Below are 72089 nucleotides of genomic sequence, written 5' to 3'. Positions count from 1 at the left end.
CGCTAGACACACCTGCCACCGTGCCTGTTTCGACGACAACTTTGGTTGGTTGAAGAAGTGTCAAATGGAGTTGTTGTCGGTCTTGACCACGAACTTGGCCCCCAAGAGATACTATCTCCAGGACCTCAAGCAGTGAACTACTGCTAACATTTCTTTCTCGGAGGCGGCATACTTCCGTTCGGCATTATTTAGTTTCCTACTCTCATACGCGATGGGGTGTCCGTCTTGGAGGAGGACACCGCCCAACGCGAAGTCAGAAGCATCAGTCTCTACTTCAAATGGCTTGGTCACATCGGCAATTCCAAGGACCGGCCCCTCAATCATCACTTTCTTCAAGCCCTCAAAGGCAGCTTGACATTCAGGAGTCCAACTCCATTGGCTATCTTTCTTCAACAATTTGGTTAATGGCCCTGTTCTTGTCGAGAATATTTCTACGAACCGCCTATAGTAGTTGGCTAGTCTGAGGAAGGATCGTAGTTCGGTCATGGATGATGGTACCCTCCAGTCCCTGATCGCGGCCACCTTGCTCTCTTCCATACCAATCCGACCACACTCAATCACGTGGCCGAGGAAATTTATGTGCTCTTGGGCAAAGGAGCACTTCTCTCTCTTTACATACAACTGATTTTCTCCTCAGCTTTTCGAAGACTAGTTGGAGGTGATGTCGATGGTCCTCCAGCGAGGCACTATAGACCACAATGTCATCGAGATACACTACGACAAATTTGTCGAGGTATTCGTGAAACCCTTGGTTCATTAAGGTATAGAAAGTTGCTAGAGCATTGGTGAGGCCAAAGGGCATCACGAGGAATTCGAAGGCTCCATATCTCGTGACATAGGTCGTCTTAGATTCGTCTCCTTCAGCAATTCGGACCTGATAATATCCCGCCCGTAGGTCCAGCTTCGAGAAATACTTAGCGCCGTGAAGCCGATCAAATAAGTCAGTAATGATAGGAATGGGATATTTGTTGCGGACTGTGAGCTTGTTCAAGGCCCGATAGTCGATGCACAACGGAGGCTCCCATCCTTCTTCTTCTGGAACAGTACTGGGGCTCCATAAGGGGCCGTCGTTGGTCTGATAAATCCTGCATCTAACAATTCGTCTAACTATTTTCGGAGTTCGGCAAATTCTGGCGGGGCCATCCGACATGCATTCTTGGTGGGCGGCTTTGCCCCAGGTAACAACTCAATCTCATGGTCAATCCCCCTTTGTGGGTGTATGGACTTGGGAAAGCTTTTAGGCATGACATCCTGATACTCTTCCAAGACAAATAGAACGTCTTGGGGGATCTCCTCTTCAGTGGATTCAACTAATTCTATTGGGATGGCCATGAACGTGGGTTCGTCGTGGGCCAGGCCTCTCTTCAATTGGAGGGCTGAGATCATTCTCACCCCATTTGGCTGCTTGATACTGGCTTGAACTACGGTGGGTGTAGATCCGGTAATGACTAGACATTTGGTGAGGGTCATTGGTATGACTTTATGTTCAAGTAGGAACTCCATCCCCAATACCACGTCGAAATCATCCATTTTGACAATCACGAAGCCAACGAGGCCCTTCCAGTCTCCTAACTTCATCGGAGAACTCTTTGCTATCCTCGTAATCGGTAGGGCTGCAGAATTCACAGCTTTCATCTTCCCTGCATCTCTTTCCTAGGTCAAGTTCAGGCAGTGGGCTTCCGTTTCAGCCATGAAGTTATTGGTGGCTCCGGAGTCGACCATAGTGTTCTTGGCCGATCTTTTGTTGACCCAAGCGTCCACATACATGAGTCTTTTCTCTAGTAGCTCCGTTGCCTTTCCCATTTTCTTCTCGAGCGCAGATAAGAATTTCAATGCCCCCATCCTGGGATTCTCAATTTCTGCAACTGGCTCAATTACCGTCTCCTCCAGTTCAACCTTGTCTTCGGAGGTAGAGGCTAATGTGGCTTGAAAAGCATTGAACGCAGTTCGATTTGGACATTCGCCCGCCCTGTGTGGCCCTCTACATATGAAACAAGATAGGGGGTGATTGTAATTGTTATGCTGTTGCGGCAGCACCCGCCAGTTGTTTCTTGATCTCGGTTGGGATGATTTACGGTCCCCCCCTGTGTTCTTGTTTCCTCCCCCAGGTCTGAGAGGACTGGAACGGCTGTTTCTGTTTCCCCCATTTGAGGAAGTTGACTGCTTTCTCACATCTTGCGAGTCAGTGCTAAGGTCGTATAGCCGTTCAGCTGCCGCATAGGCAGAGGGGAGATCCTGTACTATCTGTTCATATAGTTTTGATTTCGCCCACGGTTTCAGCCCTTCAACAAAGCAAAAGACCTTGTCTTTTTCAGACATATCTCGTATGTCCAACATGAGTCCTGCAAACTGTTTTACGTAGTCCCTGATGTTACCTGTTTGCTTCAGCTCTCAAAGTTTTCGTCGAGCCAAGATCTCAACATTTTTCAGGGAAGAACTGCGAGCGAAGTTCTTGTTTCAATCTATCCCAAGTATCAATAGTGCATCGTCCTTCCTGTATGTCTTCAAATCGTGATCTCCACCACAGTTTTGCATCTTCAGCCAGATGCATCGTTGCTAGTGTAACTTTCGACTCTTCAGTCACTGTGTTCGTCGCCTTGAAGTATTGCTCAAGGTCGAAGATAAAATTTTTCAGGGTTTTTGCTTCTCGCACTCCACAGAAGGGTTTCGATTCTAGGATTTTTATTCTGCTTATTGCCATTGCTCCCCCAGATGAGGCTTGGTTCCCTACCCCTCGGATGGTGAGATTCACCCTTGCGCTCACATCCGCTATCTGGGCGATTTTTATTCTGCTTACTGCCATTGCTCCCCCAGATGGGGCTTGGTTCCCTACCGCTCGATGGTGAGATTCACCCTTGCGCTCACATCCGCTATCTCGGCTCTGACGACGTCAAGGGCCGACCTAAAGTCTTCAGATAAATCGGTTACCATCTGAAGTATTGCTTTTTGGGAGCCGTCCAGCTCTTCGACGTGCTCCTCTATGTGGGCAATAGAGCCCGATGAGCTATCGCCACGTTCAAAGCTGCCGGATGGTGCTGTTTTGGTCTCGAGGGTCTCTACTCTCATCATCAATTCTCTGACGGGTAATTTGTCTAGGCGGCCCACTACCCCATCAATTCCATTGGCTTTCTCAGCAACTTCTTGTAGCCGAGTCTCTAGGAAAACGGACATTATCCAGGACCTCCCTCAGGTAGAGCATTTGCTCTTCCATCTCTACCAACCTATCCACATGGGACTTATTCAGGTTCTTCGTTGCCGACATGATCACTGATCTTCCCTCTGTGAGCCGACATGGCTTTGATACGAACTGTCACAATCACTCTTTCGGAAGCTTCTCTTAGTGATTGTGCGACACTTGTTCCCGCTCACGAACAAGTCAGCCAACTCGAATACGGACTGCCGGTGGCACACCAAATGCCTCTTGCAACCTCCACCCCCGTTTTAGGGAAAACGGTTTTAGAAAACAGGTTTGGAGAAAAGGTTTTCGAAGAAGTTTTTGTGAGTGTGAATAAAGAAAGAAAGATTGTATTAGGCTAGAAAGCAATAAGCAACAACAACAACTTTATAGATTACTACGTCGGGTATGGGGATGTGATGATTAGTCTTATCCCCATATAGTGCATTCTAAACAAAAAGCCAATTGGCACACTTGCATATGCAAAAGGGCGAGTGGTCACTTATAATGAAAATGTAAAGAAAGAAAGCTAACTAAGCTAATACAATACAAGATATGAAAGTATGCTAGAAGGGGGTTGGATCGGGCATGTGGCCATGGGCAACAGGCCCTGGCCAAGCATGACCGTGACAACAGGCATGCACACGCACACGCATACATGCACACGCACATGCACACGCACACACGCACAAGCACACACGCACACGCACACGCACACGCACACAAGCGCACACGCACACATGCACACAGAGACATGCACACACACGCCCAAGCACACGCACGTGCTCGCGCACACGAACACGTACATGCACACCCGCACACACGCACAAGAATACGCGCACATACGCACACATGCGTACACGCACACAGGCACACACGCACACACGTGCACACGTACACGCACACGCATACGCACACACACACATACACGCACGCATGTACACATACACATACGCACATGCGCACACACGCTCGTACACATGCATACACACACACACACGCACACACGCACGCGGACACGTACATGCACAGACAAGCTGCACAAGCGCACACATGCACGCACACACACACACACACATGCACGCACGCATGCACGCACGTGCACACGTACACGCACATGCACATGCACTTGCACACACGCAAACACGCACACACTCTTACACGCGCACACGCGTACACGAACACACGCACACGCCCACACATGCGCAAACGCGAACACGCACACATGCGCACACGCACACGCACACACGCGCACAGGCAAACACGCGGACACGCACACACGCGCACATGCACACGCACACGCCCACGCACATGCATACGCACACGCACACATGCACACACGTACACACGCACACACACGTACGCACACACATGCACACACACGTACGCACACACGCACACATGCACACATGCACACATGGACACGCACATGCGCTCGCGCACACGCACACGCACACACACATGCACACACACACATACGCACACGAACACGCGCACACACGCACACGCGCGTACATGCACACAGGCACGCACGCACACACGCGCACACGTACATGCACACGTACACGCACACGCATACACACATACACGCATGCATGTACACACACACATACTCCCACACGCACACACGCGCACACGCACACATGCACACACGCACACACGCGCACATGCACACACGCACACACTCACACATGATCACACACACGCACACATACACACGCACACACGCACACACACACAATTATCATAATGACCACACACGTGCACACACACACCAACATGCGCACACACTCACGTATGCATGCACATAGACACACACATGCACGCACGCACACGTACACGCACACGCACGCATGCACAAACACACACATGCACACCCGCACGCACACGCACACGCACACACACGCACACACGTACACGCACACGCACACGCACACACATACACACATACACGCACGTATGTACACACACACATACGCCCACACGCCCACACGCACACATGCACACACGCACACACTCACACATGATCACACACACACGCACACGCACGCGCACGCGCATACGCGCACACACATGCACACGTACACACGCGCATACGCACACACACGCACACGCACACATGCGTACATGCACACACAGGTGAACATAAAAACACACATGCACACACGTACACATGGGCACACGCACACATACGTGCACGGAAACACGCACACACGTGAACATCCACACGCACACACAGACACAGGCACACGCACACGCACACGCGCACACACGCATGCACACACGCATATGCACACGCACACGCACACGCATACACGTCATGCACGCACACGCACACGCACACATGCACACACAGACACGCACACACATTCCTAAGCACACGCACACGCACACGCTCATGCACACATACACGCACATGCACATGCACACACGCACATGTGCACATGCACACACGCACATGTGCACATGCACACACGCACACACGCACACATGCACACTAGCACACATGCACACATGCACACATGCACACATGCGCACACGCACACACACACATAATTATCATAATGATCACACACGCGCACACACACACACGCACACACACATACATGCATGCAAGTACACACACACACACCCACATGTGCACACACTCACGTACGCATGCAAACAGACACACACACGCACGCACGCACACGCACATGCACGTGCGCACAAGCGCACGCACGCATGCACACACACACATGCACGCACGCACGCACACGCACACACACTTGTACGCACGCACGCACGCACACACACACACGCACGCACCCACTCGAACGTGAATATGCACACGCACACGCACACACGCACAAATGCACACACACACACGCACACACGCGACACGCACACACATACACACACACACACGCACACACCCAGGCGCACACGCATACATACATATGTACACATGCACACACGTGAACATGCGCACATGCACACGCATACGCACACGTACACACGAACATACACACACATGCCCACACGCAAACACATAAACAGGCACACACACATACACGCGCACGCAAACACGCACACATGCACACACACGCACATGCACATGCACACGTACACACATACGTACACGCGTAAATGCACATGCAGACACGCACATGCACATGCACATGCACACACGTCCACGCACACGCACACAAGCACACATGCACACAAGCACACACACGCCCAAGCACACGCATGAACACGCACATGCACACGTACACGCGCACACGCACATGCATACGCACACGCACACCGAAAACACAGACACACACACACTAAAGCACACGCACGCGCACGTGCTCATGCACACGCACACGTACATGCACACACGCACACACGCACACGAACACGCACACACACGCACACGGACATACACACGCACATGCACACACATACATACATTCACGCACGCATGTACACACACGCTCGTACGCATGCACACACACACACACACACACGCACGCAGACACATACAGGCACACACATGTACGCACACATACACACACACATGCACGCACACACGCACACACGCGCACACGTATATGAACGCACGCATACACACACACAAGCATGCACACACACACATGCTTGCATGCACGCGCACACGCACACGCACATGCAAACACGCACACAGCACACACACACTCCTACTCGTGCACACGTATACACGCACACACGTACACACGCATATATGCACACATGCGCAAACGCGAACACGCACACCTGCACACACCCGCACACGCATACACGTGCACAGAAAAACACGCACAGGCGCACACACGCGCACACGCACACGTACACATGCACACACGCACACACACATACACACGCACACGCACACGCGCGCACTCGCACGCGCACACGCACACATGCACACACGCACACACGCAGACACGTACACACGTGCACACGTACACATGCACACACGCACACACGCGCATACGTGCACACGCACACACGCACACACGATCACACGATCACACACACACGTACACGCACGCGCACACGCATACGCACACACACACGCATGCACATATGCACACACCCACTCACACGTGCACACGCACATGCACACACGCACAAATGCACACATACACACGTACACACGCGCACACGCACACACGTGCACTGTACACGTGCATGCACACACGCACGCACGCACGCGCACACGCACATGCACACGCACACACATGCACATGTACAAGCACACGCACGCACACATACACACACACACGCACACGTACATGCACACATGCACACATGCACACATGCACACACGTGCACACTCGCACATGCACACATACACGCACACACACACATACACACGTATGCTTGCACACATTAAATCTAGTTTAAAAAACACACACGCACGCACGCTCGCATGCACACACATGCACACGCACACGCGCACGCACGCACACACGTACACGCACACACACACACACACTTACGCACGAGCGCACGCACCCACACGCACACGTGCACACACACACAATTATCTTAAACATCACACACGTGCACATGCGCACATGCACATACGTCCACACACACACTAACACAAGCACGCACCAACACATTAAATCTAGTTTAACACACACACACAAACGCAGCACGCATGCACACACATGGACATGCACATGCGCATGCACGCACGCACACACACACACACGCACACGCATACACACACGCACGCACACACACACACATACACACACTCACGCAAGCACGCACGCACGTGCGCACACGAACACACATACACGCACACAAATATCTTAAACATCACACATGCGCACACGTGCACACACACACAATTATCTTAAAGATTACACATGCGCACACGTGCACACATACACACGCACACACACACATGCACACGCACACGCACACACGCACGCACATTAAATCTAGTTTAACACACACAAACACACACGCATGTATGCACACACGCACACACGCACGCGCACAAACACATGCACACACATACACGCACGCGCGTAGCACGCACGCACACATGCATGTGCACACGCGCACACGCACACACGCACACACACGCACATGCACACGTACACGCACACACAAACGTACATGCACAAGCACACACACGCGCGCACACGTGCACACGCACACACGCACACACGTGCACATGCACACGCACCACACACGTACATGCACACGCATAAAAACACGCATACAGACATACATACAATTATCTTAAAGATCACACATGCACACGCACACACACACATACACACACACATGCACGTACGTACACATTAAATCTAGTTTAACACAAACACACGCACGCATGCACACACACACACACGCACACGCACGCACCCATACACGCGCGCCCACATACACACGCACGCACGTACACGCACACACACACACACACACAAGAACAAAATGCTAGCACTGTCGCAGACATCATATATTGACAAGATGTTGCTCAAGTACTCGATACAAGACTCCAAGAGAGGTGTACTGCCGTTTTGGCATGGAGTCACTTTGTCTATGGAAATGTGTCCTAAGATGACTTAAGAGGTTGAAGAGATGAGACGGACCAGTCTAACCCAGGCTATATTAATGTTACTGACCCGTTTACGAAGGCTCTCACGACTATAGTGTTTAAGGGTCACCTACGGAGCATGGGTCTACAGGATCGCTCGCGGTTGGACTAGGGTAAGTGGGAGATTTTCTTGTACTAGGTTTTTATGCCCTAGTTTATTGTTTTGTACTAGTTTATTGTACACCCCACTTCGCTTTGGGAAAAGTGGGAGACTGTTGGGGTTGATGCTATAAAAGCTCGTGTCCTGTAGTTTGTAAACAGTGTGTACGAATGCTTTTGTTGTTAATATATGATATTTACTTCACATCTTGTATTTTGCTCACTTACTTGTTTTATTTTCTTTACCACAAACCAATAAACATAAAATCCCCGGTTATCTATATGTGACTGATGCATATATGTGGTGACATACAAGTGGATCATGTCTTGAGTAATAACCAAAATGGTCTGTAGTATAAGGATATAGGAAGGAAACCTTATCCTGGTAATACTATGGATGCGACCCCCTTTATGAAATGGTCACAAGTGTTGTGACTTGTCACGGATTGTCTGAATTTGATCATTCGTGTTGGGGATATGCAAGTGGGGGCGTCCTATACAAAGAGTTTGTATAAGACCTAACCACGAAGTGTTAACGTCTCGTTATATAACACCGTTCATGACAGAGACTTCACTTCACTAGGATGACCATAGGTAACATAACCTCAATCCTGGGTGAGTTTGGAGCTCCTGCCATTAAGGGCGGTCCTTTGATTTATATGGGTGCAAGTGGCCAGGTTGCCGATTCAAGCCTACCATTTTGGAGATTCATCTGATTTGGGAGCTGGGAACTCAGCTACACAAGATGGAATTCACTCCTTCCCCGAGGCAAGGGTAAGTAGATAGATAACTCTCTTAAGGGCTGATTTCGGGGCTTAAACGGTGTGGCGCCACACACCTTCTATTGGCCCGAGAGGTGTTCACACATAGTTGGACTATGTTGTATTGTTCAATAGAGGAATCAGTGGTACTTAAGAAGTGGGATGTAACTACAGGGGTAAAACGATAATTTGGCCCAGCTGTACTTACGAACATCTGTGAAGGGTCATCGTACTCATGATCGCCTATATCCGATGGACACAGAAATATATGTGGTAAGAAGAGTTCAACTGTTTGTCTTTAGTGGAATGTAGACAGTTAACAGATGGTGGATCTCATGGCTAAAGAGTTTAGTCATCTATTCACGGATTATTGGAGCTTCGAGCCACAGGTCCATTAGGTCCCCTGGGTAGCTTAGATAAAGTCGAGAACAGTATTTGGGTTAATTTGAAATGTTCAAATTGACAAGAGGAAGTTTGATTATATATGATATAATTGGACAGGTTAATTATATATGATATAATTGGCTAAATGTATGAGATACATTATTTTGGAGAAAATCAGATATAAATATGATTTATATCAAGTAGATGAGAAAATACTATAGTAGATATGTGATATCAAACTATAGGTAAAAAATATAATATGATTACATTTATTAATTAATTAATTGATTAATTATATGATAATTAATCCAAAATTCACGTTCAGACGTGGGTTAGTGGGGCAACGTCGGTTATTGTAACCGATGAGTTAAATTAAAAATAGTTTTCATTTTGATGAATCGCCCAAAGAATTCGAGAGAGCGCGTTGTTTAGAATAGAAAACGATCGCTTAAAGAAAATCGAGAGCCTATACGATAGAACTCTCTGCCTAAACGACCGTCTACCTCGCGCCTAAACGATCACACACTATTTCCTCCATGATCGATAGCTTATCTAAACGATCGTATAGTGTGCCGATTTTTCTAAACGATCGTATACCTTTTCCTATTCATTTAGTAAATCCTACATGATCGTGTATCTTCTCCTAAACGATAAGCAGTTCTACTGTGGGGTAGCGTCTTTATCCCTTCCACTTGCTTATCACCTACACGATTCGTGTTTCCTCATTCCTCTACCAAATTCACCAAAGACCACCCTTTGGGTTTTAACTCCGAGAATATCCGGGGCTCTTTAGTAGTGGTGTCGTCCCCACGACATTCGTATTCATGCGGTTGTTCGTGCTGCTATTGCTGACGCTGTTGCTGGGCGTTGGTAGATCGCTTAGAAGTTTCTGCTGCGTTGAGTTCTGAAGTTTGAAGACTGTCTTCAACTGGTATGGAACTCTTTCTCTTGTTATTTATGTTGTTCATAGCATGCTAATAATCATTCTCAATGAGTAGGATATCGTCCACATCAAATATCGAGTCAAAATTTTGTCGATATAAATTGCTTGAGACAGAGTCAATGTTCTATTCTTGCGATTCCTAATGATTTGGATCCTAAGTAGATACTCCGCCTTTCCCAAATCTTTCATTTAGAATGGGATTCCATCCATTCCTTAATGTTAGTGAAGTACCCTACATCATTCTTAATGAGTAGGATATCGTCCACAAGATTCATCAACGTTTTGATCAAAACCAAAAGATTTGATCGTTGTATCAAATCTAATGCTCCAAGATCTAGAACAAGAAATTTGAATATGATTCAAATATTAATTATATGAATGAGATTCATATAAAACTAAAGGTTAAAATTAATATGAATATAACTCATATTAAGACTATAGGTTATGTGAGAGAATATAGTTTGAATATGATCAAATTTGTGATGATTATATTATATATGATATAATATAAAGTTTAGTTTAATATAAAATTAGTTTTAATGTAATACTTAAAATTAAATTAAGGAATAATTTCCAAGAGTTATTCCATTGTATTAGTGGACGAGTTATTTTGTAACTCCTCTCTTCTCTTTCACATAACTTTGCAGAAAGTTTTGGGAAGAGATAGTACATTTTTTTCTCCTCTATAATTCTTTTACCTCTCAAAAGCTCTCTCTCAAAGAAATCCAATTCCTTCATCAAAGTTGAGTAGACAAGCCCACAACTTGAAAATATCTAAGGAAGGCTTTGTCGGGGGTGTCCAAGAAAAGTTCTTTGGACGTGTTGTGTTCATGAGGAAGATCTTTATTTGTGACTTTAGGAGAGGAGCACGTAAAGAACGATTTCTTCAAGGGTAAGTGTCTACACTTCCCTTTCCTCTCTGTATAATTTATTAGACAACATGCTTAGATGTTTATCCTTATGCTGTTTATTTGTCTGTTTTTAAGTTGCTTTCCAAAAACAAATTCATTGACACAAAGGCGATCACTCGCTCCTGCATTAGGATTCGATCCCTTCAAACTTGACACAAGAAAAAAAAAATCAAAAGCAAAAGAAACTCTAACTAGTATCTTAATTAAACAAGAAACAAATTGGCTTCCCTGACACGGTGCCAATTTGATCGGGCCAGAGAATGGGCGTCGTAAACCTCTCTAAAAAAATCAAGTAAAATTTATAAACTACCAAACTCTACAACTACTACCACAACGACATAGTGACAATGGTAATTAGAGTGGTACATGGGGGAGGATGGGAGAGGATTGGTGTGAATAATGATAGTGGTTTGCAAGAAAAATAAAGTGCAGGTGCAAATGTAACTTAGGGTTGGATTTATCTAGTTTAGAGATCAAGAGAGATTCAATGCAATTTCAATCATCGAATTTAGTTAATTAAACACGCATTTTATTTATGCATGCACAACAGTTTTCTTGACATGATCGAACTAGCCTCTACAGTGGCAGACAACTAATTAGGTATGAACCAAAGAAGTGTTTTAAATAATAACTAAAACTTAAAGTAAAGCCCTTATTAAACTACATGCCCCTAAATCTACTGGGTTCAACATTGTCATATAGAAATAAAAACATGCGCATTATGCCTTAGGATTTTATTGTGTTGATTAACCAATTTTATAGCCTAATAAATTAACCAAATTTTATCTTTGAACATAGCAATATATGCATTCTAGGAATAACATCAAATACACGATTAACTATTTGCTACATGCCCCTAGGTTGATCGAACTAGACATTCGTGTATGCCTGATATACCTATGAACTGATTAGCAAGGGAACACATGCATTGCAAATGAATAGTCAACAACACAAACATGCATATCGAAATTGCGATAGATTCAAAGAAAACATAAAATCATATGCATTCAACCCAAACAATAGAAATCTCAAGAAATTTACAAAGAATTCTTGCTACCAAAACTAGACTGAAATTACCTCATTGATTCATAGACAAACCAAAGAAGAAAGTTCCAATCCAATGCTTACAACCCAAAAGAAGATTAAAACTAACCTAATGATGCTAAAAAGATAAAGGAAGAAGAAAACTCAGCTTCACTTTGGCCTCCATTAAAATCAACATCCTCCTTCGCCCTAAAAATCGAAAAACAAATTTATAGGCAGCATTGCAATACTAAGGGCAACATTGCAACACTCTTGTCAAAGCATAGCCCTCAATCGTTGCAACGTTGAGCTTTATGCTCATGCATGCACGTGGTATGCTCATCTGTCAAAATTTAAAGCGTTTCAACGCTCAAGAGCAGTGTTGCAACGTCGCATAAAATAGCAACTACTGCCTTCAACTGTAGCACTATGCTCAATAGAGATAGCTATGCTCTCGCTAGGGGAATTTTGGTCATTTCGCATCTCTGATGCTCTGGGTGTCCAATTTCACTGCCGATAGGTCCAAATCAACCCCGTACGGCCTACAAAGCTCCAAAATCCATGAAATACTCGAATTCCTACAAGAATAGATATTTAACTATTTTAAACATAACAAGCAAAGGAAACTAAGGATATAAACATAACTCTTTTCGAGAGCTATCAATGTCACGTTGTTGGTCTGCACCATGCACGACACATAAGACGGAAGCGTGCCCATGGACATGCAGGAATGCACACGTGACATTGCACATGGACAGACATGATTGGGCCCACGCGAGGACCAGACGGAGCGAGAGCATTGCAATGCTTGCTGGCACTATGACAGAAGGTCCTTGAGGGCTAAAGCACCATGACACTACCACAATTTCTATAAAATATGCACCACCAAATTAGGGTTTAAAAAGTAGGGATTTATGGAGGTTCAGGAGAAAACTTAAAATTCTTATTTATCTTTTCTTGAATTTTAGGTTAGGTTTCTTTACTTTTTGGGATATAATTAAGGATTGGAGCTCCTGATGCTTGTATTTATGAAGTGGACATATAGATGATATGCGTTGATGGAATTGTGTTGTGCACTCAAGTTTCCCCAGTGGAATCCAAGTGTAAATTCCTCTGAGTTTCCTGGCAAGTCCAGGGTCGAACATAGGGACTTGTGAAAACAGTTTGCATTGATAATTTTTATGAATCCTTGCGGTAACCAAGTAAATAAATTGTGGGTTTGTTGTTTGATTGTGTTGATAAGAAATAAATAAACAAATGTGGCGGATTTGAGAAAAGACAGTTGCGTTGATTGATGCAATGAGTATGCGATGAACGGGTTGAGAAGATCTTTAGCTAGTGTTACTTGGGAATGCATCAGACTATGCGATCATGTTACAACCATGCATAACAAGTCATTTTCCAATGTAAATGCGATGCTCCTAAATCTAGAATACATGTGTTGAATGCAAAATGTCCATAGCGCTCATCCCTAAGTCTCTACTCTTGTCCTATGCGATGATGAAAAATGCATAAAAGCAAGGTGACCACATACAATCATATTCTATCTCTAGGATGCATGCGATGCGTTGATAACAAATAGTGCTCATTCCTAAGTGCCTATCTCTTGTTTATGCGTTCTTATCTGGCTCTTTCGAGTCTAGATTCTAACCTAACATTCCCAAGTCTAGATCCTGTCCTTAGACTACCCTCTCGAGTATCTCTAATGGATGAGTGAAACTTACATAAATAAGATAATCACAAAGAATGAAGATTTTCTAGTTGTGCTAGCTAAATGCTTCTCAACCTATTCAACTTATTTAGCTACTCATGCGTGAATAACAGAGAGTGAAAAAATATAGAGAAGGGAATTCCATTTGTATAGATGAGTTGAGTACAAAATGACAATGGAAAGTAAAGGTAGAGAGCCTGGTAGCAATTCCTTGCTGACCGAGGCTTTTTACACTCAAATCTCTATTCTGATTTAAAGATGTTCCCGCTTCCGCGGTGTTGGCCCTCTCTCTATCCTTGAAGCTTCCAGCGCTCTCCTAAGCTTACCGGAACGATCTGTCGGCACAACTTCTTCCCTCACATCCGCCTTAAAATGAAAGAAAACTAAAGATGTGCGAACTGAAGTATGAAATTTCTAACTGCTAAACTCGTGAACTGGTCAACCCCTTCTCTGAAGAATGCCCTTGATATTTATAGAGCATCCATGGTGAAAGGCGGCTTCTCTCTCCTTGTTGTACAGATGAGACAGCTTTAATTCCTGATTGATGTGTCAAATAATTATCACCGATAAAGCTGAATGTACTTTGTGACCGTTATCGGTTGTCAACTTAATTTAGATTCGACTGTCATCAGCTTTCTATCCCATCGCTCTTAATTATTCTTTCACCCGGATGCACCCACCATGTTGCACTGACCAAGTTGTGGCGATCCTTCTCGGTCGAATGTTTACGAGCACGATCAATGCAAAGCCTTGCGGTGAAGTTGCGCTCGACCAATGAATTCCTATGATCGCAATCTTTGCATTGCGTTAACGCATATTCTGCACAAAAAATACAAAAATCAATTGTTCTAATGCGCTGAACGCAAACGACTGCAATATCATAAAAATGATGCTTAATGGACGCAAGTTAACATATTTCATCAATACAATCCAACATTGTTTAAGAATTTAACACTATGATAATGTGCATTTTTGCCCGTTATCAGCTCCCTCTCTTCTTTTTCTTGTCTATGGATTGTAAAGGTAAGTGATTTTTTCTTGTTTTACGAGTAAGGAGCCTATCTAATTTTGTGATATTTTCTTCTTGATTTGGCTGAATGCATATTCATTTATGTTCTTTGAATCTTTTTTCATTTAGATATATGTTTATGTATGAATTGGCTCTCCTCAGATTATTGTATGCCTTAGCTAAGATTTGTGGTTTGCACGTTCTTTCTTTGTTCGTCTAGCTAAAATTCGAAGTAACAAATGGTTGAATCATGTATGTTGAGGATGTAGTCTAACTATAAACTTTCAACGTATGCTAAACCTAGGTTTGAAGATAAATTTGTTGATTGGTTAGGCTATCTGATTAATCACACAATGGAACCCTAGATCTTAATGTACTTGCATGTTTTAGTTCTAGATGAATGCTCTTGAACTCAATATGACTAAAGCATATAGTTTAATTAGGGCTTAGCTTTAATTAACATTAGGGCGCTTGCTTGGTTTGCCCAATGAGGTGGGAGTCGGTTACACCAATGAGTTGGTTGGGACAAGTGGATCATTGTGCACATGTAAATCAAGTGTATGTTTAATTAAGAGAAGGCAATGATCAAAATAGCATTGGAACCCCTTCTTGCTCCTAGAATTAGATTTTCCAATCTTAGGTTACATTTTTCTACTTTCTTTATTTTCATGCCTTTATTTTCACACTTTAACTCTCTTTACACCAACCTCCTCCCCCATTTACTACTATAAATAGGAAATTAGTTTAACAAAGCATATCTTGTGCTTTTCTACGAATCGACTGAGGCTTGCCACTAATGCTATGTCTCAGGAGTAGCTATTGTAAAGATCGGTAATTAAAAATATCATTTGATTGGAGGTTTTCAGGCAACAACAAACGACTTTTACTTTCAGGAGAATGAATATCGCTGAGGGAGAATTGAGAAAACCAGCTGATGAATAGTTTTGATGACTAGTGTTTGTCTTTATAAAATCGGGATGGCAACGTGGAGCGCTACAACACTTTCACATAGGTTTGCCAACCTCGATAGCATTGTAACACTTTATTCAATTTAAACTACTGTGAAATGTGTCTTGACATAGTGTTGTTTGGTGGTGTAGAATTCTCGCTTGGACATGGCATTCTACCTTTTGTGTCGCACGCAGCGCTGCAGCGCTTTGTGGCGCCTACCTTTAGAGGAAATTTGGAAATCTGTCTCTTCTTTTCTTGGTTGATGCATTAAGGCTTCGTTTTGGTTTGTTTTAGCTCCTTTAAGACTATAATATTTGGTTCTACCTCTTTGATGCCCGAGATCTGTAAAATCATGAAATAAACTTATAAAACCAAGGAATGACCTTGAATTAAGTGAAGTGAGGTACCATATTTTAAGTGCTATCAAACCACCTTCAACCCAATTTTTTATCATGCTCAAACAAAGGTAGAAATATAAATTCACACAAGTAATGTTTACTCGGTTGCAAAGTTTATTACTCAAGTCTTAATAGGTTCTTAAGGTTAGGCTTGCAATCAATAAAGAAACCCAATCACAATAAATCAATGAAGCACTACTAAAAGACAAGTTTTGGACCTATTCGTGCATGAATGAGTTCAAAACTCTTCTATTGAAGCCCAAACAATCATGGAACAGTTTTATATACTCTCAATTATTTTCTCCCTACTTTGGATCGAAAGATTTAGAACTAAGCTTCCTAAACTTAAAGTGGTATTGACATATTAAAGTCTAACCAATCTCCTTCTTTTCCTTCCATCACCCTTTTCTCTTTTTATTTTATGCTACTCCTTTTTTTTTATTATTTATTATTATTTAATTTTCTCTCTAGAGACGAAACCTATTCTGATCATACCACTTTCTTTTGCACTTGTCTATACAGATTACGTGAATGACATCTAACTATGGGTTGCATGAGGTTTACTCATTTCTCAGGTTTTTATTTGCACAAAGAAAACTACACGTGTCATAGTCGCCCATAACCACCTAATCCCTAAAAAAAGATGACTATTCCTCTTATAGATAGCTATTTATTCCTTTTATTTCATTATTTTTCTTCTTCTTTCCTTTTTTTAGACAGATCAGACCAATCTCTGTGTCTCACTATTTCTACTATTATTCTTTGATATTACATTATTTTGTTTGTCAGTTATCTTGGTACCATCATTGTGCTTGACTTATGTTTTTTTTTTTTTGGTTCTAATGAAGGTCTGTTCTCCCAAAAAAATAATAAAAAAACAGTGGGTCAATATTGGGGGCAACAATAAGATATATATTGATATGTTGGAGAGAAAATAAGCCAAAACTATCTTCACTTATGATTATTTTATTTGTATTTTTATTTTATTAAACTAAAAATAAGTAGTTTAGACACGTAAGGATCTTTCTTCAATAATTATAGCAAACTTCGACATTGATTATTTTATTTTAATATTAAAATGAACCCACGTACCTTAGCAATAGGCCTAAATTATCACCACTATGAGTATATATAAGTTTTATTTATTTATTTATTTTGAGAAAAATACATAAGTTTGATTGAGACATATAATAACTTCATTGAAGATTAGAAGTTCAACTCTTAAATTTGAATCTGAAATAAAAAAAAAGGAGTTCTAACCTGGCAAGTTTTGTTTAAAATATTTATTTAATCTCCTTTTTAGTCTTAATAGTTTTAAAATTATACATTTTTTTTAATTTTCAAAAAAGATTTTAAATTATTTTGTTCCAATCCATCAAATTTTAATGATGTCTATTTTATTTTGGTCTTCAATATTATTTTGCGCCTCTACAATTTTTCTTAAGTTCTATTTTTCTTTCTTGTTTTTTTCACATTTAAAAAAAAAATAAAACTCAAAACGAACTCATCTCAGTTTTGCTTTAGCTTTGTTTACTAAGTCTTCGATGGTGAGAAAGGAAGAGAAAGAAGACGAAGAGAACGATGAGAAGATCTAGATAGTGGGAAGAGGGGAAAAACAGAGAAAAGATATTAAAAAATATATTTTTATTTAAAAAAATTAATACTATATATAAAGAACCTTTTGTTAGCAATTTAAGGGAAAATTTGTTAGAGTAAATATGAAAAAAAAAAAATGGAAGTTAACATAATCATTAAGCACTTTGATTATATTAATTTGTGTAACAAGCATGTAAACTCATATTTTTCATACAATAAGGTTTTAGTTTACTACCTTTGTAGATTCCCTCTAATTCCTTGCAAGGTCCACGAAATTGACCTTCAATTTCTTTAGTAGACCACTAAGAGTATCTCCTCTATTATTCTTAGCCTTGGATTGCATGGTGGAACTCCAAATTGAGAGGGAATTTTTAGTGGTTTGGAGAGGGTTTGAAAGAAAATTTTCAAGCAGAATTTTCTTTCTCAAAATTCAATTGCATGTACATCAAACTGATCAAATTGAAGTATATATCCAACTTAACCATGCAAGTACTCATTCAATCAGCATTTGACACTTCAAGTAGCACTATTTGAGTGGGCTAGGTGTTAATTTAGGGACAAATCCACTATGTAAGTGAATTTATGATAAATCCACTAACATAACTAATTTCCAATTTTATTTATATTTAATTTAACTTTATATTAAATATAATTAAAACTCAATTTTTGAAAATTGAGTTTTTCTTAAAATCGAAATTAATTTAATTAATATATTATGAAATTTTAATTAATTAAATAATAATTTAATATCAAATATTAAATTAATAAAAAAACCTAATTTGAACATGAATTTTATTCATGTAATCAATATTTAAATATATCGAACTCTCCAAATTCATTTAATTTCAATAAATAAACATTAATTATATGAAATATAATTATCTAAACCCTAAATTGAATACAAACATTTGCAATTCACTCAATATTCTAACCCAAGGTTTAATCTTTTACGATCTAGTAGAGTGATCTTATGGACCTATAGATCATGAGCTCCAATGATTTGAGATTAATTGGCTAAACTCTAAATACATAGGTCGATCCTTCATAGGTCATTCGTATCTACGGTTAGGTCAAAATTACTGTTTTACTACTGTAAATACATCTTGCTCCTTAAGTCTCTACTGATCCTCTATTGAATAATTGGTTTATCGTCCATGTAATAAACCATATCCTTCGATCAGGAATCAGTACTTAAGGGAACAACTTATCTACTAACTCTAAAACGAGCAAGAGTGAATTCCTTTTTGCAGGCTATGTTTCCAACTATCTATTTGGTTTTATCCCCAAAATAGGAGGCTTATTGAGCGGTGACGTTGATGAAGGAACTCGATTTACAAGATCCATGAGAGAAAACGGGTTGTCCAAATCCCATTACGATTGAAAACAAACATTTACTGTAAAACATATAGATTATGCATCTTAACAAAAATTACAGCATGCTTTTAAACTACAAAAAAGGTTCAAGTGATTATACTTTTGAAGAACTCTTATTCACGTAAATCCCTCGAACTGTCACGAACTCTTCAAATAAACACGAACTACTCGAACAAACAACAACAAGAACGAACCAAAAGGGAAGGACACAAACACTTGGTTTCCTTAATATTCTCAGGATGAGAACCTACGAGTGGTGGGCTCTGACTATTTTGGTTAGGAGGGAGTTTTGGAGTTTGTAGGAGGAAGACAATTGGGGAAGAAGAAGACGATCGTATAGCAAGATCACTCAATTGTGTAGACTATGAGCCTATCGTATATGGCCTCTCTATTTATCCTATAGATTCACTTGCAAGTTGTGTAACACACTCCTTGGAATAATAAAATCATATTTTATTTATTCCATTTGCCATAATAAATTTCTTAACCTCACACTAAAGTGATTAAAGAAAAAAATGGATTAATTATCAAATATAGTTAATAATATAAAAAATAATGATAACCAACTTACCATATCATATTTATAACCTATAGTTTTAATATTGCATCATATACAATATAAACTATAGTTCCTTTTCTCTATTTTATTGCATTTAATATAAATCATATTTATATTAAATTTAACAACTATTTGAATCTAATTCAAATATTTATTCCTTCAATTAAACTATAATGTATCAAATACATTATATAAATTATATCATATATAAGTGAATCACTTTAATTGTATCATATATAATTAAATTCCCTCTTATTAATTCACAATTCAAATTAACCCAAAAACTTATTCTCATCTAAATTCTTTTGAGCTACCAAGAGGACCTTATGGACCTGTAGCTTGAAGCTCCAACGTTACGTGAATGATTAATTAAACTCTTTAATTATATTATCCACCATCCGTTAACTGTAGGGCACTCCACTAAAGATCGACAGCTACACTATTTGCACTACAGATATATTTCTATGTCCATTGGATATAACCAATCAACAATACGATGAACCTTCACAAATTGCTCGTAAATACTGCTGGGCCAAATTATCATTTTGTCCCTGTAGTTACATCTAACTCCTTAAGTACCACTGACCCTCTAATGAACAATATATCATAGTCCCATTATGACTAATCCCCTCTCGAGCCAGGAGAGGGTGTGGCACAACATTGTTCAAGAATTGGAATTAGCTCTTAAGGGAGCAATTTATCTTCTTACCCCTACTTCGAGGAAGGCATGAATTCCATCTTATGTAGCTAAGTTTCCAGCTCCCCAATCAGACGAATCCCTAAAATGGTAGGCATGTTGAGTTGACGATCTGACCACTCTCACCCATACAAATCAAAGGACCACCCTCATATGCAGGAGTTCACAACTCACTCAGGATTAAGGTCATGTTACCTAGGGTCATCCTAGTGAAATGAAAGTCTCTATTATGAATGTCATATAATGAGACTAAAAATTTCGTCATCCGGTCTTATACAAACCCCTTTGTATAGAATATCCCAATCCACATGTCTAATATATGAATGATTAGGATCAGATCATTTGTAGTACTTTAAAACATTTGTAACATCTACAAAGCAGGCCATACTCATAATGTTACTAGGATAAGGTACCCAGCCTTATCCAGATACTACAGACCATTTTGGTTATCACTTAAACATGATCCACCTATATGTCTCCACATACAGTTTAAGTTACAATGATAACCTTGGATGTTAGTTTATTGGTTTGTAGTTAATGCAACTAAAATATGACATATTTCATAGACATAGTGAATAAAATATCAAATATTATTAATCACATAGAAGTTTGTTCATACAAATATAACCTGATGAGATTTAGGGCATCAACTCCAACAATCTCCCTCTTATCCGAAAGCTAGTGGGGTGTACAAGATTATCAAATTACAAGTACACAAAACAATAAACTAGGGCAAAACACGCTTGGTACAAGATCTCCCACTTGCCTTAGTCCAGTCATGGTCTTTCCCATAGATCCATACTCTGCAGGTGACCCTCAAATACTGTAGTCGTGAGGGACTTCGTAAACGGATCAGAAACGTTGTGCTCTGAAGCTATCTTCGTGGTAATCACGTCCCTTAATGCACAATATCTCGGATGAGATGATACTTTTGCACTATGTGCTTGCAGCGCTCATGAATCCTAGGCTCATGGGAATTAGCTCCAACATCACTATTATCACAATAAAGTGTGATGGGCTTTGATATGTTTGGAACAACTTCCAGATCAGTCAGGAATTTTTTGAGCCAAACGGCCTCCTTAGCAGCTTTACAAGCCACTACATAATCAGCCTCCATGGTGGAGTCCGCGATTGACCCTTGCTTTGTGCTTCACCATACTACAGCCCTTCCATTAAGAGTGAACACTGATTATGAAGTGGATTTCCGAGAATCCGCATCAGTCTGAAAATCATGTATCCTGTAAGGATAAATCCTTAGAACTATACACAAGCATGTAGTCCCTCGTTCTCTGTAGATAGAGGATGTTCTTAATGGCTATCCATGAAGAAAATCAAACATGAGGATTTCCATAAGAAGCGGAATGATCGTTCAAATTCCATTCGAAATTGAATAATAACAATTACAGTCACGAAGTGGAAACTTATAGGTCATGTACAATACGAAATTACAGCATGCTTTACAATAAGATAAAGGGAAACATTATACATTCCTTTGAAGACTCATGCTTCAAACTCCCTCGATCACGAACGCTGGTTCAGTCTCCAAGACAGTACACACGAATGCTTGAACACTACAAGCACAACACAACACGATAAAAAAGCAGACACAAACTCAACATCTCCAAGATCAAGAACGACCTCAAAAACCTCGAACTCAATCGAGTTTAGTGAGGACACTACCACAATGGCTACCTTGGTATTCTCGGTGTGAGAATCCAGAAGTGTGGGCTCTGTGTGGACCTGGTTAGAGGAAGAGATCGGAGGAGTAACAATCTTGTAGACGATTGAGCAAGTGGGAGATGAAATGTGTCTATCGTATAGAAGAATGCTCAATCGTTTAGCAGAAGGTAAGCTATCGTATAGCAAAAGGCCTGTGATCGTTTAGCTACAACAAGCTAAGTGAACTATCGTGTAGTGTCACACCACGATTGTTTAGTCTCTCTTTTAGCTATCGCTTAGTGAAAAAAGTTCTCACTTAACAGCGATTTATGAGTCTTTCCAAGAATAACAACTCTTGCAAAAATCTACTAAATTTAGGAAAACATTTTTCCTTTTATCTCATGGTTACTATAAAACCACCAATAACCTCACAATCAATTTATTATTAGAGAAAAAGAGATAATTATCCAATAATTAATATTATTATAAATATATATGATAACCAACTTACCATATTATATTTATAATCTATAGTTTTAATATTTCATCTCATGAAATATATAGACCATCGCTCTTTTTCTATTTTATGGTACTTAATATAAATCTCATTTATATTAATCATCCATTTGATGTATCTCATACATCACACCGATCATATCATAAATAATCGAATTTCCTCTTGTCAATTTGAACATTTCAAATCAACACCAAGAATTGATTCTCAACTTGAATCCATTGAGCTACCAAGGGGACCTTATCGACCTATAGCTTGAAGCTCCAATGGTACGTGAATAACTAACTATACTCTTTAGTCACGGGATCCACCACCCGTTAACTGCCAGACACTTTACTTAAGACCGATAGCTGCACTCTCCTTATTACCGATATATTTTGTGTCCATATCAACAAATCAACAATGCGATAACGCTTAACAAATTGCTCGTAAGTACAACTGGGTCAATAACCGTTATGTTCCTGTAGCTACATCTAACTTATTAAGTACTACTGATCCCTCTAATAAATACAAATCATAGTCCTACTATGATTTTGTCTTCTCTTCCAAAGAGAAGTTGTGGCTACTATGTTCAAGACCCAGAATCAGCCCTTAAAGGAGTAATCTATCTACTTACCCCTGCTTCGTAGAAGGAGTGAATTCCATCTTGTGTAACTAAGTTCCCAGATCCCAGATCAGACAAATCCCTAAAAAGATGGGCATGTTGAGTTGGCAATCTGGCCACTTTCACCCATACTAATCAAAGGATCGCCCTTAAAGGCAGGAGTTCCCAAAACACTCAGGATTGTAGTCTTGTCACCTATGGTCGTTTAGGTGAGATGTAAATCTCAAGTAGCAAGGGCATTATATAAAGAGACTAGTCATCTCGTGGTCCGGTCTTATACAAACTCTATGTAAAGGACACCATGTGTAGTAGTTCCCAAAATCTACCATGTGTAGTAGTTCACAATACTTATAAACCTCTACTAAGCGGGCTGTATCCGTAGTATCACCAAGATCAGGTATCCCTCCTTAATCCTTATACAACAGACTTTTTTGGGTTATCACTTAAGACATGATCCACTTGTATATCTCATATACATGCTTATGTTTACATATAATAACCATGGAGCTTCATTTATTGGTTATGAGTAATTTCCAAATAAAATAACTCTTATTTTATTCATAGCAATGCGTACAGTTTTCAAACTATGAGACTCCGGGAGAACTAGAACACCAATCCTAACAATCTCCCACTTGCCCTAATACCTAGGGAGACTAATGTACAATACAAGATAAATACGAGTACAATATACAATAAACTAGGGCATACACTGTACCCCACTATCACTTTCCACTTGCCCTAGACAATATGTCGCATTTCCCATAGATTTAGAGATTTTATATGACCCTCGAACACTTTAGCCGTAAAAGCCTTTGTAAATGGATAAGCAACATTGTTCTCTGTCGCGATCTGCGTGACTATCACATCATCGCGTTGCACAATCTCCCTAATCAAGTGTTATTTCTGTTCAATATGCTTGCCTTGAAGATGACTCCGAGGTTCCTTCGAATTTGCCACAGCCCCGCTGTTATCACAATAAAGAGGGATCAGCAAATCCATATTTAAAACAACTTCCAAATTTGTAAGGAATTTCCTCAACCAAACAACCTTCTTAGTTGCTTCACAAGTTACTACGTATTCGACTTCCATAGTGGAGTCTACGATGCATCCTTGCTTGATGCTTCGCCACACTACAACCCCTCAATTCAGAGTGAACATTGACCCCAATGTCGATTTACGAGAATATCTATCAGTCTAAAAGTCAGAGTCTGTGTACCCTGTAAGGATCAAATCCTTATCTCCATACATGAGCATGTAGCCCCTCGTTCTCCGAAGATACTTGAGGATCATCTTGACCGCCATCCAGTGATCAAATCCTTGATTGGACTGATAACGACTGACAATCCCTACTGCATAGCAAATGTGGGGTTTAGTACACAACATTGCATCTATTAAGCTTCCAACAGCTAAGGCATAGGAAATCTGTCTCATCTCATCAACCTCTTGAGGTGTCTTAGGATATTGATCCTTAGACAAAACGATTCCATGCCTGAAGGAGAACAATCCCCTTGGAATCCCGCCTTCTGTACCTGATCAACATTTGATCAATGTAAGATGCTTGAGACAGGGCTAACTTCTTGTTCTTATGATCCCGGATGATCTGGATCCCTAAAACATACTTTGCCTCACGCAAATATTTCATTTGGAACTGGGCAGCTAGCCACTTCTTAATGTCAGTCAGAAACCCTACATCATTCCCAATGAGTAGGATATCATCCACAAGCAGTATTGGGAAAGCTACTGAGTTGTTGATGATCTTCTTGTAAACACAAGGCTCATCAACATTCTAATCAAAGCAAAACGATTTGACTGTACTGTCAAATCTAATGTTCCATGATCTAGACGCTTGTTTCAGCCCATAAATAGACCTATTAAGCTTACAAACTCTTTGCTTCTGATCTGGAACTAGGAACCCCTCTGGTTGAGCCATGTATGTGGTCTTCTCAAGATTACCATTAAGAAAGGCAGTCTTGACGTCTATTTGCCATATCTCATAATCATAAAATGTGGCTATGGACAGGAGTATCCTGATAGACTTGAGCATGACACAGGTGAGAAAGTTTCCTCATAGTCCACTCCATCAACCTGGGTATAACCTTTCGCCACGATTCTAGCCTTAAAGGTTTGCACCTTTCTATCTACACCTCGCTTTCGCTTATAGATCCATTTACACCCTATAGGTTTTACCCCATCGGGCTGATCTACAAGCTCCTAGACTTGATTGAAGTACATAGACTCCATTTCCTGGTTCATGGCCTTAATCCACTCATCTTGTTAACATCATCCATTACTTGCTTAAAAGATAATGGATCCTCAACCTCATCATTAGAAATGATGTTCTGAGCTTCAGTCAAACCCATGTAGCGATCCAATAGGTTCATAACCCTCCCACTACGTTGAGCCAGTCTCAACTTTTGAGCTGGTTGACTAGATGTACCGACCTTAACAACTCTTGTTGATCTGTCAGTCCGTTCAACAACCCTTGTTAAACCTTCAGTAGTCTTAGTCTCAGTAGAAATCTCACGTAAAACAAGCTTATTTCATGGTTTATGATCCCTTATGTAGTCTTCTTCCAAGAAGATAACATTTGTAGAAACAAACACTTGTTCTCACTCGAATCATAGAAGTATCCACCCCTTATTTCCCTGGGATAGCCTACAAAAAGGCAAACTTTTGAACGTGGTTCGAACTTCTTTGGGTTAGTCACAAGCACGTGGGTCAGACACCCCCAAATCCTAAAGTGGCATAAACTACCTTTACGGCCTCTCCACAACTCAAAAGGTGTTTTAGAACAGTTTTTGAGGGAACATTGTTCACAATGTAGCATGCAGTCTCCACTGCAAAATCCCAAAACGAGTCTGGAAGGTGAGCATAACTCATCATAGACTGAACCATGTTCAACAAGGTTCTATTTTTCCTTTCTAATACACCATTATACTGAGGTGTACCTGGAGCCGAGACTTAGGACGTAATTTTATGTTCTATAATATAGTTTTCGAATTGGAGGTCCATATACTCTCCACCACGATCAGATTGTAGTGTTTCTATCTTATTACCTAATAAGTTTTCAACTACAGCCTTATACTTCTTGAACTTGTCAAGCCCTTCAGACTTACGTTGCATTAGGTAGAGATACTCGTACCCTGATTAATCATCTATGAAAGAGATGAAATATTCATACCCACCTCGAGCCCTAACACTCATCGAACCACATAGATCTGAATGTACAAGCTCCAAGGCTTCCTTGGCTCTGTACCCCTTTCCAGTAAAAGGTAGTTTGGTCATCTTGTCTTCGAGGCATGAATCACACACCGACAAGAAGTTTTCTTCTAAACTCTTTAGAAGTCCACATTTCACCAACTGCTCAATCCTATTGAGGTTGATGTTACCTAAGCTTAGATGTGAACTCAATCGAGTTGAGTGAGGACACCATCATAATGGCTACATTGATATTCTCGGTGTGAGAATTTAGAAGTGTGGGCTCTGTGTAGACCTGTTTAGAGGAAGAGACCGGAGGAATAACAATCTTGTAGATGATTGAGCAAATGGGAGATGAAATGTGTCTATCGTATAGAGGAATGCTCAATCGTTTAGCAGAAGGTAAGCTATCGTATAGCAAAAGGCCTGCGATCATTTAGCTACGACAAGCTAAGTGAACTATTGTATAGTGTCACACTACGATCGTTTAGTCTCTCTTTCAGCTAACGTTTAGTGAAAACAATTCTCACTTGACAGCGATCCGTGAGTCTTTTCAAGAATAGCAACACTTGCAAAAATCTACTAAATTTAGGAAAAAAAATTTCCTTTTATCTCATGGTTACCATAAAACCACCAATAACCTCCCACTCAATTGGTTATTAGAGAAAAAGAGATAATTATCAAATAATTAATATTATTATAAATATATATGATAACCAACTTATTTATAACATATAGTTTTAATATTTCATCTCATGAAACATATAGATCATAACTCTTTTTCTATTTTATGGTACTTAATGTAAATCTCATTTACATTAATCTGCCACTTGATGTATCTCATACATTACACAGATCATATGATATATAATCAAACTTCCTCTTGTCAATTTGAACATTTCAAATCAACACCAAGAACTGATTCTCAACTTGAATCCATTGAGCTACTAAGGGGACCTTATGGACTTGTAGCTTGAAGCTCCAACGGTACGTGAATAACTGACTAAACTCTTTTTCACGGGATCCACCATCCGTTAACTGCCAGACACTCCACTAAAGACCGACAACTGAACTCTCTTTACTACAGATATATTTTTTGTCCATATCAACCAATCAACAGTGCGATAACCCTTCACAAATTGCTCGTAAGTACAGCTGGGCCAATAACCATTATGCCTCTATAGTTACATCTAACTTCTTAAGTACCAATGATCCCTCTAATGAACATAAGTCATAGTCTTACTATGACTGAGTCCTCTCTTCTAAAAAGAAGTTGTAGCCACTATGTTCAAGACCCGAAATCATCCCTTAAGGGAGCAATCTATCTACTTACCCTTGTTTCGGGAAAGGAGTGAATTTAATCTTGTGTAACTGAGTTTCCAGCTCCCAGATCAGACAAATCCCCAAAAAGGTAGGCATGTTGAGTTGGAAATCTGGCCACTCTCACCCATACTAATCAAAGGACTACCCTCAAAGGCAGAAGTTCCCAAAACACTCAGGATCGAGGTCATGTCACCTATGGTATTTTAGGTAAGATGTAAGTCTCAAGTAGTAATAGCGTTATGTAAAGATACTAATCATCTCATATAGGACATCCTCGCTCGCATGTCTCCACATGAATGGCCAAGATCTATCATCTGTAGTAGTTCACAATACTTGCAAACCTCTACTAAGCAGGTCGTATCCGTAGTGTCACCAGGATCAGGTATCCCTCCTTAATCCTTATACTACATACTTTTTTAGGTTATCAGTTAAGGCATGATCCACTTGTATATCTCATATACGTGCTTAAGTTTACATATAATAACCATAGAGCTTTGTTTATTGGATATGAGTAAGTGCTAAATAAAATAATTCTTATTTTATTCATAACAATGTGTACAACTTACAAACTATAAGACTCCGAGAGAATTAGGACACCAATCCCAACAGTCCAGTGATAATATCCTAGATTAGACTGATATCTACTGACTATCTCGATGCATAGGAGATATCAGGTCTAGTACATAACATCGCATACTTCAAATTGCCCATGGCAGATGCGTACGGGGCCCATCTCATATCCTCAACCTCTTGAGGTGTCTTAGGACACTATTCTTTAGACAAAGTAACTCCATGCCTGAAAGGAAAGAGGCCTATCTTGGAGTTCTGCATCGAATATTTGATCAACATCTTGTCAATATACGATGCTTACAACAGTGCTAACATTTTGTTCTTTCGATCTTGAATGATCTAAATACCCAGAACAAACTAAGCCTCTCCCAAATCTTTCATTTGGAATTAGGTTGCAAGCCAGTTCTTAACTGTAGTCAGTAAGCCTACGTCATTCCCAATGAGTAGGATATCATCTACATACAACACTAGGAAAACTACTGAATTGTTGATGATCTTCTTGTAGACACAAGGCTCATCAACGTTCTGATCAAAGCCATAAGATTTGATTACAGTATCAAACCTTATATTCCAAGATCGATATTCCTGTTTTAGTCAATAAATGGACAGATTAAGCTTGCAAACCTTTTGCTTTTGACCATGGACTATGAATCCTTCAGGTTGCACCATATAAATGGTCTCCTCAAGATTTCCATTCAGAAAATTAGTCTTGCCATCCATTTGCAATATATCATAATCATAATATGAGGCAATGGATAGGAGGATCCAGATAGGCTTTAGCATGGCAACAGGCGAGAAAGTCTCCTCATAGTCGACTCCCTCTACCTGGGTATAATCCTTTGCCACCAGTCTAGGTTTGAAGGTTTGCACCTTCACATCAACACCCAATTGCCTCTTGTAGATCCATTTACGACCTATAGGTTTAACCCCATTAGGTTGATTTACAAGATCCCAAACTGAATTGAAGTACATAGACTCCATTTCGAGATCCATGGCTTTGATCCATTCATCTCTATCAACATCCTCTATTGCCTTTTTATAAGACAATGGATCCTCAACCTCACCATCACCTACCATAGCTAGGATTTCAGTTAAACCCATATAGCGAATAGGTGAGTTCGCAATCGTCCCACTACATCATGGTTCCCTCAACACTTGAGGTTGATTTGACCTACTAGATGAACTTACTTCAACAACTCATGTTGAGATAATATGCTCTTCGAAAACTCTTGTTAAAGATTTAGTAGTTTCTTTGAAAAGCTCATTCAATACGATTTTTCTTCTAGGTTTGTGCTCTCTTATATAATCATCCTTAAGAAAAGTAACATTTGTCGATACGAACACTTTGTTTTCTTTAGGATCATAGAAATAATCACCTCTCGTTCCCTTGGGGTAGCCTACAAATAGGCATAACCTTAAATGTGGTTCCAGTTTCTTAGGATTAGCCTCAAGCACATGTGCTAGACAACCCCAGATCCTAAAATGATGTAAACTAGCTTTATGACCATTCCATAACTCCAAAGGTGTTCTGACAACACTCTTGAAGGGAACGCAGTTTAGGATATAAGCTGCAGTCTCCATTGCATAACCCCAAAATGAATTAAGTAAGGAAGCGTAACTCATCATAGACCGAACCATGTCCAACAAGGTTCGATTTCTCCTTTCTGATACACCATTCTACTGATGTGTAGCAGGTGCTAAGAGTTGGGAAACTATTCCATGTTCTGTCAAATAGTTCTAGAAAGATGAATCCAAAAACTTTCTGCCTCAATCAGATCAAAGTGTTTTAATCATTCTATTTAATGCATTTTCAACTTCAGCCTTGAATTCTTTGAACTTTTTAAAAGACTTAGACTTCTATTGCATTAAATAAACGTGGCCATACCTTGAAAAATCATCATGAAAGTGACGAAATATTCATAACCTCCCTTGGCTCTTACATTCATCGGATCACAAAGGTCTGAATGCACTAGCTCTAGAGGTTCTTTGGCCCTATGACTTTTTCCAATAAAAGGCCTTTTAGTCATTTTGCTTTAAAGGCATGATTCACACACAGGTTAAGAATTTTCTTCTAACTCACTTAGAATTCCATTCATCACCAACCTCTCAATCCTATTGAGATTAATGTGACCTAATCTTATGTGCCAAAGTTGCACATTTTCTTTATGAGAAATTTTAAGTCGTTTATTTTGAGTTACGAAAATTTTAAACATCTCTATGTTATGAAGGGTATTTCTTGCTAAAAGCCTTAGCACATACAAATTACTTTCCAGTTGAGCAGAACAAATATCAACACCATTCTTAGTAATAAACACTTTATTATAAGAGAAAAAGAGTTGGAATTTACATTAAAGCAAACACTTTACATAAACTAAGTTTCTCTTTAAATTGGGAACTACAAATACATCATTCCAAATGAGAAATTTGTTCTGTAAAGTAAACCCGAGACCTCCCACTGCCACAGCTGAGAGATGATGTGCCCGGTTCCATCTCGCATCGTCATCTAATCAACATCAAGCTACTGCTGGGAACTAATTCCCTGAAATGAAAAACAAACATGGTTAGTGGCCCCAAAGTCAATAATCCAGGCAGAATCATCATTCTCCACTAAACAAGTTTCGAAAATAAGCAAATCATATTTACCTTGTTTGGCCTTCCTTTTCTCTACCAAATATCTGGGGAAATTCCTCTTCCAGTGCCTTTCCTTGTTGCAATGGAAACACTCTCCCTTGTAAACCCTCATTGGTGGTCTACCACTTGAAGCAACAGGTTGTAGGTTAGCAGGTGCCTTCCCTTTGCCACCCTTAATCTTCACCCACTTTCTAGTACCGGAAGAAGAAGGCGCAGACTTAGTTCCAGAGGTCGAACCTTTGTGGATCTTTTTAGATGATGAAGCAACATTTTCTTCATCCTTTTTCTCCTTGCTTTTCAGCAAATATTGGAAAGTCTGCAACTAGTTAAGTAGAGTTGTAAGGTTATAGTCAACCCTGTTCAGAACAACATTGCTAACAAAATGAAGGCAGCTTTCTGGTAAGGACTCTAGAATAATGCTAACCTGGCTAGCCTCATCAATACTTGACCCATTCATCTCTACCATGGTTAAGTGGATCATCATGTTAAGAACATGTTCCTAAACAGATGACCTCTTTTTCATCCATGAGTTGAAGATGTTCTTAAAAGCGTCCTAACTGAGCTGTGCGGATGGTTGTCCGAACATCCCACATAGGGACTCCATGATCTCGTGTGTAGTGACCATGGGCTCATGCTTCTTTGCCAAAACTTCGTTAAAGCCAGCCAAGATGTACGCTCAGGCTTTCTCATTCGCTTGTGTCCACCGCTCATATGCGTCTCGAACGTTTCAAACAGTAGTAGGAGATGGAATAGGAGGACATTCCTCCGTAAGGACGAAGTGGAGATCATCGATGATCAAAATCGTGTTAATGGTGTTTTTCCAACTAGCGTAATTCTCGTCAGTTAGCTTATCGGCCGTAAGTAAACTTAAGGTTGCAGTAGCCATATTTAAATTGCTGACAAATGAATAAACTTAATTAATTCTACCTTCATTAAACACCTTTTAGAAAACCAATTAAGTATTAGTAAAATAGTTTAGTGTACCTTAAGTTACATCTATTTTGCAATAACGCTCCAGTGAGGCAAGACAAAAGTCACCGTAGGATGATCAAGTGCCCCTTCACTGAAATGAGACAATCTCAACCATTAGACAGAAACAACTCCTTGTAATTGAATTTAATAGTCACCATTCGCCAGTCCAGAATTTGTTAACATCCTTAACAATTTTGTGCAAGTATAACTCCTCATTTTAGGTCTTAGAGTCTTGCGCTAATGAGCCTATCTTAGGGAAAAGTCAATTAGGACAAGACACTAAAGAAGCCCTATTCATTTCTAAAGATCAAATAAAGAGTTATGGAAAACTGCCATCCTTTAGGGGGACACCCACGATGCCACGAGGCGATGCACAAAAACTTTATCCAACCTAATGAGAGAGACCGAGGGATATGTTGTCACACATCTTGCTCTCACTTACTATGAACATTCTCTCCCTTTACTTTGGTATTGACCTACCCAAATGCCACCCGTAGGGGGACACCCATGGTGCCTCGAGGCTGAGGATAGATCTCATGGTGTGAACTTTTAGGGAGGCTGAGGATAGATCTCATGGTGTGAACTTTTAGGGAGAAATGTGTAGAGGTAAAAGTGAAGTATCATATACTCTATTTTCCTCCCACAAAATGTTCTACCTAGGGTTTATTAAAATAGAAAATCTGGCTACTAATTTTATCTAAGTGATTTGTTTAATATGCTAAAAAACAACACTTGCTCTTAATGATTAAACAACTTTGATTCAAGACTTATTATACTCTTTAACAGACTTTCATCAAATTTGCATGCATGTAACAAATCTATCTAATTCACTTTTCCTAGTAGGTTCCCAGGTAGGGGTACAATATTTCTATCGACTTAAGTATCCCAGCCTAGCGAGAACCAGCCTTAGAAAAAAGGTCCCTTATAGATACATTTGTTACATATTTAATTTTTTATTAAAAATAAATTTAATCCTATTAAACTGATTTAAAAGATTAAACATAGATTTTTAATCGTATTAGAAATGTGATCTTAGGTCTATCTCAATCAAATTTTAAAACACTTTTAAAAGATGATTAAAGTATAAGGTGTGCATGCAACTCTTTATTATTGATTTTAATTCTAATTTCATTAATTATAACACTTATAAAAAATGAAACAATTAAAGCCAATCAACATTGCTAGCTAGACATACAAAAGTTATTTATAACATTTATAAATAAACCTAAGGTAGTGTCATGCTTCATGCAATGTTTATTCATTACTATTATAACCTTTATATAAACAAGTAATGAACTAAACTATGACATACATTCCATGCCAACATACAACCTTATATTATAACATTTATAATATAAATGATGTTTGGATATGCTATAATGCATGCATATATTATAAATCTCATATTATATGACGCATGAGCATGCTATATGTAATTTAAATCATGCATACTAATATATTATAACACTTATATTATAAAATGATGCAGGAAAAAAAATGCATAACCTATGGTAGGTTTTAAAACTAGATGACATACATTATGGTATATATAATAAACATACATCACATGTATATTTCACGATAGTCAATCTCAAACTCGGAAAAGAAAAGGCTAATCTATTACAAAAGTTGAGTCCTCCGATTTGGAACAAGTGAACCGGGCTTGAACCCCTCGCCTTGAAGCCTTGCAGCTTGATCGTGTAGCAACCTTCTTGATGAGCAACGAGCGTCGAGTATAAACGATCGTGTAACAACGATCGCATAGCTTTGGACTATGTGATGAGCATGATAGTCTTCATGATCGTTTAGCACACATGCCTTGCACCTAGTATCAAATAGTGCATGATTGTTTACCCTTTCAAGCATCTACGCGATCATGCAGCCAATGCAACACGATCAAGCAGACAACTCTACATGATCGCACAACATGAGCATGATAGTCTACACGATTGTTTAGTAACATGCCTTGCGTCGAGTATCATATAGCACGCGATCGTCTATTCCTCAAGCGCCTACGCGATCATGTAGCCAACGCAATCATATAGCCAACGCAATACGATCGAGTAACAACTTTACACGATCGCATAACCTTAGCTATGAATCATTTAGCAGATGCTACACGGTTGTGTAGAAAACTCTACAAGAACGCATAGCAAATTCTAAACGATCGTTTAGCTCTAGCTACACGATGTGATCACTGTTTCATCTTCTCCATCGAAAGGCACTACAACCTTCATGTCTGAAGCTTCACGAACGACTCAAAACTAAAATGAATACAGATTCGTTGGCAAGAATTAATGCCCAGAAATGTAGAGGCCCTTACAAATTAACTTTTGTAACTTAAATAGAAAGCTAAAACAAAGATTACTACCCCGAAATTATCCATCAACAGTTATCCACATACATTTAACAATTAAATGCATTGCAGAAATAAAAACCACAAAACTGTAAACGATTCACTACAGAAAATGGAATTTGTCATCAGAACTACAACATAGCTCTAGTACCAATTGAAGGAACTTGACTTACAAGATCCATGAGCGAAAGCGGATCGTCCAAATCCCATTACGATTGAAAGCAAACATTTATAGAAAAACATATAGATTATGCATCTTAACAAAAATTACAACATGCTTTTAAACTACAAAATAGGTTCAAGTGATTATACTTTTGAAGAATTCTTCTTCACATAAATCCCTCGAACTATCATGAACTCTTCGAATAAACACGAACTCCTCAAACAAACAGCAACAAGAATGAACCAAAAGGGAAGGACACGACCACATGGTTTCCTTCGTATTCTCAGGGTGAGAAACTAGGGTTGGTGGGCTCTGACTATTTTGGTTAGGAAGGAGTTTTGGAGTTTGGAGGAGGAAGATGATTGAAGAAGAAGAAGACTATCGTATAGTAAGATCACTCAATCGTGTAAACTATGAGCCTGTCGTATATGCTCTCTCTATCTATCGTATAAATTCACTTGCAAGTTGTGTAACACTCTTTTTGGAATAATAAAATCATATTTTATTTATTCCATTTGCTATAATAAACTACCTAACCTCCCACTAAGGTGGTTAGAAAGAAAAATGGATTAATTATCAAATACAATTAATAATATAAATAAATATGATAACCAACTTACCATATTATATTTCTAACCTATAGTTTTCACATTGCATCATATACAATATAAACTATAGTTTTTTTCTCTATTTTATGACATTTAATATAAATCATATTTATATTAAATTTAAGAATTATTTGAATCTCATTCAAATATTTATTCCGCCAATTAAACAATAACGTATCAAATACATTATATCAATTATATCATATATAATTTAATCAATTTAATTCTATCATATATAATTAAATTCTCTCTTACTAATTTGAATAATTCAAATTAACCCAAAAACTGATTTTCATTTAAATCCCTTTGAGCTAACAAGGGGACCTTATGGACCTATAGCTTGAAGCTCCAACGGTACGTGAATAATTAATTAAACTCTTTAATTACATTATCTACCATTCGTTAACTATCGAGCATTACACTAAAGACCGATAGCTGCACTCTTCGTACTACAGATATATTTCTGTGTCCAGTGCATATAACCAATCAATAGTACGATGACCCTTCACAAACTGCTCGTAAGTACAGTTGAGCCAAAATACCATTTTGCCCCTGTAGTTACATCTAACTCCTTAAGTACCATTGATTCCTCTAATGAACAATAGATCATAATCTCACTATGACTAAACCCCGCTCGGGCCAGGAGAGGGTGTAACGCCACATTGTTCAAGACCCGGAATCAACCCTTAAGGGAGCAATTTATCTACTTACCCTGCTTCGGGGAAGGAGTGAATTCCATCTTGTGTAGCTGAGTTCCCAACTCCCTAATCAGACGAATCCCAAAATGGTAGTCATGTTGAGTACGCGATGTGGTCACTCTCACGCATACAAATCAAAGGACCACCCTCATAGGTAGTTGTTCACAACTCACTCTGGATTAAGGTCATGTTACATATGGTCATCCTAATGAAATGAAATACTCTATTATGAATAGTGTTATATAATGAGACTAAACATTTTGTGGTCCAGTCTTATACAAGCTCCTTTATATAGAATATCCTCGCTTGTATGTCTAATACATGAATGATCAAGATTAGATCATTTGTAGTACTTTACAACATTTGTAACATCTACAAAGCAGACCATACTCGTAGTGTTACCAGGATAAGGTATCCAACTTTATCCATATACTACAGACTATTTAGGTTATCAATTAGACATTATCCACCTATATGTCTCCACATACATGTTTAAGTTACAACAATAACCTTGGATGTTAGTTTATGGGTTTATGGTTAATACAACTAAAATATCGCATATTTCATAGACACAGTGAATAAAATATCAAATATGATTAATCACATAAAAGTTTGTTCAGACAAGGTTTACAAACTATAGGACCCGGCGAGATTTAGGGCATCAACCCCAATAGTTGAACCACTATCACCTGTGCAAATCAATGAATAATCCCGAATAAACAAAAGTTCACAGTTAGCTCAGGATTAAGATTGAGTTACCTTAGGCCATCGATTTGAAATAATAGTTTTAATAGTAAACGGTTGTTATAAAGAAAAGTGACTATTTTGTTGTACGGTCTTGTGCAAATGTCTTTTGCATAGGATGCCCCACTCTCATGTCTTTACATGAATGATTTTGGGATCACATCGTTTGTACAAAGTGGGCCACATCCATAGTGTCTCCAGGATGAGGTACCCAATCTCATCCATATACTTATAGATCTTTTTGGCTATATACTAAAATTTGATCATCTTTTATGTCTTTACACAAAGTTAATGTACTCATACCATAACCATGAGTTTATTTATTGGATTTAATAACAAAATGCAATTTCAATAACACTTTTATTGAATGAAATCTCAATAATACTTTTATTACAAAAATAGAATATGTTTAGTAAATACGAACTATGAGTTTTACCCAACAATCTCCCACTTGGACTAAAACTCCATTGAGTTACAAATACATACAAATATACAATGTTGAGAAAAAGAGAGAAAATACAACAAACTAGACAATCTATTTACCCTTGACATTCTCCCACTTGCCCTTGATTAATGAAGCTCGTAGTCCCAATCCTATCAGGTGACCCTCGAACACTTTAGCTGTGACGACCTTCGTAAATGGATCACCAAGATTATCTTTAGAGGCTATTTTCAAGCCTATCCGTCTCCTTGGTGTACTATCTCCTTGATGAGATGGTACTTTTTCTTAATTCGTTTTCTACGTTTATGGCTTCTTGGTTCCTTTGAGTTGGCAACTGCACCACTGTTATCACAATACCGAGTGATCGAAAGATGCATATTTGGAACTACTTCCAAATCTGTTATGAATTTTCTAAGCCATACTGCTTCTTTAGTTGTTTCACACGCAGCTATGTATTCTACTTCCATAGTGGAGTCAGCAATGCAACTCTGTTTTATGTTCCTCCACACTATAACTTCTCTGTTTAGAGTAAAAATTAATCCCGAAGTAGATTTTCTAGAATCTACAATAGTCAGAAAATCAGAATCAATGTATTCCATAAGGATCAAATCCTTAGGTCCATACACGATAGTCCCTCATTCACCGAAGATACTTGAGGATTTTTTTAACAGCAGTCCAATAGTTATGTCCTGGGTTAAACTAAAACCTACTAATTATTCCGACTACAAAGCATATGTCTGGGTGTGTACACAATATAGCGTACATCAAGCTTCTGACTGCTGATGCATAAGGAATTCTTTTCATTTCCTCAACTTCATGAAGTATCTTAGGACACTGTTCCTTAGACAAATGAATTTCATATTTAAAAGGCGACATACCATTTTTTGAATTTTGTATATTATATCTTGACAACATTTTGTCAACATAAGACGTTTGAGATAGCGCTAGTGTTCTGTTCTTGCGATTTCGAATAATTTGGATTCCAAGAACATACTGAGCATCTCCCAAGTCTTTCATTTGAAATTGTGATTCTAGCCATCTCTTCAAGTTAGGAAGGAATCTTGTCTCATTTCGAATGAGCAGGATATCATCAACATAAAGTACCAAGAAAGCTACAGTCTTGTTGACTATCTTTTTGTAAACACAAGGTTCATCAACATTTTGTTGTTCAAAGTCAAAAGATCTGATCGCAGTGTCAAATCTTATATTCTAGGATCGAGATGCTTATCTTAACCCATAAATGGATCTTTTAAGCTTGTAAACTTTTTTGCTTTTCACCCTGTTCAATGAACACTTCTGGTTGAGACATGTAAATACTTTCATCAAGATGGACCATTCAGAAAGGCTGTCTTGACATCCATTTCCCATATTTCATAATCATAAAAAGCAGCAATGGATAAAATTATTCTAATAGATTTAATCATGGAACCAAGAGAGAAGGTTTCTTTATAATCTACCCTTTCTCTTCGAGTAAAACCTTTTGCCACGAGTTTACCTTTGTAGGTTAGCACCTTACCAATTTGATCTCGTTTTCTCTTGTAGATCCACGTGCAACCTATAGGTTTTACCCCATCCGGCTGATTTACAAGTTCACAAACATAATTGAAGTACATTGACTCAATTTCTTGGTCTATGGATTTTATCCATTGGTCTCTATTTACATCTTCCATTGACTGTTTAAAGGTCAATGGATCCTCTAAGCCATCATCAGGTATGATGACTTGAGTTTCTATTAAACCTATATAGCGGTCAGGCTGTTGAAGAACCCTCCTACTACGTAGAGGCATTCTCAGTTCATGAGAAGGATGTGATGAACCAACAACTTTTGTTAAAGGACCAACTTGATCAACAACTTTTGTTGATTTATCTGTTGATTCTTTGGACAACTCATTTTATATCAGTTTACTGCAAGGTTGATGATTTCTTATGTGATCTTCCTCTAAGAGTGTAGCATTTTTCGATACAAATACTTTATCTTCTTGAGGATCATAAAATAGACCACCTTTTGTTTCTTTAGTGTATGCTACAAATATGCATACTTTTAAATGTTGTTTCAATTTCTTAGGGTTTTGCACTCACACGTGTGTTGGACATCTCTAGATTCGAAGTGACATAAACTACATGTACGTCCTCTCCATAATTCATACGGTGTTTCTAAATCACTTTTTGAGGGAACCATGTTCAGAATATATATGACAGCTTGTACTGCATACCCTCAAAAGGACTGAGGTAACTGGATATAATTCATCATTTAATGAACCTTATCTAATAGGGTTCAATTTCTCCTTTCTGCTACACCGTTCTGTTGTGATGTACCAAGTGAAGTGAGTTGGGATTGAATTCCATGTTCTACTAAATAGTTCTAGAATTGTATATCCATATACTTGATCTGATCGAAGTGTTTTAATTCTTTTACCTAACAAGCTCTCAACCTCTATCTTGTATTCTTTGAACTTTTCAATAGTTTTGGACTTATAATACACGAGGTAAACAAAGCAATATCTACAATAATCATCAATAAAACTGGTGAAATACTTAGATTCTCCTCGGGCTTGAACATTCATTGAACCATAAAGATATGAATGTATAAATCCTAGGAGTTCTTCGGCTCTAAAAAATTTTCTTGAGAAAGATCTTTTAGTCATTTTTCCCTCAAGACATCATTCATATGGAGGTAAAGATTTTTGTTCTAACTTATTTAGATGTCCATTCTTTACTAATCTCTTAATCCTATTGAGATTTATGTGACCAAGTCTTAAGTGCCAAAGATAGGCATTAGGAGAAATCTTTCGTTTCTTATTTTGAGTTTCAGTTGTTTTAAATATCTCTATATTTAAAATAGCTTTTGCCTCTATTGGTTTTAACACATACAAGTTATTTTCAAGTTTAGCAAAACATATATGAACACCTCTTCATTTTAGGTAATTTATACATATGTTCCAATAAAAAAGATACAGAGATTAAGTTCCTTTTCATTTTAGATACATAATATATATTTTCTAATAAAATCTAGGAATCTCCAAAACATAACTTGATGTCTCCCACTTCTTCAGCTCAAATGACTTCACCTGTTTCCACCTTGAAAGTCATTTCATTTCTCGACAGCTGCTTCCAGGAACTAGTTTCCTGAATGAAAGTGCAAATATGATTAGCAGCGCTTGAATCTAGTATGCAGGTCAAATGAGAACTTTCCACTAAACATGTATCTATTACAAGTAAATCGGATTCACCTTGGTTTGGCTTCTTAGCTTTCTTTTTCGCAAGATATTTTGTGCAGTTCCGTTTCCAATGCCCATCTTTATTACAATGGAATCATTTTTCCTTTGCAACCTTGTCCTTGATTTTCTTAGCATGAGTAGTCTTCCTCCCTTTTCCTTTCCACTTCAACTGGATACTCTTATCAATCTTATTCATTATAGTGTTTGTGCGAAAATTTAAGAAGCTCTTCGGAAGAGACTCAGTGATCATACTAACTTGACTTTTCTCATCTATAACAGCATCAGTAGCTTCCACAATATTAAAGTGGACCATCATGTCTAGGACATGTTCCCTAACAGAGGTCATTTCCTTCATGCGGGAATTGTAGACGTGTTTTATAGCATCATGTCGTACGATGAGGACGACTGTCCAAACATCCCTTGTAATGACTCAATGATCTCTCTAACAGTGACCATGGTCTCATGCTTTTTAGTAAGCACATTAGATATGCTTGCTAAAATGTAGGCTTTGGCTTTTTCGTTAGTCCTGACCCACCTGTCATGGGCATCCTGAACGCTTCGGTTTGCATTTGAATTGGGAAGAGGAGGTCATTCCTCCATTAAAACGAATCTCAAGTCATTAACCACTAGTATCGTATTTATATTTGATTTCTAATTTGAATAACCCTCACCATTGAATTTATCGGAAGCTAGTAGTTGAATTATTGAGTTTGACATGCTGAAAAAATGAACAAATTCTATTAGAAAATTGCATCTAAATCCAATTTTTAGAAAATGTAATCAAGTGCCCATATTTCTTTATTTATTTGCAACGATACTTTAGTGAGTCAGAATAGATGCTACCGAAGGGCAGCCAAATACTCCTTCACTGAAGTAAGACATTCTTGACTAAATACTATATCTAGAATAACCCTTATTCCTATAGTCATTTAGTTACCGTTTTCGGTCAAGAACTTACTAAAACTTAATAACTCCTGTAAGTGTGACCTTCTATTTTTAGATTTCACAAAACTCTATGAGCATGCCCCCGAATTGGATGTCAATGTTCAAGACAGAACTAAGAATCCCTATTCATTTATGAAGTTTGAGTTGTTTCGAATCCTATGTTACAACACTTCAAGGGGATCACCATGAAAAAAAAAATGACTAGTTAATGCCGCTTAAAAACGACAGCAGGCGCAAGATAAGAATCTCACAGTTCAAACTAATGGAAGAAACCATAGGATATGTTGACACGTTTTTTGCACCCACTTACTATGAACTACTTCCCCTATTGACCTTGTTATTGACCCATGTAAACACTTTCCGAATGGAGCAGTCGTGGTAAAGCGACAAGAAGCCGAGCATGAATCTCAAGGTATGATCTCTTAGGGACGTGAAAACTAAAAACAATATATCGTATATATTATTGATCTCCCACTTAAGTGTTCTAATTATTTGGGTATCTCTTGTACTTAGGTATATTTTGGCTAATAGACATCCTAAGTCTATGTGGTTTATCCAAGTATAACGTTTATATTTGGATTTTAACCTACAATATCTAAGTGATAAAACCATTTTATTACCTCACATCTCTCACGCATGCTCATAAAACTGGTTAATAACACTCAACATTTCAGTTATAATCCCCAGATAGCAGGTGTTATGAAAACCGTCAACTTAAGTATCTCCAGCCTTAGATAGGATTATAGACCGATTGAGTTTGTAACTAGATTTTATAAGATAACGACCTATTTTAACCATTAAAACAGGTTGTTATTGGATAATCCTAAGTGATCATGCAACTTATTTTTGTTATAGATTTTAAATGTTTAATTCATTTTATAACTATTATAAATTATAGACCTGCTATAACAATTACTTAAGCATTCCATACTTTAATATAACAATTATATTAAACTTATGAAACCCTAAACATGCACACTAGATATTATATTTATTTATAACATATGTTAATGCATGAAACATGCTTTCCTATGGTGGTAATCTACATTGCATACAATATGCACATACATATTTTAATTTAAATGTAACATACATCACATGTATAAATACATAAACAACTATGATATGGACCAACTTTAGCATCCTAAGAAAGAAAAAAAGCTAATTATTACAAATTTAATATAGAAGAAGCTTCAAAATGCCTTTAGACTTCTCGACCCAACCTGAACCACTAGAATCGACCTTTTATTGCTCCAAAAAAAAGTTGAATCGGACCAAATAAGGATGAACTAGACCCCAAGTAGCTGAACTGATCCTCGTGCGCCGTGCGTTTCTGGGCTGGGATGAGTAGCATTGCAACGGTCCATCCCAACGTTGCAACGCCTCGTGCTTCAAGAAGAATAGCGTTGCAACACTCTATGGGCAGCGTTGCAATGCTACCTGGCAGTGGTACCATTTTGAGTATTCTCCAACTGACCTTGCTTGCTTGAAACTTCAATTACAACCTAACTTCAACTCTATTGACTCCAATAAAATTACAGACCCTCAAGCGCACATTTAGGCCCATCAAATAAGAGCCAATTACAATTATTACAACATAATCAAAGAAGAATCTAATGCCAAAGTTGGATGAACAACCATATCAGTCACCATAACATGCATCTCATGAAATTCACCCACTATACTCAAATTAATGCTAATTGAGTGCTTAAATCATGCTCTGATACCAATTATTAGAGCAAACATGCAAAAAAGAGAAGGTAACAGAACCATTAAGTACTTTAATTATACTAATTTGAGTAACAAGCATGCAAACTCATAGTTTTTCATACAATAGAGTTTCAGTTTACTACCTTTGTAGATTTCCTCCAATTCCTTGCAAACTCCAAGAAATTGACCTTTCATTTCTTTAGTAGACCACCAAGTATCTTCTCTACTATTCTCATCCTTGGATTGGGTGGTGGAACTCCAAATTTAGAGGGAATTTTTAGTGGTTTGGAGAGGATTTGGAAGAAAGTTTTCCAGCATAATTTTCTTCCTCAATATTCAATTGCATATACATCAAACAGATCAAACTGAAGTATATATTCAACTTAACCATGCAAGCACTCAATCAATCAACCATTTGACACTTCAAATAGCACCATTTAAGTGGGATAAGTGTTAATTTAGGGAAAAAAAATCTACAATGAAAGTGAATTTAGGATAAATCCACTAATATAACTAATTTCCAATTTTATTTATATTTAATTTAACTTTGAATTAAATATAATTAAAACTCAATCTTTGAAAATTGAATTTTTGTTAAAATTTAATTAATTAAATTAGTTAATTAAAAATTAATTAATTAAATAATTATTTAATATCAAATATTAAATTAATAAAACACCAAATTTGAACATGAATTTTATTCATGTAATCAATATTTAAATCATTATTTAAATATATTGAACTATCCAAATTCGTTCAATTTCAATAAATTTAAAAATTAATTATATCAAATATAATTATCTAAACCCTCAATTTAATTTGAATATTTCAAATTCACTCAATATTCTAACCCAAGGTTTAATCTTTTATGAGCTAATAGTAGAGGGACCTAATGGACCTACAAATCATGAGCTCCAACAATTTGAGAATAATTGGCTAAACTCTTTAAACCAAATTAATAAATGTTTGTTAACTACTAAGATAAACTACTATAGCTTAATAGTTGCATTCTTCTCACTATAGATATATTTCTGTCCACTTGATTTAACCATAATTAGTAAGTCGATCTTTCACAGGTTGTTCGTATTCACAGCTAGGTGAAAATTATCGTTTTACCACTGTAACTACATCTTGCTTCTTAAGTCCCCACTGATCCTCTATTGAACAGTTGGTTTATAGTCCAACTAATAAACCATATCCTTCTCTGTCATGAGAGGGCAGGGCCTTTTTGTTCAAGATTAGAAATCAGTACTTAAGGGAACAACCTATCTACTAACCCTAACATGGGCATGAGTGAATTTCTTCTTGCATGACTATGTCCCCAACTATTATTCAGTTTTATCCCCAAAATAGGAGGCTTATTGAGTGGTGATGTTGAACCACTCTCACCTATGTAGATCAAAGGATAATCCCGAATAAAAAGGAGTTCATAGTTAGCTCATGATTAAGATTGAGTTACCTTAGGCCATCGATTTGAAATAGTCAGGTTTAATAATAAACGATTGTTATAAAGAAAAGTGTCTATTTTGTGGTCTAGCCTTGTGCAAATGTCTTTTTCATAGGATGCTCCCACTCGCATGTCTTTACATGAACGATTTTGGGATCACATCGTTTCTATCAATATACAAAGTGGGTTGTATCCATAGTATCTCTAGGATGAGGTACCCAATCTCATCCATATATTTATAGACCTTTTTGACTATATACTAAAACTTGATTCTCTTTTATGTCTTTGCACAAAGTTAAAGTATTCATAATATAGCCATGAGTTTTGATTATTGGATTTAATAACAGAATGTGATTTCAATAACACTTTTATTGAATGAAATCTCAATAATACTTGTACTACAAAAATAGAATATGTTTTGTAAATATGAACTGCGAGTTTCAGGACATTCCCAACAAAATTGACTATAGGAATCATATTTGATAGATAGTGAAATGTTGAAAGTAAAAAGCTTATTATAAAAAGTTTTATCAATTTATGTTAAAATGGGCCCTTTTAAATGAAAAGAAACAAAGATGGCCCAAGTAATTATTCTAGCCCAAAAGAAATGGTGGTTGATGTGTATGGTGTAGAAATTGAACGTTGTACCTCATTTCACATGTGATGTGAAAAAGCAGAGCAATTCTTTTCATTCTTTCTTTTGCAAAATACCAGATGAGTTACTTCAATTTTTTTTTCTCTCTCTCGACTTTGTTCTCTCTGCTGAAAGCCCACTCTTTTCTTCTTCTTTTTTCTTTTCTAGTTTGATTAGTTTTAAGTTCTAATGTGTAGCTGAATCAAACATGCAATAAAGGATTCTAGAAAATAAGGAGAAGAAGAACACAAGATGTGTAGTAGTTTAGTATAGTACCTACATCCACTCTCAAGCCATTTAGAAGATGTTTATTTAACCAGAAAAAGTAAAAATAAGTTTCTCACCCTCTTTTTTACATGTCCATTTCTCTCTTATTTTGTTCTCTATTTTTATAGCAGAAAAATATTTTATCTTCCGAAGCTTCTTTTGTCTGATGTTCTATTTTCCATTTTGATCTACTATTCTGAGTAGATCTAGGCAGCGTTTGAATTTAGTTTTTGTTACTGATTTAGTTAGAAACTCTACTGCATTGTCTTCTATATTTACTTTTTTCATAATCAATGAGCCTTTTTCAATTACATCTCTGACAAAGTGTGGCTTGACATCAATGTGTTTGGATCTGTCATAATTATTGGTTCTTTGTAAGGTCAATTGCACTTTGATTATCACAAAGTAGCTTCACCTGTGTTGATCATACCCTAGTTCAGTAGTTAGCCCATATAGCGACAATGCTTCCTTAACAACCACTACGGTTGCTATAAATTTTGCTTCAGTGGTTGAGAGGCAACCACTAATTGCAAATTAGATTTCTAGCTAATTACACTACCTCTAAATAGGAAGGTAGAAAATGTGAGGGATCTTCTTCAATCTAGGTCACTAGGAAAATCTGAGTCCACATAGTCTTTAAGAACTAGCTTAGTGGAGTTAGGGGATTTATAGAGTAGGCCTCTAGGGATTTATAGAGTAGGCCTATATTCATACTCCCAATTAAGTATCAAAAGAACCACTTTGTTGCTTCCCAATGAGCCTTCCCTGGATTGTTCATATACCTGCTGATTAGGCTAGAGCAGTGAGTTAAGTGTAAACTTGTGCAAACCATTAAGTACATGAGGCTACCAGTTGTACTTGAGTGGGGAATATTACTCATTTACTATATATCTTCTTCAAGCTTAGGTGAATCCTTAGCTGAGAGCTTGAAATGTTGGGCCAATGGTGTGCCAACTGACTTAGCATTCAACATATTGAACTTAGTTAGGATCCTTCTAGTGTAGCCAGTTTGGGAAACAAAGAGTTCTCCCTAGGATCTTTTTCTTTCAATGATCATCCCTAGATTTTTTTTGGCTGGATCTAAGTCCTTCATCTCAAATTCAGAGCTTAGAAGTTCTTTCATTTTTTTTACTTCACTTATGTCTCTTCCTATAATGAGCATGTCATACGCATAAAGAAGTAAGTAGATTAGACTTCCATCTTTGGCTTTCCTGAAGTACACACAAGCATCATATTGACATCTCATAAAACTAATTATGCTCATGAACTCATCAAAATGCATGTAACAACATCTTGGTGCTTGTTTGAGGCCATACAGAGATTTATCCAATTTGCAGACTAAGTCCCTTTTGCCTTCAGCTTCAAAGCGCATAGGCTAATCCACATAGATTTCTTCATTTTACTTTCCATGTAGAAAAGTTGTTGTTACATCCATCTATTCAAGTCCATAGTTTTCACATGCCACTATTGCAAGTAGTAATCTAATTGAAGTGTATTTGACTACAGGGGAGAAGATTTAGGTATAGTCTAGGCCTTCCTTCTATTAAACCCCTTGGCAACTAGTCTTGCCTTCAATTTGACTCTTTTAACGTTGTTCTCAACATGTTTCTTCTTTAAAATTCATTTATAAGGAATAATTTTTTTGTTTGGTGGGAGGGGCATTCAAGCTCCATGTATTATTCTTTTATAGAGAGTTCATTTCATTGTCAATGACTTCTAACCACTTAGGTTTTTCTTCACTAGCCATAGTTTCTTTATATGTTTGAGGCTCTTCCTTTAGTAGATTCTCAGCCAAATTGACCAGATTAATAACACAATTAGCTTGCACATATATGGCTAGTAGCCTTATTTCCTTTATTCTTTTGTCTTTTGTTAATGAATAGTTAGCACGGTTCTTAGGTTGAGACTCTTAATGGATTTTAATGCTCTTAACTTCTTCTTGTTGTGTATGTTCAGTCAAGGTTTTCTGTTTTTTGTATTGTTATATGCTAAGATAGGTAGCTCCACCTGAGAACTAGGACGTGAGGTATGAGTAGAGTCTGAAGTTTGATTCCTCCTTTTCATAGCCATAAACATCTCATCTTCTTTGAACACTATGTGTCTGCTTACAAGGCTTCTGTTATAGTTAAAGTCCCATAACTTGTAGCCTTTACCTCCTTCAGGGTACCCTATATACATGCACCTTAGCGCCTTAGGTTCGAGCTTGCTCTGTTTTACATTTACAAAGTTTGTGTAGCCAAAGGTCTCTAGGTTTCAAAGATTTGGAGCGACACCTTCCCACATTTCTTCTGGTATCTTCATATCAATAGAATTGTAGGGGCTTATATTTATAGTAAAAGTGGCTGTTGTGATGGAGTTAACATGCAATTAGTGGAAGTAATCAGGATCATTAGGCAACTGAGCATAACTCATCATCGAACGAACCATGTCCAACATGGTTCTATTTTTCCTTTCTGCTATAACCTTCTATTGAGATGTACAAGGTGTTATGAGTTGAGACTGAATTCCATGTTTTATCAAATAGTCCTTGAATTTTAAGTCCATATACTCACCTCCTCAATCTGATCGAGGTGTTTTAATCTTTTTACTTAATTTGTTCTCAACCTTTGCCTTATATTCCTTAAACATTTCAAGGTTTTCGGACTTATGATGCATTAGGTAAATGTAGCCATATCTAGAATATCATCGATAAAGCTGATGAAATATTCATAGCCTCCTCGAGCTTTAACATTCATCAGACCATATAGGTCTGAATGTACTAGCTCTAAAAGTTCTTTGGCTCTAAGACCTTTTCCTGTAAAAGTTCTTTTGGTCATCTTTCCCTCAAGTTAAGACTCACTGGTGGTAGAGAGTTGTCTTCTAATTGATTTAGAAGTCCACTCTTAGCTAATCTCCCAATGCTATTGAGATTAATGTGGCCTAGTCTTAACTACCAAAGATAGGCATTAGGAGACATTTTTCATTTCTTGTTTTGAGTTGCAGCTATTTTAAACATCTCTACATTCAAGACAGACTTTACATCAGGTTGTTTTAACGCGTATAAGTTATTTTCTAATTTTGTAGAAATTATTTTGATACCTCTAGAAATAATGAACACTTCATAATTTTCAAAAGAGACTTTATACTTATGTTCTAGTAAACATGAGATAGATATTAAATTCCTCCTCATGGAAGGAATGTAATAAATATTTTCAAGTAAAATGTATCTATATTCAATAAATAAGTTCATGTTTCCCATTGCTTTAGTTGAAATAATTTCCCCAGTCCCTACCTTAAAAGTTGTTTCACCTTTCGTAAGCTATCTCCACAAACTAGTTTCCTGAGCGAAAGTACAGATATGATTAGCGGCACCTAAATTTGTTATCCAGGTTAAGTTATCATGTTCCACTAAACATGTCTGAATGACAAGTAAATCATATTTACTTTATTATGTTTTCTGTGTTTCTTCATCCATGACATTTGTGTTTATTACTTCTAACATATCTAGAACATGTTCATTAACAGAGGTTCTATCCTTTATGTTATAGTCATAAATTTCATCGAGAATATCGTTTTTGACAGATTGTCCAAATAATGTCTGTAACAAATCCATGATTTCTTTAGTAGTAGCCATTCTCAAATTTCTTAGCTAGTATATAAGATATATTTGCTATTGTTGCAAAATCGACAATTAAAGAACACAAAAAAAGGAACGTAGAGATAGAGAAGATCGACACACAGATATACGTGGTTCACTAACAGTGTGTTAGCTACATCCACGAGAAGAGGGAGAAAAATATTATTTGAGAGAATGTTTTTAGAATTACATCAAAACGGCGCCTCTAGGGTTAGAGAGTTTATATAGCACACTACTCTAAACCCTAGGGTCAAAATCATAAATAATTGTAAATAAATAAAAATGTTGAATACAAAAGATTCAAGGCATTTCAATAAATCTCCACCTTGACTTGAATTCTTTCCCAGATAGCAGATGTACCAAATGCAACATAAATCAATATCGCCATACGTATCCAAACTTCTCCCTCATGCCTCAAAGTGTCCCATAAAGGGGGCCACTAACAATTTAAAACATTCAGCAAGTCCAAACAATAATTGAACTTTCCTTGTGGAACCGATTTGGTGAACATATCAGCAGGGTTATCAGTAGTACCAATTTTCTCCACTTTAACTCTCTGCTTACCTCTTAAGAAGTGATATCTTACATCTATGTGCTTAGTTCTCTCATGATGAACTTGATTCTTTGCTAGGCATATTGCACTCAAACTATCACAATATACAATAGCTTGGTCATGATGCAAACCAAGATCACCAACTAACCCCCTCAGCCATATTCCCTTATTAGCAGCTTCTGTTAAGGCCATGTACTCTGCTTCAGTAGTAGACAAAGTAACTGTAGGCTGTAAGGTTGTCTTCCAACTAACAATAGAACCACCCAAAGTGAACACATAGCCAGTCATAGGCCTCATACTGTCAACATCTCCAGCATAGTCAAAATCAGAATAACCAGTCACTAAACACTCTGTGCAATTCCCATAAAGAAGACCAACATCAGATGTACGTCTAAGGTAATGAAAAATCCTTTTAACGGCTTGCCAATGCTCCTTCCCAGGTTGACCCATGAACCTACTGTCAATACTAATGGCATGGGCAAGGTCAGGCCTAGTATAGACCATAGCATACATCAAACTTCCCACTGCACTAGCATAAGGAACTCGAGACATGTACTCCTTCTCAGCTTCAAACTGTGGTGAAAGCACAGATGACAAACGAGCATTTACAGCACTAGAAGTATCTATAGCCTTAGCTGATGACATACTAAACCTGGACAATATTTTTTGAATATATCCTTTTTGTGACAAGAAGAGCTTATTCTTACCTCTATCCCTATAAATCTCTATACCCAGAATTTTCTAAGAAGCACCCAAATCCTTCATATCAAACTCAACACTGAGAAGATTCTTCAATTTCAGAATATCAAACTTGAACTTTGCAGTTATGAGCATATCATCTACATATAAAAGTAGATAAATCATGAACCATCATCAACTTTGTTGTGATATACACAACAATCATACGAGCTCTTGTTATAGCCATGTCCAATCATATAGCTGTCAAATCGTTTGTACCACTGCCTTGGAGACTGCTTTAACCCATACAAAGATTTCTTCAACTTGCAAACATAATCTTCTTTACCTGGACATTGGAACCCATTTGGTTGGGTCATATAAATATCTTCCTCTAACTCTCCATGTAAGAAAGTTGTCTTCACATCTAGTTGTTCAAGTTCCAAATTTTGACGTGCTATTATAGCTAGTAACACCCTGATAGAAGTATGTCTGACTACTAGTGAGAAGATCTCATTATAATTAACTTCTTCCCTTTGTGTGAACCCTCTAGCAACAACTCGAGCTTTATATTTAATGCCCTCTGAAGATGATATTCCCTCCTTTTTCTTGAAGACTATTTACAAGTGACAATTTTTCTCTTCTTAGGTCGTTTAACTAATTCCCAAGTCTGATTTTTGTCAAGAGATTCCATCTCATCCCCCATAGCAGCAAGCCATTTAGCATACTCACCACATGACACAGCTTCTCTATAGGTGGATGGCTCATGAGGATCCACCTCTTCAACAACCTGTAATGCAAAAGTAACCATATCTTCAAAACCATACCTCACAGGAGGTCCAACACCAACTCTTCTAGCTCTATCACGAGATATGCTTGGTTGATCTACTCGTGATCTAGAATTCTCAGGCAAATCAACTCTTGACGTTCTAGGCACATTTATTTTTGGTTGCACATCAGTTTCTGTAGTAACGTGTTGATCTTCTCCACCTTGTTGTTGTAATTCATTCACAGCTGAAGTGAATTGCATCTCCACCTGTTTATCAACTCTACTACTTTCTCCCACATTAGTAGACATCACAAAAGGCTTTACAGTTGAGTTAAGCATGGAATTTTCATCAAATATCACAGTCCTACTAAGTATGACTCTATTCTCAGAAGGTGACCAGACTCTATATCCCTTAACTCCATCCCCAAAACCCACAAATATACCCTTTCTAGCTCTCGGTTCTAATTTACCCTTATTAACATGATAGTAGACAGTACAACCAAAAACTTTTTGTAAAGAATAATCTGTAGGCTTACCAGACCACACCTCGTAAGGTGTTTTACAATCAATAGCTGTGTGAGGTCCACGATTGATCAGATAACATGATGTATGTATTACTTCTGCCCAAAACTTTCTAGCCAATCGTGTATTAGAAAGCATGCATCTTGTTCTCTCCAACAACATCTGATTCATACGTTCTACAACCCCATTTTGTTGTGGAGTGTTCCTAACAGTATGATGGCAAATAATCCCCTCAGCTTTACAAAACTCATTAAATTCAGATCCACATAATTCCAGACCATTATCAGTTCGCAGCCTTTTGATCTTATTCCCAGTTTGATTTTCAATTAATATGTTCCACTGCTTGAAATTCTTGAGGCTTCACTTTTATGTTTCATCATAAAAACCTAAGTCATTCTTGAGTAATCATCAATTATAGACAATAAATACCTACTGCCTTCAATAGATTAAACTTTAGAAGGTCCCCAACAGTCTGAATGAATATAATCAAGTGTCCCTTTTGTACGATGAATACCTCTTGGAAACTTGCTGTGATGAAGCTTCCCAAATACACAATGTTCACAAAATTCAAAATCATGCACCTTATGCCCACAAAGAAGATCTCTTTTTGACAGAATTGGCATCTCTTTTTCACTCATATGACCAAGTCTCATATGCCATAACATAGTCATTCATCCTTGTGAACGACCGACGATGCAACAACAACATAACCTGTTATCGTGGAACCTAATAGAAAATACAGTGTTCCACGCTTTATGCCTTTCAGAACTACCTCATAACCCTTATAAACATACATTGCTCCACCTTTACCTTCAAAACTGTAACCCTTGCTATCGAGTATACTAAAGGATATCAAACTCTTTTTCATTAGTGGAACATGCCTAACCTCTTTTGAAGTGTAGAAGGCACCATTATTTGTTTGTATGTTAACTGAGCCAATTCCAACTATCTTGCACACAACACCATTAGCCATGCTAACATTCCCTCCATCTATTTCCTGATAGGTTAAGAACCACTCTCTATTTGGGCACATATAATAAGATGCCCCAGAATCAAGAACCCACACATCATCAGAATGTGACTGTTCATTCACAACTAAAGCTAGATCTCTTTCAGAATAGATCTCGACTTCTTCAGAATCAATCTCAACTTGTGCAATAGATGCGGATGCTTCCCTTTTGTCACTCTTTTCCTTCTTTTCCTGATTACTTTTTATCTTATAACATTCGATTTTCCAATGTCCCTTTTCTTTACAGTAGTTACAAATATCATCTGATCTAGAATCCTTTGACTTCGAAGACCTTTTATTCTGGTTCGACTTCTGCTTACTAGAATTCCTATGTCCCTTGCTTCCTGTAACAGCTAACCTAGATGTCTGACTTTCTGCATTCTGACAGTCCTCTCTCATAAGCAACGTGGACTTTGTATCTTCTAAGGTTAGAGTTTCTTTCCCTTCAATATATGAGTCAACAAAAGTCTCATAAGACAACGGCAAAAACGTCAATAGAATTAGGGCAGCATCCTCATCATCAACCTTAACCTCTACATTACGCAGATCTAATAAAATTTTATTTAATTAATCAAGATGATCTCGTAGAGATGTACCTTCCTGCATATGGAGATGAAACGTTTCTTTAGAAAAAACTTCTTGGTTAAAGATTTCGTCATGTAAAACTCTCCAACTTCAACCAAAGACCAGCGACAGTTTCTTCATCTGCGACCTCGATGATGACATCATCAGCCAAACATAGCATGATCGTCGAATGAGCCTTCTCCTCAAGAGTCTACCATTCTTTGTCATCCACAGTAGCCTTCTTTGACTTACCCGTCAGCGGCACACACAACCCTTACTGCTTTAGCAAGGATCGCATCTTGATCTTCCATAAACCAAAACTGTTCCTCCTGGTAAATTTGACGATCTTTACGTTCACGCCAGACATCTTCAATTGTCGAACAAATGCGGAATTTCGAAAAAAAAAAAAACCCTATGATAAGGATCAAGACTCCTGTACTTGGTTGTTCGAAGCGCTAGCAAACATATTCAAGGCATTTCAACAGCTATGATAAGGATCCATGCTTTTCCATTTGCCTTAATCCATCTGTCATATGCATTCCAAATTTTTTTATTTACTGATGAACTGGGAGACTGGGGATATTCCATTGTTAAAACAAATTTTAATCACCATCTGTTAATATTACTTTTATGTTTGATTTCCATGTTGAATAATTAAGATCGTTAAACATATTAGAACCGTGTAATTTTAAAGAATTCAACATGCTAAAAACATAAACAAATTCTAATTAATAAATTGCTTTTAAATCCAATTCAATTTTAGTAAAAGTAATATTCTACCCAAATTTCATTATTTATTTGCAACGATACTTTAGTGAGTTAGAATAGATTCTACCGAGGGGCAGTTAAATACTCCTTCACTGAAACAAGACATTCTTGACTAAATACTATCTCTAGAATAACTCTTATTCCCATAGTCATTTAGTTACCGTTTTTGGTCAAGAGTTTACTAACACTTAGCAATTGTTGTAACTATAATCCTCCATTTTTAGACCTTAGAGGTCGACCCCAACGATGCTACTGAATTGGAGAGTCAAGGTTGGGAATGGACCTAAGAAATTCGTATGCCGTCTACTAAATACCTGCAGCCTTAGACATGGTTATAGATCGATTGAGTTGGTAACAAAAATTTTACAAGATAACAACCTATTTTAACTTTAAAATCAGTTGTTATTTATTAATCCTAGGTGAACATGCATCTTATCTTTGTTATGGATTTTAAATGTATAATCCAATTTTATAACAATTTATAAAACTTTAGACATACTTTTCATCCATAACACACGTTAAGCATTTCAGAATTTAATATAACACTTTATATTAAAAACTTGGATCCCTAAAGCATGCATATTATATATTATAACTATTTATAACATACTTTCAATACATGCTACATGCTTCCGATGGTGGGATTTTAAATCTATATGGTATACTATATGCACATACAAGATTTATTTAATTATAACATACATTCATAATGCATAAATAATTAAACACACACCGATATGGACCAGTTTTGGCATTCCAAGCAAGCAAATAACCTAAATTATTACAATAATAATCAAAACCACTCCAAAATGCTTATGAACTACTCGAACCAACCTAAACCAGACCGAACCACTTGAATCGGACCTCCAAAGCATTAAAACGGGTTGAACTCGCCAAAACTAGGTTGAACCAAACCTCCAAGACCCGAACCGTATGAACTAGTTCACTTGAACTATCGGTCGAGTCGCATGCGTTCATTCTAGGCTGGGATGAGTAGTGTTGGGACACTTCATCCCAACGTTGCAATGCCAAGAGAATTTTTTCATTTTCTGAGCCGGTTGAAGAGCAGCGTTGCAACATTGCCTTACAGTATCTTCAAACTAGGTTTTCTCCAGTTGACCCTTCTTGCTTCTTTCTTCAATTATAGTCTAATTACAACTCTATTGACTCTAACAAATTTATAGATTCTTAATTACACATTAAAGGTCATAAACAAAGAGCCAATTACAATAATTAATACTTCATTGAATATAATTTAAATGCCAAATCTTAAATTATCCATATCAACAACCATTTTGATACAACTTATGAAAATCACCCACCAAGCTAAAATTAACATAAATTGAGTACTTAAATCATGCTCTGATACCAATTGATAAAGTTAACATGCAATTAGCGGAAGTAATCAGGATCATTAAGCACTATAATTAATCAATTTTAGCATCCAAGTAAGCATGTTCATCAAATAAAGTAGGGTTTCATAAAACATACATTGAAGAACTCTTTTAATCATCAAATTGAGCTTGAGTCTCTTCAACAAAATATTGTGGACCACCACCTGGTCTTCCCTACTATTCTCTTAGACCTTAGATTGGATTCTAGGATAAAAAATGAGCTTGAGTTGAGGGAATTTTTTGGAGAGGAGAGCTGATTTTCTAGTTTTGGTTGAAGAACACTTCTTCTTCAACAAAATAGAAAGAAATCACTTTGCATGCTTCTTTTTTTCAGCAATTAGAGTTGGTTTTGATTACCTTTCTCATGCATTCAGAATGCATCAATGAAAGACAACTCCTACATGAGAGACTAAGTGGAATTTTGAGTGGAAAAACCCACTAAATGGGTTTTCCAAATTAAAATTTGAATTTTCAGAAAATAAAATTCAATTTTCCTTTTCTTTTTAAGCCAGTTTAATTTTTAATTTTCAAAAAATTGAAATAAAAACTTAATTTTGAAATTTGTTATTTCATAAAATTTAAATCTCTAATTTTAAATAATTAATTCAAATAATTAATTTTAAATGAAATTTATTTAATTAATTAAAATTTTTTAATTAATTAAAATAATTTAATATCCAATATTAAATTAATAAAACACAAATTCCACAATCATGAATCTCTATTCATATAATTAATATTTAGATCATATTTAAATATTATCCAATTATCCAACTTCGTTTATTATGATAATTAAACATGTAATTATATCGTATATAATTACTAATTCTCTTAATTTGAATTTGAACGTTTAAATTTTACTTATCACGCTATTCTAACGTTTAATCTGTTTGTAAGCTAGTAGGGGGACCTAATGGATTGGGCACCAACAATCCGAGATTAATTGACTAAACTCTTTAAACTAAATTAATCAATATTCGTTAACTACTGGGTCACTCCACTAAATCCCAGTAGTTGCATTCCCTTCATATTAGATATATTTCTTGTTGGAAATGGTGTCCTAAATCTCCATATAACCTTGTTGTTTGTAACCTTGTAGTTGTTAATAAAATAAGCGGTATTTTATAAGCATATACTCTTTCAAATAAACTAAGATATGAGGTTATTTCATGTAATTTAAACAAGTATGTAGAGACATACAAGTGGATCTTGTTGAAATAATAACCTAAACAGTCTATAGTAGATGGATAAGGTTGGGAACCTTATCCTTGTGACACTATGGATATGACCCGCTTTGTAGGTGTTACAAGTGTTGTAAAGTGCTACAAATGATCTGATCCTGATCATTCATATGGAGATATGTGAGCGGGGGTATCCTATACAAAGAGTTTGTATAAGACCGGACCACGAAATGATTAGTCTCTTTATATAACGTCGTTAATAATAGAGACTTACATTTCACTAGGATGACCATAGGTGACATGACCTAAATCCTGAGTGAGTTGTGAACTTCTGCTCATGAAGGTGGTCCTTTGATTTATATGGATGAGAGTGGCCAAATTGCCAACTCAACAAGCCTACTATTTTAGGGATTTGTCTGACTGAAGAGCTGGGAACTCAGCTACACATGACGAAATTCACTCCTTCCCTGATGTAGGGCCAAGTAGATAAATTGTTTTATTAAAGGCTGATTCCGATTCTTGAACATAGTGGCCACACCATCTCTTGGCCCGAGAGGACATGGTGAAGTGAGACTATAACTTATTGTTCATTAGAGTAATCAATGGTACTTAAGGATTTAGATGTAACTATAGAGGCAAAACGATATTTTGGCCCAACTTTACTTTCAAGCAATTTGTGAACGGTCATTGCACTGTTGATTGGTTATATCCAATGGACACATAAATTTATCTTTAGTGCAAAGACTGTAGCTGTTAGTCTTTAGTGGAGTGCTCGACAGTTAACAGATGTTGGATAATTTAATTAAAGAGTTTAATTAATTATCCGAGTACCATTGAAGCTTCAATATACAGGTTCATAAGGTCCCCACTGTAGCTCAATAGGGATTTAATCTTTGGATTATTTGAAGTGTTCAAATTATTTGAAGAAATTAATTATATATGATATAATTAATTTTAATGTATTTGATACATTATACATGAGAGGAATATGATTCAAATACCAATTATATGAATGAGATTCATGTAATTAAATATAAATATGATTTATATTGAGAGGAATTAAATATTTCGATATGATCCAAATATCATTTATGTGGATGAGATACATATAAGAGGATTTAATATAAATATGATTTATATTAAATGACATGTATAGTTGAGGGAGAAGAAAAATTATAGTTTATATTGTATTTGATGCAATTTAAAACTATAGACTATATGTTATATTTGATATAACATATAGTGTATATATATATAATAAAGTAGTTATTATATATATATATTATTTTTTTATTTTATTGTAAATTAATAAAAATGGAAGGAGTTATAATTCTCTCCCCACATTCTCTCAAGAAAACTAACGGATAAAAGAAGCGGATAGGATCATCTTCATCCTAAGAATTCTCAAAAAATAATAATAATAATAATAATAATAATAGAAGAGTGCTCTGAAAGAGAAAGTTCTCTGAAGAAACTTCCTTCTCATCCTCTCCATCTCTTTCCCTCTTCTAAGGATTCAAGTAAAGCCCACAATTCCTGCTTGAGTCCTTTAATCCCAAAAGAGAATATAGAGGGTTCTCGACTGGTAATGTCCGCTCGTGAAGAAGAAGATGTGCGAAGGAGTTCCATTCGTGGCTCGTATGAGGGATTCCTTGAAGAAAGAGTTATTCAAAGATGAAGTTTCTTGAAACCAAATTTCTTTATAAAGCATGATTTAATTTAATTTTGAGTGCATATCTATTTGTACGTTTATTGTAAATTTTGTATTCAATAATTAATGGAATTTGGTCGATCCGCTTCCACTCAAGGTTCTCTTCATGTTTAGTTTCATTCAATTGGTCTTAGAGCCAGGTTAGTGGTTTCTAATTCCACACTCCATACTTGTATTGAATCGTTTACAGTACTGGTGAGTTTTATTATCTGCATTCTGTTTATGTGATATATGTTTGTGGATGAATTGTTGATGGATGTTTCGGGATAGAATTCTCATTTTAAGGCTTTCCTTACTTTTTACAAAGTTGGTTTGTAAAGCCCCCCCTGTGTTTTTGGCCATTAAACATTGCAATCGAGTTTGTAAATTTGTTAGTTTTGACTCTCTCGTGAAGCTTCAAAGAAGGGTTGCAGATGGGAGTTTCGATGGAGAAGACGAACAGAGGTTACCACATCGTGTAGCTAGAGCTAAACGATTGGATAGCTTTTGTTATGCGATCGTGTAGAGTTTGCTACATGGTCGTGTAACATTTGCTAAATAATCGCATAACTAATGCTACGCCGTGTAGAGTTTGGTACACGATCGTGTTGTGTTGGTTGCATGATCGCATAGGCGCTCGCTTGCTAGACAATTGTGCGGTATTGGATACTCAACGCATGCTTACGTGCTACATGATCGCGTAGACTATCCTGCTCATCGCATAGTCATTATCTACGTGATCGCATAGTTTTTGATACTAGATGCATGCTTGCGTGCTATACGATTGTGTAGACTATCATGCTCATCGCATAGTGTTGTATATGCGATCGCATAATGTTGCATGCTCATCACATAGTTGCTCGACGCATAGGTGTTTGCTACACGATCAACTGCAAGGTGTTCTTTGTGGAGTGGTTCGAGGCGAGCGATTTAAGACTCGGTTCACTTGTCTCGAACCGGTGGACTCAAATTTTTTAATAGTTTGCATTTTATTTTCATTTGGAGATTTTCTATCTCGGTCCATCAATTTTTTAGTATAAATATACATATGATGTATGTTTTTATTATATGTCATAATGTATGCCATATAGTTTTAAAACCCACCATAGGTTATGTGTTTATATTCATGCATCATTTTATATTATAAGTGTTATAATATTGAATATGCATAATTTAAATTACATAAAGCGTGCTCATGCATCATATAATATAAGACTTATAGTATATGTATGCATGCATTGTAGCATATCCATGCATCATTTATATTAAAAGTGTCATAATATAAGGTTGAATGGTTGTATGGAATGTATGCTATAGCATCGTTCATTACTTAGTTATATAAATGTTATATATTAGTAATGAATGAACATTGCATGATGCATGACATTATTTTAGATAATCTTATAAACGTTATAATTTTATAAAGTATGTCAATGCTTGTAATGTTAGTTTTAATTTGTTTTATTCACTTTATAAGAGTTATAAATAAGTGAGATTAGAAATTAAAATAAATAACCAAGAGTTGCATGCAAACGTATCAATTTTTTCAAATAATTTTAAAATACGATTGAGATAGACCTAAGTTCACAAATTTCTAATGAGACTCATGCTTGGCCTTTTCTAATTCAATAAAAGATTAAATTTGTAGTAAATATATCTATAAGGGACCTTTTGTCTAAGGTAGATTCTGGCTAGGCTGGGGTATTTAAGTTGACGGAAATGGAACACCCTTACCTGGGAACCTACCTGGGAAGGTGAATTTGATTTATTTGCTACAAGCATGCATTTTTTTATTAATATTTGTTAAAGGGTTTAATGAATGTTAATCAAAATTGTTTAACTTTCCAAAGTAAGTGTTACTTTTGGGCAAACGTATACAATCACTTAGTAAAAATAATTAGTTGTATTTTTCCTAAGTAAACTAAACCCTAGGGGCTTAAAATACTCAGTGGGAGGAAAAGATGTATATGATATGTCATTTTTCCACTCACGTTTCTCCCTTAATATTCACACCATGAGACTTATGCTTGGTCTTGAGGTGCCCTGGGAGCATCACCCTTCGGATGGTGTTTTCATGGGTCAATATCAAGGTGAATGGAGAGACTATTTATAATAAGTGGGAGAAAGATGCGTGTTGATGCTTGATTTTATAAAGTGGAAATGTGGATGCTATGCATTGATGAAATTGCGTTGTGCGCTCAAGTTTTCCCAACGGAATCCAAATGTAAATTCCTCTGAGTTTCTTGGTAAGTTCAGGGTTGAACACAGGGACTTGTGAAAATAGATTGCGTTGATAATTTTTATGAAGAACTTTGCGGTAACCGGACAAATAAATAAATTGTTGGATTTGTTGTTTGCATTGATAAAAAAAATAAATAAACAAATGCGGCGGAGTTGAGAAAAGACAGTTGTGTGATAGATGCAATGCGTATGTGATGAAAGGGTTGAGAAGATCTTTAGCTAGCGTTTCTTCGGAATGTGTTAGACTATGCGATCGTGTTACAACCATGCACAAAAAGTCATTTTCCAATGCAAATGCGATGTTCCTAAGTGTAGGACGCATGTGTTAAATGCAAAATGTCCATAGAGCTTATCCCTAAGTCTCTACTCTTGTCCTATACGATGATGTAAAATGTATAAAAACAAGGTAACCGCATACAATCATATCCTATCTCTAGGATGCATGCGATGTGTTGATAACAAATAGTGTTCATTCCTAAGCTCCTATTTCTTGTTTATGCATTCTAATCTGGCTCTTCCGAGTCTAGATTCTAACTTGACCTTCCCAAGTCTAGATCCTATCCTTAGACTACCCTCCCGAGTATCTCTAATAGACGAATGAAGCATACATAATACAAGATAATCACAAAAAATGAAGATTCCCTAGTTGTGCTAGCTAAATTCTTCTCAATCCATTCAACTAATTTAGCTACTCATGCGTGAATAACAGAGAGTGAATAGATATAGAGAAGGAAATTCCATTTTTATAAATGGGTTGAGTACAAAATGACAATGGAAGTTAAAGGTAGAGAGCCTGGTAGCAATTCCTTGCTAACTTAGGCTTTTATAGTAAAATCTCTATTATGTTCTAAAGATGTTCCCGCTTCTGCACGCGTCGGCCCTCTCTTTGTTCTTGAAGCTTCTGGCACTCTCCCAAGCTTACCAGAATGATCTGCCGGCATAACTTCCTCCTTCGCGTCCGCCTTAAAATGAAAGAAAACTATGAACAAAAGCGTGAGAACTGAAGTATGAAATCTCTAACTGCTGAACCCCTTTTCTGAAGAATGCTTCTGGTATTTTTAGAACACTAAGGTGAACGGTGTTAGGGCTGTCAACTTAATTTGAATGTACTTTGTGACCGAACATTTGTCACCGAGTTGTTAGGGCTGTAAACCCCTTCTCTAACTGCCGAATATTTGTCACCGAACAAGCTGAATGTACTTTGTGACCGTTAGGGCTGTCAACTTAATTTGAATTTGACTGTCATCAGCTTTATTTCCCATCGTGTTTAATTAGCCTTTCACCCAGATGCGCCAACCATGTCGCATCGACCAAGTTGCAGAGATCCTTCTCGGGCGAATGTTTGCGAGCACGATCATCGAAAATCCTTGCGGTGAAGTTACGCTCAACCAATAATTTTCTATGATCATAATTCTTGCATTGTGTTAACGCATATTCTGCACAAAAATACAAAAATCAACAATTCTAATGCGATGAACGCATGTGACCGCAATTTTATGAAATCGATGCTTAATGGACGCAAATTAATATATTTCATCAATGCAATCCAACATTGTTTAAGAACTTAGCACTATGATAATGTGCATTTCTGCCCGTTATCACACCCCCAAATTTAAACAATGTTTGTCCTCAAGCATAAGCTAGAGATTCCTTTAGCAAGTCAACCGTAATGTTCTTTTCCTACATTTCTCAAGAATACTTCGTTCAAATCATATATACTATAATTTCCTTAAGTCTTATTCAAGTCTCTTAAAATATTTCTAAGACCTAGGGACCGCAAGCTTACCTTTCAAAATGACTTTACGAAATTTCGGAACATCGCATGATTTATTTTAAAAAGAAAATTTTCTACCGGGGTGTCAAATGATTTTCTACCGGAATTGTTTTTCTCTTTTGCACTAAAGCTGTTCCCATCGCATAGCCGTTTGCATCGCACATTATTTCAAATGGCAGTGTCCAGTCCGGAGCAATCAATACGGGTGCGGTAATCAGTGCATTTTTTAAAACTCTGAATGCGTTGAGGCAACTATTGTCAAACTTAAATTTCCTATCAGCCTCTAACAACACACTCAGTGGTCGTGCTATCTTAGAAAATTCTTTGAAAAATCGTCTGTAGAATCCAGCGTGCCCCAAGAAGCTTCACACAGCCTTCATGCTGGTTGGAGGTGGAAGTTTTTCAATTGCTTCAATTTTTTCTTTGTCCACCTCCAATCCATCCTGGGAGACCTTATATCCCAACACTATGCCCTCCTTCACCATGAAATGGCATTTTTCCCAATTAAGTACCAGATTCGTCTCTTCGCATCTTTTTAGTATCTTTTCCAAATTGGCTAGGAAAACTTCATAAGTGTTCCTATAAACAGAGAAGTCATCCATAAATATTTCTATGGAGTCCTCGAGATCATCTGAAAAGATGGCTATCATGCACCTTCACAACTTTCATTGTTCACACATCACATGTGGATTGGTGGATTGCAAAAGAGGGGAAATCGGCCACATTAAAATTACCTTCTGGGGAGAACGTGCTTGGCGCATTGCATAGGCCAAACGGCATGTGGCAAAAAGAAAATGTCCCATATGGGCAGGTGAATGTGGTCTTGTCTTGATCTTCTGGAGCTATCATGATTTGATTATATCCGGCATAACCATCCAGGAAGCAGTAGAAGTCATTCCCTGCTAGTCGGTCTAGCATTTGATCGATGAATGGCAGAGGGAAATGATCTTTCTTTGTGGCCGCATTCAGCTTGCGGTAGTCCATGCATATGCGCCATCAAGTGATGGTCCTTTGCGGTATTAATTCGTTGTTCTCATTTGGGACTACTGTCATACCGCCCTTCTTCGGCACACACTACACGGGGCTGACCCATGTGATATCTACTATAGGATAGATAATGCCCGCATCTAGCCATTTGATAATCTTCTTCTTGTCGACCTTCTTCATCGCAGGGTTGAGTCTGTGTTGATGTTCAATTGTTGCTTTGTGGTCATCTTCAAGACGAATGTGGTGGATACAGTACGTAGGCTAATTCCTCTAATGTCGGCGAGCGTCCAGCCAATTGCTCGCACATGCTTCCCGAGAATGTACATCAACGGATTCTCTTGGTCTTCATTGAGTGCAGAGGAAATGATAACTGGTAGCTTCTCATTCTGCCCCAAAAATACGTACATAAAATAGGTTGGTAGGGTCTTCAATTCAAGTATTGGTGGCTCCACCAGGGAAGGTTGCATTGTTTTTCTCTTCTTTTTCTGTTGGCTCTACTTCTTGCTTTGCGATCGTTTCTTCTTCCTTGTTTGTTTTTGTTATGATCGCATTACAGGCAGCAACGGATGCGCTGGCATCCTCTTCTTCATTCTCTTCATCAAACTTTTCTTCTTCAATTGAATTCTGGTCATCATCAAAGTCATGTAGGTCTTATTCATCTGGAAACTTCATGGCACGAATTATATTAAACTTGAGCTTCTGTTCGTTGATACTCAGAGTGATTTCTCCTTTATGCACATCAATTGAGCACGACCTGTTGATAGAAAAGGTCACCCCAGAATGATGGACACATCTTTATCGGCCTCATAGTCTAAAATGATGAAGTCAGCTGGCAGGAAAAAGTTTTCAATTGTTATCAGCACATCCTTCACCTTTCCTTCTAGATGAACCAGAGATCTGTCGACCAGTTGGAGTGTCGCTGTTGTGGGCATAAGTTGTCCCACATTTAGCTGTCTAAAGATTGGCAGAGGCATCAAATTTATCCTGGTTCCGAAGTCACACAGGGTTTTCCCGATGTACAGTCCTCCTATGGAGCATGGTATAGTAAAGCTCCCAAGATCGCTCATATTCGGTGGAATTATTGATTTGGAACTTTGCGTTAACGCCACTGTGGCAAATTTTCCAGCTCCCCTATTCTTAGTTACCATATCCTTCAGAAACTTGGCATAGGCAAGCATTTCCTCAATCGCTTCACTGAAAGGAATATTAACATGTAGTTTCTTTAACATAGATAAGAAGCGTTGGTATCATACCTCTTCGTTCTTTTTCTTCCTTAGTCTCTGTGGGAAAGGGGGTAACTGAACTTTCACGGTTCCCGTTTTGGTTGGCTTTGAGGTCGATGCAACCTCTGGTTCTACTGCTTCTTTTTCTCTTTCTTCTTCTTGCGTCACCGCAATGGAAGTTGTTCTACTAAGCTCGTTCTTTTCTCCCTCCATAGTCTTCCCACTGTGCAATATCACAACCTAACATTGCTCTTTACATGATCCTCCCGAGTTGCATGGAAGTATAGTTGAACTTCGCAAAGCCCCTCGCGGTTTACTCTTCAGCTCACTCGCAATCTGGCCCATTTATAATTCGAGATTGCGGATGGACGTATCCTGACTTTAAAGCACGGTTTCGTTTTTCTCTATGTATTGCTTCAATAGGCTCCCCAAAGAAGAGGATTACAGTGGTTGTGTGCTACTTGCTTGGTTGCTCGTTTGACCATTGTTGCGAGGGAAGAATCCTGGTGGCCCTTCTTTTTGCACCACAGGTTGAAAATTTTGTTACTGATTCTTCCAAGCAAAATTGGGGTGGTTTCTCCACCTGGGGTTATAGGTGTTCGAAAAAGGGTTATTCTTTACAAAGTAGACAGATTTTGGATTTTGCGGGCAATCTTCCATCGGCATGCCCATCACTGCAAGTCGCACACCTTGTGGTGTTTTGACTGATTGCGTTGATTTTCCCAGGTTGCAGTGTTGGGCTGCTGATCGCAATTCCTTGGATTAAATTCATCATTGCGGTCATCTGGTTTTGTAACGAAGCAATAGCACCGTTATTTACGTCAGTGTCTTTGAGTTTCAATCTCTGGTCACTCTCTCTCCAATCTTAATGGTTCTTAGAGATGCGATCCAAGATATTCTTCACCTTGTCATATGTTTTATCATGCAGACCACCAGCGGCTGCCGCGTTGGCAGCGGTGTGCGAAGGGGATTCAAACCATGATAGAAATCTCCATTTGAAGGCAGTCTAGCGACCCATTATGTGGACAATCCCGAAGCAACCTCTTAAACCTCGCCCAAGCGTCGCTGAATAATTCGTCCATGTCTTGTTCAAAATTTGTAATCAGTTTCCTTCGTTTGGCGTTCTCGATAGGTGGAAAATACTTCTTCATAAATTTCTCCACTATCTATTCCCAAGAAGTGATCTCTTTTGGCTCGAGAGAATATGCCCATTTCCTAACCTGATCACACAGAGAAAATGGGAACAACGTTAGTCGAACTTCTTCAGCAGAGATGTTTGGGAACACAAAAGTATTGCAGATTTCAATAAAACTTTGGAGGTTGGCGTGCGGGTCCCCGCCATGCCTTCCTCTAAATTGACCTGCAGTCTGGATCATCTGCACCATCACTGGCTTCATTTCGAATTTGCTTCCGTCAAGGGCAGGCCTCATGATTCCTAGAGAGAAATCATAGAGGTTTGGCGATGCATAGTCCCTAATGGGCCTATTGCGATCATTTTCCAACAGAATTGGATTCACCATGACATTGTTATCATTTGGTGCTCCATTTCCAGGCTGCTCTGCCATCTCTTCTTTGTCTGATTGTGGTTGCTGTTGGCAATCTCTCAATCTCCTTCTAAATGTTCTCTCAATCTCCTGGTCGTAATTCACTAGAGATTGAGAGTCGGTAAAGAAATTAAAAAAAAATTACCGTTAGCAAATTATTTGGCCGTAGTCCTTGGCAACGGCGCCAAAAACTTAATGCTTAATTTTATGAAGTGGAAATGTGGATGCTATGCATTGATGAAATTTCATTGTCCACTCAAGTTTCCCCAGTAGAATCTAAGTGTAAATTCCTCTAAGTTTCCTGGTAAGTCCAAGGTCGAACATAAGGACTTGTGAAAACAGATTGCATTGGTAATTTTTATGAAGAACTTTGCGGTAACCGGGTAAGTAAATAAATTGTTGGGTTTGTTATATGCGTTGATAAAAAAAATAAATAAACAAATGCGGTGGAGTTGAGAAAATTTAGTTCCGTGATAGATGCAATGAGTATGCGATGAAGGGGTTGAGAAGATTTTTAGCCAGCATTTCTTGGGAATGTGTCAGACTATGCGACCACGTTACAACCATGCACAGGAAGTCATTTTCCAATGCAAATTCGATGCTCTTAAGTCTAGGACGCATGCGTTGAATGCAAAATGTCCCTAGAGCTTATCCCTAAGTTTCTACTTTTGTCCTATACGATGATGCAAAATGCATAAAAGCAAGGTGACCGCATACAATCATATCCTATCTCTAGGATGCATGCGATGTGTTGATAACAAATAGTGTTCATTCCTAAGCTCCTATTTCTTGTTTATGCATTCTAATCTGGCTCTTTCGAGTCTAGATTCTAACCTGACCTTCCCAAGTCTAGATCCTATCCTTAGACTACCCTCCCGAGTATCTCTAATAGACGAATGAAGCATACATAATACAAGATAATCACAAAAAATGAAGATTCCCTAGTTGTGCTAGCTAAATTCTTCTCAATCCATTCAACTAATTTAGCTACTCATGCGTGAATAACAGAGAGTGAATAGATATAGAGAAGGAAATTCCATTTTTATAAATGGGTTGAGTACAAAATGACAATGGAAGTTAAAGGTAGAGAGCCTGGTAGCAATTCCTTGCTGATCGAAGCTTTTACACTAAAATCTCTATTCTATTCTAAATATGTTCCCACTTCCGCAGGCGTCGGCCCTCTCTCTGTCCTTGAAGCTTCCGGCGCTCTCCCAAGCTTATGGGAATGATCTGCCGGCACAACTTCCTCCCTCGCGTCCGCCTTAAATGAAAGAAAACTATGAACAAAAGCGTGCGAACTAAAGTATGAAATCTCTAACTGCTGAATCCCTTTTCTGAAGAATGCTTCTGGTATTTATAGAACATCCAAGGTGAACGGAGGCTTCTCTCTCATGATTGTTTAGATGGGACGACTTTAATTTCTGATTCATGCGCCGAATATTTGTCACTGAAAAAGCTGAATGTACTTTGTGACCGTTATCGGTTGTTAACTTAATTTGGATTCAACTGTCATTAGCTTTATGTCCCATCGTGTTTAATTAGCCTTTCACCCGGATGCACCCACCATGTTGCACTGACCAAGTTGCGGCGATCCTTCTCGGGCGAATGTTTGCAAGCACGATCATCGTAAAGCCTTGCGGTGAAGTTGCGCTCGACCAATGATTTCCTATGATCACAATTCTTACATTGTGTTAACGCATATTCTGCACAAAAATACAAAAATCAACAGTTCTAATGTGACGAACGCATACGACAGTAATTTATGAAATCGATGCTTAATGGACACAAATTAATATATTTCATCAACGCAATCCAACATTGTTTAAGAACTTAGCACTATGATAACGTGAATTTTTGTCCGTTATCATGTGTCAACATGTCCTACTGTCTCTTTCATTGGTTTGGACCGTTAGACCTTCTTGCACGGCTTCGAGGCGCCCTGGGAGGGCTCCCTTCGGATAGTTTGTGTAGTTGGTAAGTATCAAGGTGAACTCCAAAAGTGGATAGAATCGTTTTAGTTTTTGCCCCAATCGGTTTTTCCCTTCTGTTGGCTCATTGGGGCGGAACTCTAGGATCTAAAAGGAAGGGTCACACTTAGAGGAAATTATTGAGCAAAGTAATGATTTCTTGACCAAATAAATGATGACCAATTATTATAGGAATAAGAGTTATTCTGGTGTAATGATTAATTGAGAGTGTCTCAATTCAGTGAAAGGAGAAATTTACTACCCTTTGGTGGCTTTTGTCCTAAATCACTGAAGCATCATTGCAAAATTAGATGCTAAATGGGGTTCATTTAGATTTTTCTAAAACTAATTGGATATTTTTTAAAGAGTTATGCTAAATCTAATGTAGATCAATATGTTTGTTTTTTCAACAAAATGTCAAATAGTGAATTTTTGTTAATTGTTTTTTCTAGTATGACTAGTTTTAATTACATGACGTGGAAAGATTCTAGTAAAATGTTTTCCATGGTAAACGATCTCGAAATTTTCATGAATGTGGATTGTCCTCAAGTCCCAACCCCTGATGCATCACAAAATGTTTGTAATGCATACGAGGTGTGGATGAAAGCTAATTCGAGGGCTCGAGTTCACATTTTGGCAAGCATACCTGATGTATTGGCCAAAAGGTTTCAGAACATGGTCATTGCACATGAGATCATGGAATCAATGCGAGAATTGTTTGAATGTAAGTTCTCACTATTCAAGTAAAACGAGATTGATGACAATAGAACCAGTAGTGTCAGATCCTAAGATAATCTCCATTCCACATTGAATGTCAAGGGACTAACAGAGAAAGAAATTGTTGCCAACTGTAATGAAGTTCATTGACGAGGATTGTCCTCTGAAATTAAATTGGAGTTTATGATTTGGGTTTTGAAGCTGATCTCATTACTCTCCAGAAAAGGAAGAACTCCAAAGACAATAAATATGATTTATTTGTCTTGGAGACGTGCTTAGTAGAGAATGATGTTTCTGCCTAGATAATTGATTCAGAAGCTATTAACCACGTGTATTCTTCCCATTAAGGATTTAGTTCCTGGAAAGAATTGGAAGCTAGAGAGATGACTCTTAGAGCTGGTACTGGTGAGGTTGTTTCAGTTGTTGCTTTAGGCAGGCTTAAATTATTTTTGGATAAGAAACTATATATGTTATTATATAACGTATATGTAGTTCCTCATATCAAGAGGAACCTAATCTTTGTTTCCTGTCTGATTGAACAAAAATATTCCATATCCTTCTGTAAAAATAAAGTGTTTATATTTAAGAATGGAATCTAGTTAGGTTTTGGTTCAATGGAAAATAACTTGTATGTACTAAGGTTGTTAGTCATAAAAGTTGTGCTCAATACTGAAATGTTTAAACAGCAACAACTGTAAAAAGACCCAGAATTTCTCCTAAAGAAAATGCCCATTTTTGGAATCTAAGGTTAGGTCACATAAATCTCAATAGGATTGAGAAGTTGGTGAAAAGTGGACTTCTAAATGGTTTAGAAGAAAACTCTGTACCAGTATGTGAGTCATGCCTTGAAGACAAAATGACCAAACGACCTTTTATAGGAAAAAGTTATAGAGCCAAGAAAAACCTTGGAGCTTATGTATTCTGAACTCTGTAGTCCGATGAATGTAAGAGCATGTGGTGGGTATGAATAATTCATCTTTTTCAAGATGATTATTCTATATTTGGGTATCTATACCTAATGCAACATAAGTATGAAGCTTTTCAAAAGTTCAAGGAGCACAAGGCTGAAGTTGAAAACTTATTACGTAAGAAGATAAAAACACTACAATATCGTGGTGGCGAGTATATGGACTTAAGATTCCAAACTATATGATAGAACATGGAATTCGTCCCAACTCTCAGCCCAGGTACACTTCAGCAGAATGGTGTATTAGAAAGGAGAAACAGAAACCTATTAGACATGGTTCGGTTTATTATGAGTTAGGCTCATCTTCCTAACTCATTTTAGGGATATGCAGTAGAGACTGCAGTTTATATTTTGAACAACGTTCCTCAAAGATAGTTTCTGAAACACCTTTTGAGTTATGGAGAGGTCATAAAGGTAGTTTATGCCACATCAAAATTTTGGGATGTCCAGCCTATGTACTTATGGCAAACCCCAAAAAACTGGGACCTCATTCAAAAGTGTGTCTATTTATAGGTTACCCAAAGGAAATAAGAGGTGGATACTTCTATGATCCAAGTGAGAATAAAGTATTTGTGTCGATAAATGCTACATTCTTGGAAGAATACCACATAAGGGATCATGGACCATGAAGTAAACTTGTTTTAAGTGAGATTTCTAATGAGACTGCTGAGACATCAACAAGAGTTGTTGAACAGGCTGTTAGATCAACAAGGGTTCTTGATGTCAATTCAAAAGTTGAGATTGCCTCAATGTAGTGGAAGGTTTATGAACCAACCTGTATGCTGCATGGGTTTAACAGAAGCCCAAAACATCATATCTAATGATGGTGTTGAGGATCCATTATCTTATAAGCAAGCAATGGAAGATGTTGACAAGGATGAATGGATTAAAGCCATGAATCAAGAAATTGAGTCCATGTACTTAAATTATATCTGGGAGTTTATAGATCAACCTGATGGGGTAAAACCTATAGGTTTTAAATGGATCTATAAGAGGAAAAGAGGTGTAGATTGAAAGGTATAGACCTTTAAAGCTAGACTTGCGGCAAAAAGTTATACCTAGGTTGGGGGAGTAGACTATGATAAAACTTTCTCACCTGTTGTCATGTTAAAGTCTATCAGTATTCTCTTGTCCATAGCCACATAATTGGTCTAGTTTGTTCTAGGATCTAGATTATAAGGGATCGTAAAAACAAAAGGTTGGCCTTGTCTCAAGTATCGTGTATTGACAAGATGCTTGTCAGATATTCGATGCACAATTCCAAGAAGGGTTTATTACCTTTCCGACATGAAGTTACATTATCTAAGGAACAATGGCCTAAGACACCTCAGAAGGTTAAGGAAATGAGATGGATCCCCTATGTGTCGGCTATTGGTAGCCTTGTGTATACAATGTTATGTACTATACCTGACATATGCTATGCAGTAGGGATTGTCAGTCAATATCAGTCCATTCCAGGATTAGATCACTGGACGGCGGTCAAAACGATCCTCAAGTATCTTTGAAGAACGAGGGACTATATGCTCGTGTATGGAGATAAGGAATTGATTCTTATAGGATACATAGACTCTGACTTTCAGACTGGTCGGGATTCTAGGAAATCCACATCAGGGTCAGTTTTCACTCTGAATTGAGAAGCTATAGTATGGTGAAGCATCAAGCAAGGATGCATCATAGACTCTACTATGGAAGCCGAATACGTAGCTGCTTCTGAAGCTGCTAAAGATGCTATTGAAAGAAATCAGACATGAGGATTTCCACGAGCAGCAGAAGGATCGTTTCAAATTTCATTCTTATATGAACAACACAATTACAATCACAAAACAGAAACATACAGTCATGCACAAAACGAAATTACAACATGTTTTTCTAAAGATCAAGGGAAAGAATACACATACCTTTGAAGACTCATCTTCAACACCCTTGATCACGAACGCTCGAATAGACTCCAAGACTGGAACTCTCGAATGCTCGTACACCACGACCGCTACACTGCACGATCACAACAATCTCAAACACAACAAATAAC

The sequence above is a fragment of the Benincasa hispida genome, chromosome 1 (assembly GCF_027475165.1).
Source record: "Benincasa hispida cultivar pf3 chromosome 1, pf3_genome.v1.1, whole genome shotgun sequence".
Classification (NCBI taxonomy): domain Eukaryota; kingdom Viridiplantae; phylum Streptophyta; class Magnoliopsida; order Cucurbitales; family Cucurbitaceae; genus Benincasa; species Benincasa hispida.
This window is presented reverse-complemented; position numbering follows the sequence as displayed.